This window comes from Protopterus annectens, chromosome 4.part1 (genome assembly GCF_019279795.1).
Source record: "Protopterus annectens isolate FY-2018-M chromosome 4.part1, PAN1.0, whole genome shotgun sequence".
Lineage (NCBI taxonomy): Eukaryota > Metazoa > Chordata > Ceratodontiformes > Protopteridae > Protopterus > Protopterus annectens.
The window spans coordinates 253127526-253199614 of record NC_056734.1 but is presented as its reverse complement, the minus strand read 5'-3'; positions in this window follow the sequence as shown (position 1 = coordinate 253199614).

The window sequence follows — 72089 nt, the reverse complement described above, 5'->3', positions numbered from 1 at the left end:
CAAAGGGTGGGAATATGGCTTTATTTAAACCAGACAGGTGGTAATACTGCCAGAAGCTGTTGTAATTTGATCACTGCAGGAGCTATGTCTGGAGTTGGAGAGGAAACAAGCTTTCAGACAGAGCGCTAGGGCATTTTGGAGTCCAGGGTTATGGCTGGGCTCCTTGTGCAAAACCATGATGACAGACTGCTGCAGGGCCAGTACCAGAGCTCCCAATACAAATCTGAGGCCTGGGACCATCTGGCATGTGACCTCACCAGTGCCACTGGAATCCCCCAAACTAGTGAGTAGGTGCATCATCAATATGGTAACCTAAAGTGGAGAAAGGGGGTGCTCTTGGCCCAATGGATCCAAGATACTCAGGACAGGAATGCCCCAGTAGTTTGTAAGTATTTGACCCATAGCTGTACAAATTTCTAGCATGAGTATGTGATAGGTATGCATAATGGTTGTTTTTCCCCTACAGCTTCAGAGAAAAGAGCTGGCAATATGGAAGCCCATGTGGACAGGCTGGCAAGGCTGTGCCAGGAGTCTGGTGAGTACATCTCTATCTTGCAGTATATAGTGCAATAAATAAGAAGGAATATATTGTTTACTGCCAGTAGGTATAATGTTTTCTGAGTGTGCTGAATAAATACATTTTGTCAGATCAACAATGAAATAAGTGACTAATGCCAGGTGCTGTGTAATACAGATGAAGGTAGCAAACAAGCTGCTATTGATAAAAGGATGCAGTACTGCTGAATATAGACTCTCAACTGTAATAAACTACTGTGTCATGTTACCCAAATAAAGATTATTACCACAAACAGTTGTGTTTAATCTGGTATGTTGTTGAAGAAATAGAATGTGTGCAGGTGCTTCACAACAAATATGGCTACGACAGCATGCATTAACTGAGGTTGGTCTGATAACCAGCTGTTATGCAAAACTGTAGATTATGGAGCTGTAAAACATGATATAAATGAAATATGAAATACGTCCTGCACTAAGATCTGAACCTTGAATAGTAATCTGTAATGCATTATAGTGTGTCCCCCCTACAGCATTCCCTTGTGTTAACCTTTTCATTTTAGATCTATGCAGTCCTGAATGTGGGTATGCTGATGCAGGCAAGTATGAGATTGTAATGGGTAGAGATTGCAAATATATGAAGTCCAAATGTGTACGGGTCAGGTATGCAACCCAAGCACCCTGCTATGGTCTGTACAGATCACACATATTCACATCCACTAGGGGTTAAATGTGTACACCTGCTTTCAAAGTACTAATGCACAGTACACTAACTATCTGTCATGCATGAATCTCAGGCATTCATGTTCAAATTTCACTACAGGCTTCTGTGACACTCCACTTAGATTACAAGGGCAGACTGTGTAACCAAGTGAATATTAGGCACAAATCAGTCAAGCAACAGACAGCAGTTTGCCAGTAGCTCAGTGTGATGAAAAATATGATATGTTGCTCATTTTTGCACACGCAGACCACAGTTGTAATCCAGGGATTTTTACTAAGATGTCTTTATACTTACACTCAAGTAATCCTGAATATTTGTAGAAACAGTCAGGTAGTATTAAGAGATATTTTCTCCACAGGTCTTACAGGTAAAGAAATGTTTGTAGTAGCTGTATAAAGGTTATATTAATAAACTGTGTACAACTGTTTCAGTGTCCAACCCCATGCCTGCAAATGACAGCAGGACAGGTTCATACACCATGCACTCTTCCCGATACATGCCTCTCAAGTGTCACACTGTCACGGCTAGTGATCACTGTTGCCAATAACCTTGGACACAGATATGAATGGTAGCACACTCACACATCAGTGCAGGGTACACCTTGTTAGCCATAGATGCAACTCTGTCATGTATGAGTCCCCTCTAGTCATGTACCTAGAGTTCTCACAGTTTGCCCCATACCATTTCAGGTTGACAGCTTAACAGCTACAGAAGCTGTAGGCCACAGGTAGATGTAAGGCGAGGCAGACTTGTAGAGTATTTAGCAGTACTGTTGTGAAAAATATAAGCATATACAGTTGGTAATGGACTTTTTTCTCTTTCCCACCCCTTATCTGCATCAATAATTATTATTCATATACTACGGGTATGTTGTTCTCAAAACCTAATGTTGGGACTTGTGTTCGATTATTGTTCATGTATTTAATTGGTTGCATATTAAAATACCATGTACAAATACCATTTTTGGTGGCCTGTTTCCATAAATGTAACTGGCATGCTGTTACAATACTGACTGTTATTCCATTTATGCATGTGTTCTGTTTGCTATGCAATTGTTTCACTTATATTGTTCTGGGTTAATTGGAACACCCTTGCACGCTGTTATAACTAATTTTGAAATGTTTTGTTCATGACTAACCAATACATTTTGAAAAACTTCAACACCATAGCATGTTTGGGAAGGCAGATCCCATTGGATCTGCCTGTCACGCCTCATCGGGATGTGGCACCTGGCCCAGCACATCTGGGACACAACCTGGAACTGGTTCTGCTACTGATCCCTGCACCACCCTAGGCTGGAACCATCTCAGGGGATGGGGTCCACCCCCCCCCAGGCGAGGGCATGAAGATGACCCAGTCACCTGAAAACAGTTTTGAGGCATGGTGTGCAAGGTCATCCAGACATACTTGGATGTATGCCTGCACTAGATCGAGGGCAGACTGGCATATCTTGAGGGGTAGCCTCCCCCTATTGTCCAAGCCCCAGCACAACCACCTTTGGGGCCATGATGGGGCTGTGGGGACTGCCCATGGGTGGGGACATCAATCCCACTGTTTCCATCTGGGGCACATGGACTTCCGATTCTCAAAAATCACAAAAGCAACCTCTCCTACGCAACCTACCTCCCCAAATGTACCTACAACTCTTCCCCAACATCCCACTCTCTCCTTAAAAAAAAACAAGGCATCTGTCCAGCAAAAAAATATTTCCCCATACATAGTTCTCCATTTCACCCCCCCCCACGTACAATGACATTAATCAATTTACTCTTGAATTACTCAACAAATGTATGTTGCCCACACCCTTCCCCTGCAGGGTGTGAGGCTCTAAATTCCAAATTACACACATCATTCACAGTTGTTGCTGCAGAAGAAATGGAGAGCTATGATCCTTTCCTACACCCTTCCTGCATATCCCTAGCTGCTTTTCATGATGTTTTACCCCTTGCTTGCCCCCATTTCACAACTTTCCTATCACCTTTTTTTCTTTTCTTTTTTTGAAATTAGCACAGGTTTAAGCAGGAATAAGCAGCGCTAAGCAAAGATAAGCAGGACTAAGCACCTCTTGGCATCACTTAGTATTGTTTGTTTTAACATGCATTTTCTGAAGGATTTAAAATCTGTAACTCAAAGCTCTGTCATTATTTAGCACCATCAGACCTCAGAATACCCTAGTTATTTTCCAGAAATCAACTAATATTCTGAGGAACAGACCAAATATATGAGCACAAAACCTGGACATTCTGTGAAAATAAAGTAAATTTATCAGGCAGTACAGAGATATACCTTTAGGGCGAAAAACATCACTGCCAAATTATGAACATAAAACCATTTGAACTGCAGTTAGGGCAACATACCAGTAGGCCAACTTGACCTCTTGAGTTCAGCAACTTATTTTATGAACAGATCCTGATATCCATAGGTTCATAGATTAGTACTACGCTAACTGCCCTTGCGAGCCATTTTAAGACTAGAAAACTGTCCCTTGTGAGACTCAAACCCTGTACCTTGTATTTGCAAGGAAAACACCTTAACCATTAAGCCACCCTTCCAACTGCAGTCACACACTACTCCAATATATACTGGCCCAAACCACAGTGTACTTGGGCCTCTGATACATAAACAGAACCAGTACACAGACAAATAAATGCTGCAAAGTGTCATGTGACTGCAGATTTCTACAAAATGTCCAGGGTTATGGCTCATATTTATGGCCTGTGCCTCATAACATTTGTGGTATTCTGCTAAATCACTGGAATGACTAGGACTGAAGCCACTAAATAATAATATACATTTAAGTGTCAAGACTTCAAATCCCTCAGAAAATGTATGTCAAAACAAACCCTGTTACTCTAACAATTTTCTATAAGTTTATGACACCAGTATTTAAAATCTCTCCCTATTTTTGCTCCTTTGTCCACACATTTTGTTGTGTTTTGTCCACATTTCCTGTACTAACAGGTTAATAGGTATGCAGACATAGCATACAAAACTGTGGACAAAACACATCAGTCCAAACAGTGGGCAGTATTTCTACCTATCCTGTGTGATGCTGTACCTCCCACACTTCCATAATGTCCTCCTCACAGAGCAGGAAAAGGGCCAAGGCCCACACAAAGGCCTTACTTATAGCACTGTGTTGCCATGCCATTGGCTAATGGAAAGGCAACCATGCTGTTCTGGATGCAATTAGCAAATGAGAGCAACAAGTTGGTGCACAAGCCATCACCTGTTCATGAGCATTGCCTATAAAAGGCAAGCTGCTGCCTATGCTAAACAGGTCTGACACTTTCTTCAGGAAGACAGACTGCGATTTTTCACAGCACCTTTAGTGGATTTATTCTAACAAAGGAATACAGCACTATACCACATATGTCAAACAATTAAGAATGTATTGGAATGCAGATGGGGATGCAGTCAAGAGAAATAGAAATTTAAACAGTAGGTTTCAGCAACACTTTCTGGACTGTCATGTTGCTGCTGTCTGGCATCTACAGCTAACCCTGATGGCTATGTCTGTAGCATACCTCTGAATTGTATAGATTTTTCCAGAATGTCTTGATTTTTGCCTCACAATTTTTGACTGTTTTGCATAAAATTGTGGTTTTCTGGCAAATTAGTGGCAAATCATGAAAGACTGAATTTTGAAAATAATGATAGGCAGTTCAGTGTCAGTCTGCATACTCTTCAGAAAAGTCATGCTAATGCAAAACCTATTATTCTACCAACTTTCTAAGTTTGTAAGAGCAATATTTACAAACTGTCCCTACTTTTGGGCCTTTGTCACACTTTTATTTATGCATAGACGCCGGAAGCTGGGGGGGGGGGGGGGGCAGAGGGTGACAGGGGCACTTAGTAAACTAAAAAGGGTAATTTTTTTTATAATGATTTGCTACCACAACACAGGTTCACTTGGAGGACATTTTAAGCTTAGCCAATTCCCTTTTGATGCTTGAATTAACATTTTCTGATTGGTCTTATCTATCCCCATGGCTGATAATTGTATATTAGCCCTAGTGAGAACAACTGTGATCATACCATAGATAATTTGAGGGGGCCATGTAACGGATGTAGCATTTAGGAACTGCCTCTATCCATTAGTGGCATGAGGGGAAATCCTGGAGTACATTTTCTATTACCCATCCTTAGATCAAAGTTGCATTTGAATATGGATGGATGAGCTTTGCTTTATTTTTATGGATAGTTTGTTCTGGAACAGTGGTAGCCTCTGTGATATATATATCCATCTCTCCACAACATTCAGTTTAGATACCAGGACTGAGTATTTCTGATGCCATTTGACTTGCTGATGTTCAGTAGGTCCATCTATATTATGTTGGAGGATGCTTTGTATGCCAGACATGTCACCTCTAAGCACTCTGTAGGATACTGAGTATAGTAATAAATCTTTGAGGTGGTCCATGCAAGACTTATTGTTTAGGACTTGTATCCTTTTAGTAAGGTATCTCTGAAGGCATTCAAATTGTTGCATGGGGCTGGACAGATACATGCCAAAGTGGGCATTATACAAAATGATTGACATAATCAGAGCTTTGTAAAGGGGGACGACATCATCTCTAGATGTAGTGACAATCGATTTGTTTATAAGCTGTGCAATATAGAAAGGTGTTATGACTCTGGGCACATATTGGTCAAAGGTTATGTCACTATACACACAGTTCCCAAATGCCAAACAATTGGATCAGTTCTCAGGGAGCATTGTCATGATTTTGACAACAGTTATTATTTGGGACAAATCTCCCTGCATGATGGTTAAGTCATATGGTGATTCAATAACTTCTCCTAGCTTGCAGTCATCCCAAATTTAGCTGGCCAAAGCTTTTTGGTATTTCCTTTTACTTTTGAGATGTATATGCCAAACAGAAAAAGTCTCAGCACCGAATCCTGGGGGACTCCATTGGTGACTGGTCTCCTCCCCTGTTTTGATCTCCTGCATCCTGTGAGCCAAGTTGGCAATGCAACTGGTGATGCAAGTGTTTGCTCCTACATTATTCATCTTTTGTACTTCACCTGAGTAGGGGGGGTGTCAAAAGGCTTGGCCAGGTCAATATAATGTGGTGTGAACTGTTTTACCTTCATCCATTGCTTTGATAACAAGAGTAAAGCTTAAAATTTGCCCATGAATTTGAGCTTTTCACACTTTCCTCTGGGCTGTTTTCAAACACATTTTTAGGGCCATGCATACATGTATGCATTTGGGTGGCCACAGTGGTGCAGCGGTTAGCATTGCCACCTCACAGCAAGAGGTTCTCCGGTTCAATTCTCAGTTGGGGTGCCTTCTGTGGGGAGTCTGCATGTCCTACTTCCTGTGGTTGCATGGGTTTTCTCTGAGTGCTCTGGTTTCCTACTAAAGACATGCAGTAGGTGGATTGGACACTCTAAATTGGTGTGAGTGTGTGTGTCTTCTGTGGAAGGTTGGGTGCTGGGCTGGCAACTCAACACTGTAAAACTCCACTGTCAGTCATGAGCTGACAGTTGATCTGCTGTGGCAACCCTAACCTAAAAGAAGATACATGTATTCATTCCTTGATTAGCCTTCCTGATTGTATTAAATTGTATTCCTTGTATAATACAGCACACTTGTTAAACATAAGTTAGAGTGCATTTTAAATATACTGTTTAAACATTTTTCCAGTAGGTAATGAAACAGAAATGCATTAACCAATAATGACAAAACTGCCCTATTCAGAACATTTCCATCATAAAGGTCGACTTCCACACACGACCGCATTTTAAATGTATTGTTTGAACATTTTTTCCAGTAGGCAATGAAGCAAAATGGTAATGACGTAACTGCCATATTCATAACATTTCCATGATAACAGTTTACTTCTACACACAATATATAAATACAGAATCACAGTAGACTGTAAGTCATAGGCATGTTGCACAGCTTCTTGAGCTTATTTTCAATTGGGGGGGTGGGGGCAAAAGCCCAAAAACCAGGGACATTTTAAACATTGCATGTATACTTTTGGAAAATTGCTTGCATAAAACATTGTTACCACCATGCATTTCACTGCCAAGGCTTGAACCCAAAACACTATGCACTACACTCAGAGCAACACACCACTAAACTAAATCAGCAGTTGTTTGAAAGACAGGAAGACAAACTTAAATGCCTATCATATCATTTAGTGAATTCAGTTCTCACTTCTCACCATAGGTCTCAACCTCTTAGCACAAAAATACAGAACAAAGCCAATAATGGGGGAATACAGCCCCAAAATAGGGATACATTTCAAATACTGATTTTATAACCTTAGAAATATAATTTTGGAAAGTTGCTTACATAAAACATTGCTACCACCATGCATTTCCCTGCCAAGTCTTGAACGCAGAACACTGTGCACAGCAGTCAGAGCAACCTACCACTAAACTAAACCAGCAGGTTCTTGAAAGACAGGAAGACAAACTTAAATGGCTATCATATCATTTAGTGAATTCATTTCTCACTTCTCACCATAGCTTTCAACCTCTTAGCACAAAAATACAGAACAAAGCCAATAATAAGGGAATACACATTTCAAATACTGATTTTATAACCTTAGAAAATTGCTAGAATAAAAGGTTTTGTTTTACCACTCCTGCAAACCAGAAAGAACAGAACAAAAATGTGAGGCATTAGTTCACAAGTGATGGTGGCTAGGGACTGTAGGCTCGTTTTATCTGTGCCCAAGGTACAGAGTTTGAGCCTGAGTACCTCTAGCCTCCAGATGTACCCAGCTGGGGGCATTTACACACACTCTCTCTGCAATTAGTGTACTCACTCTGATAGAACTCCATTCTGCAGTAGCAGCTTCTGAATATCCTGCTCGCAAAAGTTGGAAATGTGTGATGTTATTGTGGCAAATGAAACTGCTCACAAAAAAACAGTTGGAAGGTGTGGAAAGGGACAGAGGTGATCTGTAAAAGTAGGGGGGCTCCTCTCCCCCCACACTCTATGGTTCCAGTGCCCATGTATTTATGGCTTTGTCCAGATTTCTTGCTCTAACAGGTTGAGAGGTATGGTCAGCAGTGACATAGATCACAGCTCTGGCCCCCGAGTCACCTCAGCAAGGTCAGCTCACATATGACTACAACTGGATTGTCTGTTGTATAACACTGACTGTGACACTGCCAGCCCAGCTAACTGTGATGTAAATAATCATGTAATTTGTGTATATTTATATAATACATATGCATGTCTTACAAGTGTAAGAGACCTATATATGTTATGTGGATATTAAACAACTGGAACAGAAGTGGGTGGGTTGAACTGCATGTTATGTACTGAGCTCATACCTTACAATTGTCCATAGTTTTGCAGACTAACCATGTTTGCCTTATATTTTTACTCACTCCTACATTTCTGTTTTGTCTAGCAAATCCATGGCAAATGATTAAGGAGAGAAGTCATAAACTGATAGCACACATGTGAATGTCAGATCCTTCAGATAACTCATGCAAATCCAAAACCTAGTATTCTAGTAACTGTCTAAGTGTGTAAGAGCAATATTTATAAAGTGCCACTATGTGTTGGCCTTTGCCCCCCCCCCCCCTCTTTATTGGTGCCTTTGTCCAGATGTTTTGCTGTAACAGATTACTGGTGTAGAGCAGAAATGTATATAAAGTATTACCTGTGCAAATGTATGTATTAATAGTAGAAGCTGAAAGCCTCAAACATACAGACATAAGTTGAAAAATGTCAAGTAACTAAGCTGAACTTGTTTTACGAATGTCTTATCCCAGTTTCAGTGCAGCAAGCAGATATAAATGTCTACAGCTTGAGGTTTTTGTATTGCCTTGAAACATAAATAATTACTAGGTTGAAAATGTATAAGTGCTTAACTATGTTATGACTTCCAGTTCTACACAAACATCAGACAGATATTCTCTTGTGATGCAGAGATGCTAAAATGTGTTAGTTGCTGTTAGCCTGGCAAGTGAAGGCAGGTGACAAACACTGATGCAGTCTGAGCTAAGCCATCATTAATGTTGATTATTTGTTCCAGACCTGTCTCAGAGAAAGACCTTTGCATGTTGTATGTGTCTGTGTATCTGACAACATCCACTCTTATGCCTTTGCCAATATTAAGGAACTAGGGGAAATGTAAAATACTTTTCATATAGATGGGAATATAATATATCTGCCTGACGTCATTGTGGTCTGCATTGCTCTATCAGTCATCTCTGCATTTAATGTTGATTTGAAGCTCTTTATTTAACATTTAATCACATATTTTGTATCTCATTCTATCATTACATTTATTTATTTTTAAGTTACTTTTCTATTGTAGTTTTAAGAGTTCTTGGCTAGGGTCACTTAAAAAAAGGTTACCAAACTTTGCAAACAGTGGATAGCATCAATTAAATAGGGCGGCCACAGTGGTGCAGCGGTTAGCATTGTTGCCTCACAGCAAGAGGTTCTTCAGTTCAATCCTCAGCTGGGGTGCCTTCTGTGCAGAGTCTGCATGTCCTCCCTGTGGTCGCATGGGTTTCCTCCAGGTGCTCCGGTTTCCTCCCAAAGACATGCTGTAGGTGGATTGGACACTCTAAATTGGCACTAGGCATGCATGTGTGCATGTGTGTGCCTTCTGTGGAAGGCTGGGCACTGGGCTGGCAACTCGACACCATAAAACTCCACTGCCAATCATGAACAGACAAATGATCCACTGTGGCGACCCCTAACTGGGAAAAAGCCGGAAAAAGAAGAATAGCATCAGTTAAGTAGTTGGAGGAGCTGAGAGACAGCATTGCTCTTTCAGTTAGAAATATCTGTAGTTAGCTAAAATGTTTGTGTATTCTGCATTACTCTAAGTATCAGCCATCTCAGCATGTAATGTTGATTTGAAGACCTTTATTTAAGGTTCAATCACTTCTATTTTGCATTTTATTCTAGTATTACATTTGTTTTGTTTTATGTTTTTGGTTCTGTTGGAGTTATAAGTGTTTCCCCTCCCATTCGCTCAGTGCTTGTTGTGTCCTTAAATTTGGCGGCTTTTGAGTTGTCTACCCCATCTCATTCTGGACACCCCTCCCAGTCCCATCACATCAGCTTATTCTGCTGAGTAGAGACAGATCATTTGGGAAGGACCCCCACCCCTTGGTTTCCCAAACTTAAATTATTGTGTTACATCACTTTCCACTTAACCTAAATGAAAACTGATTTTACTGTATTTGTGTTTCTTCTTACTTTATTACTTTATATTGCTTTTGCTGCCTGTTCTTGCAAGTAGTCAATTGCACTTATTCTGCTGCATGTATTACTGCTTGTTAGTAGCCTGATTAAAATGTAACTGTTATTCTAAGCCTTTTGGTTTAAGCACTTGGGCTTCAACCAGTTGTTTTACAGTACAATGGTTTGTGGTCTGCAATCTTGTGGCAGAAGAGGTTGGATTTTGCTGTTTGAAGGCTTTTACTGTCTGTTATTCTAAAAGTGTCTTATTTCTGGTTGAAGCACTTGGGCTTCAGGCCAGTTATTTTACTATAATGAGATTTGTAGTCTACACTCTTGTGGGATGAGAGAGTAGATTCTGCCCTTCTGAGCTGGCAATTTCTGGTTAAAGGAATATTGTGCCTGCTTATTTCAACTGTTCCTTAATGAAATTGGTGCACCTTGTTTGCTGTAGCATAGACTACACACAGACCTGCTGAATCTAGCTTTGTTTCTATAGCTGGAGCAGTAATCTAGGCCATCTTTTTTGGAGAGGCTTACCCTGCACCCTGGTGGCAGGAGTGTGCAGTTACAACTTGTCTGATTGAAGACTGCTGGAACAGGGCTCAGTTTTGAACTTTCTTTTTGGTTAATTGGTTAATTTGTTTAAATCAGTTTCCTTTTATTTGCTACTTAGGTTCATAGGTTCATAGGTAGGTACTAGGCTATCGGCCCTAGGGCCCATACAAGCCTAGCCAAAAATTGTACCCTGGCTTTCGCCACCCAAGAAAATTGTTTTCCTGTGCCCCTGTCAAGCAGAGCCACAGAAGTGATCCCCGGGGTGAATTTCCCATTTCCCATCCAATCATCAAGATTTTTCTTGAAGAGTGCTAATGAGGAGCTCTGTTTGACATAGATAGGTAGTCTGTTCCAGAGTGTGGGAAGTCTCTGGGACAGGAATCTATCCCTCCAGCATGTTCTGTTTATTGTGGTGACAAGGTTTAGGTCCCTAGAGCATGTAGCTCAGAGGGATTGGGATTTCTTTAAGTGGAGCATGTCCAATAGCACTGGGTTTGACATAGCTTTGTATGTTAGGCAGAGATCGCCCCTGAGTAGGCGATATGCGATGGAGTAAAGCTGTAGGTTTTGAGACAGTCTGCATAGGGCATCTGTTTGAGGCCAGTAATCCTCTTTGTGAGGTATTTCTGTGGTCTTTCCAGTTGTTGTAGATGTCTTGTGAGGTACATACCAAAAGGGGCGTTGTACTCTATAATGGGTATAATGAGTGATGAGTAGAGGTGAACAATGACCTCTTTTTTTCTGGATGAGAATCCTTTTGTGATGAGATGAGCCACGTAGAAGGATTTCCTGACCACTGTGGCAATGTGATTATCAAAGGAGAGACTACTGTCCACCTGTGTCCCAAGGTCTCTTATCACATTTTTGGCATTAAGTAGACTACCAGCTATGTGGTAGTTCATGGGTACAGAGTTTTTACCAAAGGGGATGACAATACACTTTTTGGCATTGAGCTTCAGGCCATGGCTTTGACACCAGGTATCTGTCTCAGTGAGGCCCTTTTGTAGTTTGTCCACATTGTTAGGAGTCTCGATTATGGCTCCTAGTTTGCAGTCATCTGAAAACTTTGTTAGCCAAAGACCTTCTGTGTTGGCCTGCACTTCAGAGAAGTAGATACCAAACAGGAGAGGACCCAGGACTGAACCCTGTGGTACTCCACTTGTCACTGGTCTGATGTCAGATTTGGAATCCGCTACTTTCACAGTGTGGGTTCTGTTCATGAGCCAGTTGGCAATCTATCTTGTGACATAGGGATTTATACCTAGTTTAGTGAGCTTATCTATAATTCCAGAGTGGGGGATGGTGTCAAAAGCCTTGGTGAGAGCTAGATAAGCTGTGTGAACCATTTTACCCTCATCTATGGCTTTGGTGACTGCTTCAAAGAAGTTAATCAGGTTTAGGAGACATGATCTGCCTTTTACAAATCCAAACTGGGTAGGGTCCAGAGTTTGGAGAGTACCAATGTCTTTGTTTATGAGTTCCACGATGATACGTTCCATGGCCTTGCAGAGCAGGCTCATTAGGCTAATGGGGCAGTAGTTCACGGGGTCCATCGTGGCTCCCCCTTTGTGGATTGGGATAACCATTGTGGTGCGCCGTTCAGTGGGTACAAAGCCTGAGGTGAGGCTATGATTGAACATGGTACTTAGGTAGGGTGCCAGTTCATTCTGTAGTTCGTGTAGAATGCAGCCTGGGATATTGCCAGGTCCCTTGGATGCTGTGTTCTTGGCTTTGGAGACTGTGTTTTTTACCTGTGCAGCCGTGATTATAGGAACTTTGCATTCTTCCGGTATAGAGATGGGCCCTCTAGGGAGTGAGAGGGGGTAAAGTTAGCACTGAACCTATCTGCTAGGATGTTGGCAATATCAGTTGGTTCTGTATATTTAGTGCCATTGTGCTGTAACTCAGAGCAGATCTGAGTGTTCCCATTTAGATTCTTGACATAGCTATAGAATGCTTTGTGGTTGTCTTTAGAGTCAGTGGCAATTTTGATTTCATAACTAGCTTTGGAGGATTTTATGAGGGATCTCAGCTTCTTACTGAGGTTGACCAGGGAATTCCTCCAGTCATGGGATTTTACTCTTTTTTGCAACAGTTTCTTTCTTCTGTTGTAGAGTTTGTTTATGGCAAAGGACCACCAGATTGGCTTCCTTTTTTTGGAGGATAACATCTTGGTTCTATTAGGGATAGCATGATCCATGCGCTCATGTAAGTGCTTATAAAGTGCATTTCTGTAGGATTCAGCAGTCATACCTCTATTGTCCGTCTGCATGGGTGTCATGAAGTTTGCCACTTCTGTCTTAAGAAGTGTGAAGTTGGCTTTGGAGAAGTTTTTTACGATGGTTTCCCTAATTGGGGGTGGGATGTGGATGTCTAGGCTGATTACTGTTATATTTTAATGTGTATCTGTTCTCCTATGTTACATTGACCTACACAGACTTGAAATATTTTTAGTATAGTGTGGGTGCCTGTTTTGTTGTATTGAGATCTGTTTGTGTGATTCCAGTGTTTCCTGCTACACCATCTTGTGTTGGCCAGTGAGTGCCTGCAGTTACAGGGAGTAAGCGAACTGGTTGGAACTTGTCTGGCATAGGGTGTTGAGCCAAGAACTCAGGGACAAGGGTTGGTTAGTTAAATCTAGTGTTTCTATTTTACCTTTGTTTTGTGGTATTTAAAACCAGCATTTGTGTGGGCTTGTGCTTGTTTTTCCATTGTGCACTGCTGCTGTGCTGTATTTACCCTTTGTGAGGTATTTCTGTTGCAATGTTTGTCCCTTACCAGCACTCCTGTGAGAGTGAGGCCCTCACCTGCAGCTACTGCATTGATTTTATCCAGCCATACTCACATTTATGGGCACTCTCCTCAGATAGTACCCGCTCTTCTATCTCTGACCTCTGTTACACAGATAATGATAACCATGGGCTGGCAATCTCCTGTAGTTTTTCTTGCTACTGTGGTTGATATGGGCATCCTGAGACAGTGTAGCAACTACCTTATGTACACAGACAACCCTCTACTACTACCACCTAAGAACATAATATGTGAGAGATGCAATCACATTAAGAACCTGGGCTCCTTGCTGTCTCACTCAAAAGCCAGTACATGAATGGCATACCATGATGCTTTACCAGAGATGGCCTTCAGCTGTCTCCCCTGGGAATTATATATTTGGCAAAGGCTCTTGTCTCCCCCATAGTGCCTTTTTTAGGCAAAGTCATGAGCACAATATTAGCAACATGAAAAGGTCATTTAAACAAAATATAAAGGTCATGCTGCTAAATGCTAGGGGTCTTAGCATGAAACTGCACTCATTGCAAGCATCCCATGCCCTGCAGGATGCGGACATTTGTGCTCTCCCTGAAACCTGGTTCAGAACTGTGGAGAGCACCCAAACCTTACCAGGTTACTCATCCTACCATACTTTTAGACCCCAAATGGAGGGCTACAAAGGCAAAGGAGGTTGAGTTTCAATATTTATCAAATACATATACACCTCCAGCTGGTCAAGTGGTAGTACGCACATAAGACACACCAAGTGCAGTTAACTGTTGGTAAAACACATATTCATATCATAGCTAGCTACAGATGCCCAACCATGATGTAGGACACCCACTCCACCTATCTGGACTTAGATAAATCCATCAAGATTCAACCCTCTACCCTGATCCTGGGTGACTTTAACTACCCAACCATAAAGTACAAGACCTATTCTAGCCCAAACATGAACCCCCAGAGAATCCTCCACTTTGTCAATTTCAATACATTGCATCTGGTGGTTGACACTCCCATGAGAGGTGAAAATATCCTGTACCTGGTCCTAAACAACATGAGTAGCCACTGTAGCACTCCAACAATGTTGTCCTCCTTGGTAAGATTCGACCATAATGCCATCACTTTTGAACTCACCATCTCCCCTGACCCCCCCCCCCCTTGTCAGGGTCAAACAGAAAAACATTTCCAAAGCTGAATACAATTTCCTCAGAGCAGATCTTAGCCGCTTCACAGTAACTGTTCCTGCAGTTGGAACTTGAACTAATGTCCAAGCCTACACCAGCAAAATATATGGGCACCTATATAGCTGTATTGACTCAGCAATACTTGACAGGACCAAATCATCTACCTCAAGGAAGAGTAAACCTGTCTGGTGGACAGCAGCAATAAATGGACAGTATAATAGAAGGAAAGTATTGGTGTCCAGGGCCGAGAAGGAGCAGGTGCCAAGTTGGAAGCAATCACTCCTTTGTTTTAACAAGCATATTTGGTCACTGGCATTATCCTCTAAGGCAAACGTTGAGTCCAAATTGGCCACATCCACCAAGGGCAATCACAAGACCTTCTTCACATATGTCCCCAGTCTCAAAGGCAACACCCAAATCTGCTCTGAACTGGTGGTCAATAAAACCACATACACAAACATCATAGATTTAGCCAACCTGCTGTCAGACAGGTTCAGTGAAACCTTCACCCCCCCCGTCACCCCCATCCATACACTGGGACATTCCCAGCATCTGCCCCACTCTCCTCGCCACCATGGAGCAGGTCCTTAATGCCCTCTCAAAGACAAGCAATAAAGTCTCCATGGGACCTGATAACATCCCTGCCTGTACCCTACATGAACTCAGGCATGAGCTCACAGCTCCATTACACACTCTATTCAACCACAGCCTGAGCACCAGCTTCATCCCAGCTGAATGGAGGACAGCCACTGTCATCTTTCTATGCAAAGGTAGAGTGTCCACTGACCCAGGCAACTATAGGTCCATCTGCTTACCTAGCCTGATCTGCAAGGCCATGGAATTTGTTATCATGGACCTAATAAACAAGGGCATTGGCAACCTCCACACACTTGATCCAACACTGTTTGGTTTTGTCAAAGGGAGAGCAGGCCTGTTAAATTAGACTGAGATCCTCAGAACACTCACCAAAGCCATGGATGAGTGCACAGTGCCTACCTTGACCTAGACAAAGCTTTTGACAATATTCTCCACTTGGCCATAATACATAAACCCACCCAGCTAGGTTTCAGCCCATATGTTACCAGATGGGTAGCCAACTGGATCACTGATAGAACCCACTCAGTCAAAGTAGGGAAAGCCACCTCTAGTAGCAGACCTGTAATGACTGCTGTACCCCAAGGATCAGTCTTGGTACCTCCACTGTTTGGCATATACTTTTCTGATGTGCAAGCCAAAACCAGTGGTCTGTGGCTGGTCAAGTTTGCAGATGACTGCAAGCTGGATGCTGTCTTAAATTCTCCTACTGATGTGAACATTCTCCAAGAGGGTCTTACACAAACTAATGACTGGTGCCAGAAGCATGGCCTCCAACCGAATGCCAAGACATGCATCATCATTCCCTTTGGGGAAAATGTCATCCCCAGTACTTATGACATTGAAAACAATGCAAAAAGCATGCAATCAGTCATGAAGGATTTTGGCACCCAGGTTGATAGCAGCCTGACTTTTGACCACCACATTGCTGCACTTGTAAAGAAGGTTTTCTACATGGCTCACCTCATAAAAAAGGGTATGTCATCCAGGAACGAGGAGATCATAACATCCCTGTACTCCTCCCTTATCAGACCCATTTTGGAGTTCAGTGTCCCCTTAGCATGAATGGAGCATGTTGGTGGGATAGATTTGTATCCCAAAATACTCACCCATCTGTGGAATAGACTTCCTCTCCATGTCAAGCAGAATACCTCTCTAGCCCTCTTTAAGAGGAACCTGGATGACTGGATGGGAAACAGAACATACACTCCTGAGATCCCACCTGTGTCCCTGCTGGACAGGGGAAACAGGTGCTTATGTTGAAAGAATATGGGCAGAATCCCTGGCAAGGCTTATAACAGCCTCCAGGCCAATAGCCTAGTATCATCCAATGAACCTATGAACCTACTACCTTAGATGTTTGCTGTATTTATTTCAGACTGTCCTGCAATGTTGTCTTAACTTATTCCCTGTGAGTCTGAACTCTGTAGTCACTGTATTGATTGTGTATTGTCTTGTTCCTTTTTTAGTTATCATTGAATATAGTTATACCTTGTAAGTGTATCTGGTCTGTATAGAACTAAGTAAGCTCTTAGAGTACTTGCATATGTAATTGGTGACACTGTATAGCCCACTCCAAGGTCACACTTACCATTTGGCTGATAGGCACATCACACAGTAGGATTCATCACCCTTTGGTAAGGTCCTTACAGTAGCTGAAAAACAGCTGAAATGTGGTAGTCAGAACTACCTGTAAGCGTGGCCAAAGGGGCCCTAGCTAGTAAACCTGTGCCAGCTTTTCCCAGGAGTGTGTGTGTGTGTGTGTGTGTGTGTGTGTGTGTGTGTGTGTGTGTGTGTGTGTGTGTGTGTGTGTGTGTGTGTGTGTGTGTGTGTGTGTGTTTTATAAATCTAATCTCAAAGTGTGTGTGTCAGCTACATGGCCAGGGACATGATGCACTGGTTGGACAGAGAGGGTGATGGATGTTCTGGCTTGGCTGCTATGCTGAGATGTTAACTGTACAGCTATGCCAGTGGGAAGTCATACTGGGGATCTGGAGAGACAGGGGTAACCAGCCCTAGACTGACTGTGATCTCTGTGTGCTCTGAAAGGTAATTGTACTTTACTGTGTGTGTACTTGTCATCCTCCCATTGTGTATGTCCCTCACTGGAGGTAGTGGTGAGTATTGAGGCTCCTTGATTAATGGGCCAGTGCAGGGGCATCACACTGACAGTACGCAGTGGTGGCATCAGCAGGCATATCACGTCATGTACCATCTTTGAGCCCCTCTCAGTCTGCCAATGTCATACAGGATTATTTCACAGATTGTCCAGGTCTCCCTGACCATTCCTGACATACTCTGGCTCAGTCAATGTATACTCCACAGTTGTATCTGATTGCCTGACACTTATGGCTAGCATACCTGGTGAGGCCCCTGTAGCAGGACAGGAGGTTATAGATAGTTGTAGTGGGGGATACTGGCTCTAGTTCAGCATCAGTACATACATACTGAGCATCCAATCTAAGGAATGGATACAGTACCAGATATTCATGTACCATCACTGTGCCCCCAGGAGTCTGGCATCTCACAGACACATCCCCCAAACTCTGTGGACAACCATCATGTGTTGTCCAACTTGTGTGCAGAAATACACATTTGTCTGGCAGGTGGGTCTACACTATCAGGCACATGTACACATTCTGCCAATATCTGGATACTGCAGATGTCACTCATCTTTGAGTAGGTCAACCTATACCACATATGCACTAGTCTCTGTTAGTGTGTACCTCAGATGTTCCTGGAATGTCCAGATGCACCTGTAGTACCACTCACCTATTTGGTTGATGTAGGTTGGATGACTTGGCACTGTAATGTTACCCATTGGGTACACCCAGCAGTCGGCAGTGATGTGTGTGGACACATAACAACACAGTCTTTCACAGCAGTCAGGCCATTTCTGATAGTCCTGGTAATATCTCAGGTTACTAGGCTATGGGCCATGAGCAGCTATATGCTTAGGCCACATGTTAGCCCATGTGTATGCATGGCAGCAGCTGATGTCTCCATCCAACAGGGACACTGTGGTATCCCAAGGGTGTATGTGTTGTTAACCATCCATTTGACCAGGTTATGCCTGAAAAAGTTTTTGGTAGCTACCCTGACTGATGTGGACATGGTGCCCATTCCATCTCACTGTGATCATGTGTGACACACATGTGAGCTGCCAACAAGGTCAGTTCAGGTCACTTACCAGGTTGAGGGTGTGTGTGTGTGTGTGTGTGTGTGTGTGTGTGTGTGTGTGTGTGTGTGTGTGTGTGTGTGTGTGCATGTATGTGTGTGTGTGTGTGTGTGCTTGTGTGTTTGTGCATGTGTGTGTGTGTGTGTGTGTGTGTGTGTGTGTGTGTGTGTGTGTGTGTGTGTGTGTGTGTGTGTGTGTGTTTGTATGTGTGTGTTAACAATTTGAAGCATGACCTGTACTTGTGCATACAGCAGTCCCAGCAATGTGCAGACCATGATTGCCTTGCATGCCACATTGAGGTCACTCCTGACGAGTATGTATGACACTGGGTAGAGGGTTGGCCTTATAGCCTATAGGTATATGGTAGATGTTGGATGGCCTGGTATTCCCTGGTAGGGAACCTCTGTGATGTCTCCAGCTGCTGCATGTGCTGTGTGATGTGAATGATGAATGGCAAATTATGCACATTAATGGTCCTCAGTGGGGGAACATGACACATCAGGATAAGGGGGGCAACTCATGCTGTAATTCCAGTATGTTGACAATAATCACACACATACTGTTCTGACAGATGGCAGGGGTATAGTGTGGGTGTTAGTGGTGGTTAGTGCTAGCAAATTTGGATGTGCAGGGTCTGTACACAATGGTGATCTATGTATGTGGCCCTGTGATGTGTTCCCCTGTTCATGTATTTCAGGTGAGATGTATCATAAACGACATCCACCATACATGGAGGCCAAGACTGTGGTGATCATTGATGCCCTCAGACTCCATCACAGAGTACTGTTGGGGAGGAGCTGGCAAAACATGCAGGAATGCAATGCCCTGTGGGCAGAACTGGTAGGGACTGTAAACAACATTGAACACCACAACAGGAGCTATGAACAGGTCTGACACTGTGCTACAGACCTAATACACAATGCACATCAAAGGGCTGCAGCTGTGGCCAGGAACTGTGCTGGCCCAGATGGAGGGCCTCCTATGCAAGCACCACTTTACCGCCACGGAGAAGTTCCTCACCAAACTTGGTGCAGTCACCGCCTCCCAGTAAACCATCACCACATATGTCATGGAAGTGGGTGGCACAGAGTCAACAGCCGAGGAGCATCCAGGTAAGGCCTCAGTGGGTATAACATCAATACTGTAGCATTCATAGTGGCAGCCTTTGCATACCTGGATACATAAGTCAGGTCAGACTGCATTTGTGGGTGGGGTTTTGTAATGCACACAAGTGCACACCTATTTTGAATGTCAGTAATTTGGGCAGTATCACAGCTTGTACTGCACATGTTCATAAATGCACATATTAGCCTGTACAAATACTACATATGTGTGTGCTGACAATACCTCTCCCCCACAACTACATAGGTCCCTCGGTCTGGCTGGGGAACAGCAAGCTGAAGCTGGTGAGTGTAGAACTGACTTGCTGTGGCTCACTAATACCCTAGGCATGTTAAGGGCAACCAGTTTTCCATGCACACAACTGTAACACTTAGCCATATTGCAATATGTGCATGTTCACTTGTGGTGGGGTTAACTGTGGTGCATCACATTGGTCATCACAGGAGCCTATTCTCAGGAGCTGTAACATATTGGCACATATGTTTGTATAGCTGTTGCCACTGTGCTATACAGCGGTGCATTAGTATTGTGTACATGGGTGCACTGTGTGTTAGGTGAAGGTCCATCACATACTACCACTCCTCACATATCTCAGAGGTGTTTAGTAGTAGCAACATTAACTGGACATAGCTGCACTGCATGTTGTTGGGGGCCTGTCCAGACTGTATCAGTTGTGGTCTGATTGTGTGTCATGCATGTCATCATTCAGAAAGTGTGGTCTGTATAATGGCTTTGTGCCACCTCACACGCATGTGTGTGTGTTTCTGCACATGCACGCATTGTGTGTGTGTGTGTGTGTGTGTGTGTGTGTGTGTGTGTGTGTGTGTGTGTGTGTGTGTGTGTGTGTGTGTGTGTGTGTGTGTGTGTGTGGATCAGCAAACATTATAGTGCAGATAGTAATTTACATATGTTTTTTCCCCTCACAGGTGAACATGGGGGTTGGGGTCTCTCCCCCTTTCTTATCGGACTCTGATGATGATAGAGGTCATAGTGAGGCAGATGTGGGGACATTGGGAGCTGAATCTGTGCCATTGGTTGATATCCCACTTTCATGCACAATGTCTCTGCACACGGTCAGTATGCCCACACATACCCAGTCCCCAGCAGCCACAGATAATGGACAGTCAGAGGCTGGTGGCATCAGACAGGCTAGTGTGGTGACTATGGCAACTGTGAGTGTAGACAATAACCATAGCCAGAGAGCTGAAGTCCCACACAGGCAGATTGATAGGGGTGCTTGAAAGAGGACTACTGCTCATCCAGCCCCTGCCAGAGGTGTCAAGCAGATGTCATCCAACTCATGTTATGGTCCATCATGGAGGCACAGGCATATTCTGAATGCTACACCAGACAGATGCCCAGGGCCATGAATGCAACACTTCCTGCCATGTGTGACAACCTCCACAACATTGGTGATGCCATACGTCGTTTTGCTGATGTCATGGATAGACGGTGGGGAGAGACATTGTCAGTGCTCAACCATGCAATGTCTGTGCTTGAGCATGTGGTGGGAGTAGGGTGTCAAACATGTGGATGTAGGTCGGTAACAAGATTAGCTGAGAGCCCACATGGCCATGCACATTCATATTCCCATAGTGGCAGTACCACCAGCACTACCAAAGTGAGGGTGCAATACACACTACAACGTAGCAGGCCATGGGCATGTGGTCCTGACCGGTCCTGTCAGGGATATGGATCCAGCAGACAGCAGTCACCATCAGGGAGTAGTACTGCATCTGGCCTTGTGCCTGGTGATACCAGTGACACTCCTGGTAGAACCAATTTCCATGTTCATGCCCGAAGATGGTAAACTGTACATACTGCCATATATGGTCCACTGCTATCCAACATACCCCAGTGCAGGGCAACCACATGGCTTGACTTTGTGCATACACACACTCACACATTGCTATCACAGGTAGGTCACCATCAGACAGACACAGCTCCTCTCCATGGCCCAGTTGAACATCATCCCTCCAGACACACACACACACACACACACACACACACACACACACACACACACACACACACACACACACACACACACACACACGATGTCAACTGTATGGCCCATCCTAGGCCTCTGGCTACTCTACACTACACCCTGTGCATGTGATGATACCTGTGCCACATCCGTGTTGTCCATACCATCGATGCAGGGACATGCTAATATGGGTCTGATGCACAAGGCGAATATAGTACAATGTAGTAATGTTAGGCTGGGAAGGTGCATTCTGCTGGCAATTGTCATGGATGCACATTTAATTTTATGCACCTTTATGCCATGATGCATTATTGCTGTTAGTACTGCTGACTTACTGTTGTCTCACATACCATATTCTATTTGTGTTCCAGGTGTCTGTGTGTGTACAGCCTGTGGGGCTCCTGAAATTACCGAAGCTGAGTATGGTGGAGTGGAAACACAGTGACCTTTTCATTAGCAAGGTACAGCTGTATATGTACATGCTTACCAATTGTGTATCCGTGCAACATTGTGTGAGGGTCAATTGGGGCAGACAGTGTGACCTTGCATGCATATCCCTTGACACAGCCAGCTAGCCTTCATACAGGTCACCTGGGTGCTGTGTAGGACCACAAGTTCACAGATACAGAGGAGGTTACTAGAGTACTGGCCCTGGGTCCCTCACAAGCCTAGTCAATATTTTATCCCCAACAGAATCACCCATTAGCACCTGTTAACCCTGTCATTGCTGGACACTGGTTGAACCCCAGGGATAGATGCTTTGCTTTCCCATCCTCACAACTTTGATGCAGTTGATGAGGGTATGCATGGTACTGTGTTTGACATGTTTGTGCAGTGTATTTCTGACAAACAGCAGCCTCTGGTAGTCAGACCTGACTCTTCAGCATGTGTGTCTGCTATCTCATATGCGAGTCAGGCCTCTCATGCTGGTAATGCACATGGAGTCATACTCTTGTGAATGGGGTAGCTGTTGAAGGGCTGAGTACAACATTGCCATCTTGGCATGCCACAGACACCTGTGGACAACCTGACCAGTAACCAGTGGGCCAGTACTGATTGCATGCTGTCTGTGTGGAACAGGTGTTGAGGGCCATGGCTGACCTTTGTGGGTGTTAGCATAGCCTTTACATATTCTGCAGATGTCTGCATAGGTAATAAAGCAAGAAAAATATTAACAGCAGAAACACCACAGCTAAAGGTATCAAATTTAATAGAAGATAAGCTCTTTCACATTCTCAAGTGAGCACTTCATCAGATCTAAAATACAATCCAAACAGCAAGTTAAATACAAATGTACAACCAATCACATTACAAATCCAAACTAATAAAACAATATTTCAATTAATAAAACAATTTACATCCCACTAATGCTGATTTTAAAGGGACAGATCCATTCAACCCCGGATATCTGTCTGCTTGCAACTTTAAAATCCACAATAATTCAGCCTGCTCTGTGCGTTTCACAATATCAGTTCTCCTGCTGCTAAAAGAAAATGTATGTTCTTGATGTTGTAAAATATGTTTGGTCAACACATTTTTAATATTGCCTTTTCTAATATCATATAAATGTCTCATAACTCTATCTTTTAGCTTTTTGTTTGTCTTTCCCAAATAAAAAACTTGTGCAGGAATTACAGGTAGCTATATAAATAACATTTTCAGTGCAACAATCATTGTAATTGTGAGGTGTAAATATAAAATTTAATCTAGGATGCTTATAAATATGTTCTTCAGAAATAAACCCACATTTATGACAACCTCGACAAGCATAAATACCAGCCCTTGTGCACAGTGTATTCATCCTTTCTTTATTGTTGTTCATCATCCTACCACAACTGTCTCTTTACATTCAAGGGATTTCTCTAAAAGAAACTGGGAAATTAACACACACAAGATATAGTTTTCTTGTCCACTGTTAAAAACTTTCAATTTCTTTGTATAATATCACAGATAGGACATATGGTATTAGTATATCTCATGCCAAATCTTAATTTACATTCTGTATGTTTATGCCCTACCTGATTGGTAACAGAAAGTTCTTGTGTTAAATAAGGTTTATAGATGTTATTCCTACCATCATAGACTAATTTCCTGTTTACATCTAACATGCTCCTATCATAGCCCCTTTGTGTGACATTTTCAGCCATATCTTCTATGGTGGCTTTGAATCTAGTGTCTGAAGTACACAATCTGGAAGCTCTCATGAACAGTCCTTTTACTATGTTAGCATAAAAATGCATAAGATGCCTACTATCTCTAGTTAGCAAGTTGTTTTTCCAACATTTCTTGCAATAGAGGGAAGTCTCTAAATTACCATTAATATCAACCTCTAAGTGTATATCCAAAAAATCAATTGCTGTGTCTAAGCATGGCATAGTAAAATTTAAAAAAAATCAGTGGTATTGTTTAAATAACCCACAAACAATTCCAGTTCACTTTTTGAGCCTGCCCATAAAATAAATACGTCATCCACAAAACGACAATAGAAAACCAAATACTTATTTTTAAGTAAATGAGAAGAAGACAAAGTTTTTTGTGCTTATGAGTTTACTAAGTTTGCATATGAGCTTGTGCATGGGGTGCCCCTGGCAACCCCCCATTGTTGCCGTTAAATATCTGCATACATAAATACATTATTTTTTAAAACAAGATCAAGCAAAGGACATATAGTATTTATCGTTGTCTTAGTATATTCACTCTTATGTGTTATCACTTCTTATAGCTTCAATGCCAAACTCATTAGGTATCTATGTTAAAAAGACTCTTTATATGTGAAGTTAGTAGTAATAAGCCCACAATGATGCCCTTTTGAATCATAAATTCATATAAATCATTTAAAAACTGTCATGTATCTTTCAAAACTTGAGGAAACAGACAAAATTACTTTCAGCTTCTTCTCTATATAAATAGAGCAAGGTTGTGTCACCTAGCCTTCACCCACAACAATAGGGCATAAGGGTGAGTTGGCAGCATTCTTATGTAATTTTGGTAAACCTTTTATCACCGGAACTACAGGATTCACAATATATAGAGCATCATGCAGGGATTTTTCAAAGGTTCTGTTCATCAATACCTCATACAGTACATCATGTACATATTTAATGATGTCCTGTAACCTCAAAATAGTTATTTTTATATATGTAGTCTCTTCCCCTAACATTGTCAACATCTGTTCGTGATATTCAGTATCATTCATGATTACAATAGAACCCTCCTTATCAGCAGGTATAATAAATATGTCACGATTGTCTGTTAGAGTCAATTAGGCTTACTGTTCTGCCTTACTTAAATTGCAAAAACTTTTTTTATGTGATGAGAAGAGAAAAGAATATATATCATCCTCACAGGCCTTCACAAAAGTATTCACGTGTGGCAGTAGTAGCAGTACAAAAGTACTTGTTGTTTTCAATTCGATATTATCAGTAACATTGCTGTTATCAAACATCAATTTGAGTGCTACATTACGTGCAAAAAGTCTCAAGTCTAACAGGACTTCACTAACTTTTGAGGATGTAGCAGGGATGAAAGATAAACCCCTATTCAGTAACAAATATTCCTCAGAATTCAACACATATCTAGACAAGTTAAAGACCAAGTAATTCATCGCTGTGCCTTCCTCATCCCTTGTGTCTGGTCTGATGAATGCTTCCATTTGTGATGCTCTCTGTTGATGGATCGCGAGCCTTGCCACATTTTTGTCATGGCTGATAGTTTGGAAAAAATCAAGTCAGTAGTCATGGCAACCTTCAGTCTTGCCCCAAACAGTTCATAGTTTTTGGATATGTTTTTATCACGGACATCATCACTGGTGGAAGTTGTGTTGTTATCCTCTAAATGGTTCTTATTTGCAGCATGGGTAATGACAGCATGCAATGATTCTGCATTATAGGAAAGTAAGTTTTCATCAGTTACAACAGACTGTACACTGCTGGAATGTAAATCATTATCCATTCTTACAGGAGGTGTAACTTCCTTATTATTCACAGTCCCTAGTGTTTTATTCAACATTTCATTGTCTGCATGCTCCCTATCCTTGGGCCAGATGAAAATATGCCCCAGAGGAAAATCATTGTAGTCCCGCAATAACTTGCGAGTTTTAATACTCTGCAACTTTAGATCATAAGAGGCTAAGTTGGTAAACATATTGTTAACAGTCCATTTAAAACTATCATTAGTACAGCGTTGTCCTACTCTTGACTAAAGAGCTTGTACCATTTCAAGTAAATGGTCTTCTATCAGTTTAAAATAATCTAGCAAAAGCTGTATGTACTTAAAACTTAATTCTAGATTCAGACACTGCCATCTCTTGAGCAAATCGGGGTGAGATTCACCATGGGTAGGCATACATAAAACCCACTTGCCTCTAGGCATGCCTGTAACTAGAGATAGCATGCATCCTAGGCATATTTGTGCTAACACAGTAAAAGGACAGTTCATGAGAGCTTTAGACACTAGATTCAAGACCTCCATAGTTGAGAGGGTGGCTTAATGGCTAAGGTGTTTGCCTTGCAAATACAAGGTGCAGTGTTTGAGTCTCACAAGGGATAATTGGCCTTGGCTAGCCTTAAAATGGCTCACAAGGGCAGTTAGCTTAGTACTAAACTAAGAAGATATGGCTGAAAATTTCACACAAAGGGGCTATGATAAGAACTTCTTCTTCTTTAGGCTGCTCCCATTAGGAGTCACCACAGCAGGTCATCTGTTTCCATTTCTTCCTGTCCTCTGCATCTTGCTCTCTCACACCAACCACCTGCATGTCCTCTCTCACCACATCCATAAACCTTATCTTAGGCCTTCCTCTTTTCCTGTTACCTCGCAGCTTCATCCTTAGCATCTTTTTCCCAATATACTCTGCATCCCTCCTCAGCACATGTCCAAACCAAAGTAATCTTGCCTCTCTGGCTTTGTCTCCAAACCTTCCATCCTAGGCTGACCCTCTAATAGACTTATTCCTAATCCTGTCCAACCTCGCCACACCCAGTGCAAATCTTAACATCTTCAACTCTGCCACGTCAAGCTCTCACTCCCGCCTTACTGTCAGTGCTACTGTCTCCAACCCGTATAACATAGCTGGTCTCATTACCCTCTTGTAGACCTTCCCTTAAACTCTTACTGGTACTTGTCTGTCACAAATCACTCCTGACACTCTTCTCCACCCACTCAATCCTGCCTGTACTCTCTTCTTCAGCTCTCTTCCACACTCAGCATTACTCTGAACTGTTGATCCCAAGTACTTAAACTCATTCACCTTTGCCACCTCTACTCCCTGCATCCTCACCATTCCTCTGTCCTCCCTCTCATTCACACACATATATTCTGTCTTAGTCCTGCTGACCTTCATTCCTCTTCTCTCTAGAGCATATCTCCACTTCTTCAGGGTCTCCTCCACCTGTTACCTGCTCTCACTACAGATCACAATGTCATCTGCAAACATCATAGTCCACAGAGACTCCTGTCTGATCTCGTCTGTCAACCTGTCCATCACCATTGCAAATAAGAAAGGGCTCAGAGCTGATCCTTGATGTAATCCCACCTCCACCTTAAATGCATCCATCACTCCCACCGCAGAGCTCACCGCTGTCACACTACCCTTGTTCATATCCTGTACCACTCTTACATACTTCTCTGACACTCCCGACTTCCTCATACAATACCACAACTCCTCTCTAGGCACTGTGTCATATGCTTTCTCTAAATCCACAAAGACACAATGCAACTCCTTCTAACCTTCTCTGTACTTGTCCATCAACACTCTCAGAGCAAACATCGCATCTGTAGTGCTCTTTCCTGGCATGAAACCATACCGCTGATTGCTAATCATCACCTCCCTTCTTAACCTAGCTTCCACTATTCTTTCCCATAACTTCATGCTGTGTCTGATCAGTTTAATCCCTCTGTAGTTACTACAGCTCTGCACATCACCCTTATTCTTAAAAATCGGTACCAAAACACTTTTTCTCCATTCCTCAGGCATCCTCTCACTTTCCAAGATTTCATTAAACAATCTAGTTAAAAACTCCACTGCCATTTCACCTAAACACCTCCATACTTCCACAGGTATGTCATCTGGACCAACAGCCTTTCCGTTCTTCATCCTCTTCATAACTATCCTTACTTCCTCCTTGCTAATCCACTGCACTTCATGATTCACTATCCGCACATCATCCAACCTTCTCTCCCTCTCATTCTCTTCATTCATCAACCCTCAAAGTACTCTTTCCATCTGCTCAACACACTCTCCTCACTTGTGAGTATGTTTCCCTCATTATCCTTTATCACCCTTACCTGCTGCACATCTTTACTAGCTCGGTCCCTCTGTCTAGCCAATCGGTACAGGTCCTTTTCTCCCTCCTTAGTGTCCAACCTTTTATACAACTCTTCATACGCCTTATCCTTAGCCTTCGCCACCTCTTTCTTTGCCATGCACCTCATCTCCTTATACTCTTGTCTACTTTCTTCATCTCTTTGACAATCCCACTTCTTCTTCGCCAACCTCTTTCACTGTATACTCTCCTGTACTTCTTCTTTCCACCACCAGCTCTCCTTGTCCTCCTTCCTCTTTCCAGATGTCACACCAAGCACCCTTCTAGCCATCTCTCTTACTAGCTCTGCTGTAGTTACCCAGCTATTTGTTATCTCTTCACTGCCACCCAGTGCTTGTCTTAACCCTTCTCTGAACATCACCTCACAATTACCTTTTTCAATTTCCACCATTTGATCCTTGGTGCTGCCCTCACACTCATCCTCCTCTTCTTGATCACCAATGTCATCCTACAAACCACCATCCTATGCTGCCTAACTACATTTTCCCCTGCCACCACTTTACAGTCTCCAATCTCCTTCAGATTGGCCCTTCTACATAAGATATAATCCACCTGTGTGCATCTTCCTCCACTCTTGTATGTCACCCTATGCTCCTCCCTCTTGTTAAAATACGTACTCATCACAGCCATGTCCATCCTTTTCCCAAAATCCACTGCTATCTGACCTTCTGCATTCCTTTGCTTAACACCATACCTACCCATCACTTCCTCACCCCTCTTTTCCCTTCACCAACATGCCCATTGAAATCTGCTCCAATCACCAGTCTCTCACCCTTAGGTACAGTCATCACCACTTCATCCAACTCACTCCAAAATGTTTCTTTCTCATCCATCGCACACCCAACTTGTGGAGCATATGCACTAACAACATTCATCATTACACCATCAATTTCCAACTTCATAAACATCACTCTATCCGACACTCTTTTCACCTCCAAAACACTCTTAGCATACTGTTCCTGCAGGATAATGCCTAAGCCATTTCTCCTCCCATCCACACCATGATAAAAAAAACTGAAACTGCCTCTGATACACCTAGCCTTGCTCCCCTTCCAACTGGTCTCTTGCACACACAATATAGCAACCATCCTTCGGTACATCATATCAGCTAGCTCCCTCCCTATACCAGTCATACTGCCAACATTCATAGTTCCGACCCTCACTATCACAGTCCTAGCCTTTACCTGCCTTTGGGCATGCCTTCTGCCTCTTCTCCTCCTTCGGCCAACAGTAACCCAATTTCCACCAGCACCCTGTTGGCCAATAGTACTGGTGGCGGTCGTTGTTAACCGGGGCCTCGACCGATCCGATATGAATTTCTGTACAGTTTTCTGCATATATGATTTGGCACAATTTTACGCCGGATGCCCTTCCTGACACAACCCTCCCCATTTACCCTACTAAGAGAAGGAAACCAGTTTGGTGGACCCCTGCCATAAACAGGCTATACAATAGAAGGAAGAAACCAGTTCAGAAAAAAAAGCAAATCCCAAGAAGGAAAGACATCCCTGATCAGTATCAGTAAGAAACTAAGGATCCTCATAAAATCATCCAAGGCTAACTTCGAAAGAAAAATAGCCAAGGATTCATCAGATAACCACAAAGCCTTCTTTAACTATGTTAAAAATCTAAGTGGCAACTTGCAGTTATGCACAGAACTAGTGCAAAATAGCACAAAATATACTGAACATACTGATATTGCCAACATCCTGGCAGATAGATTCAGTGCAAACCTCAACCCCTCTCACCCCCAAAATGGCCCACAACAATACCGGAAAAGTGTAGTGTCTCGGAAATCACAGATGCACAGGTGAAAATCGCCCTTTCAAAAGCCAAAAACACAGCATCAATGGGGCCAGATGGTGTCCCAGGCTGCGTCTTGCATGAACTACAGAGCAAACTAACCCCCACCTAAACACGCTGTTCATCCTCAGCCTCTCCACAGGCTACATGCCCATAGAATGGCGCACAGCAATGGTAATTCCACTCCACAAAGAAGGGGCCACAACTGACCCTGGTAACTATCACCCCATAAGCCTGACTAGCCTGGTCTGCAATGCTATGGAGCGCATCATTATGGAACTCATTAAAAAAGTCATTGGGAACCTCCAAACACTTCAAACACTTGACCCAACCCAGTTCAGCTCTGTTAAGAGTAGATCATGCCTACTAAACCTGGTTAACTTCTTCAAGATAGTCACCAAGGCCATAGACGAGGGAAAGGTTGTTCACACAGCCTACTTTGACCTCGCAAAGGTTTTTGACACCATTCCCCACTCAGGTATTACAGAAAAACTCACCAGCCTGAACATAAACCCCTATGTCATGAGATGGGTTGCCAACTGGCTTACAGACAGAATTCACATGGTAAGAATAGTGGGCTCCAGGTCCGACTCTAAACCAGTCACAAGTGGTGTACCACAAGGCTCGGTCCTGGGACCCTTACTGTTTGGCATATACTTCTCAGAAGTACAGGCAAACACAGGAGGACTATGGCTAACCAAGTTCACCGATGACTGTAAACTGGGAGCCATAATTGACTCTCTGGCTGACACAGACATCTACCAAAAGGGCCTTACTGAGACAGACACCTGGTGTCAAAAGTCATGGCCTCAAGCTAAATGCCAAAATATGCATAGTCATCCTGTTTGGAAAAAACAAAACACCCACAAATTACCACATAGGTGGCAGCCCCCATAAGACAGAAGAGGTAATAAGAGATCTGGGGACCCAGGTAGATAGTAATCACTCCTTTGACAATCATATTGCCAAAGTTGTTAGGAAATCATTCTATGTGGCCCATCAATTAATCAATGGGGTGGCGAAAGCCGACACACTCTGGCTAAGCTTATAAATTTCCTCGGGCAGATAGCCTTGTACCTTCCTATAAACCTATGAACCTATTACTTGCTGACATAAATCCTCAGATCATCACAGTAATTTACCAGAGAAATACAAGATTTATGAGGAACAGACCAAAATTATGAGCCAAAATATAGACATTCTCACCAAATCTGGCCAGTTGAGAGGTGAGGCTACAGCTGATTGGCTCATGAAGCTGTGTAAACAGTCCAGCACCTCAGTGATATACTTGCTGGGGATCTTCTGGTTGTATGGTATCCTTCTTAAGTGAAAAGTCATACCCTGGTGTGGGAACAGAATACATTGTAGTGAGCAGAGATTTTCATAATATGTGTGGTATATTTACCTCTACCGCTGTGATTTCCTGGTATGTCAGTGGCAGAGCAATATAGAGTAATGTGGTCAACCACTGACAGACATTTGTTTATAGGTTCATAGGTTCATATGAGGTTACTAGGTGATTGGCCCTGAAACTCTTATAACCCTAGCAGATGAGAGTGTAGCCCATATTAAGACATGTCAACACCCAGAGCCCCTGTTCAACAGGGACAAAGGTGGAATCACAGGACTGTATTTTCTGTTTCCCATGCAGTTATCCAGGGTGCACTTCAAAAGGGGTATTGAGCTATTCGGCTTGATGTGGACAGGTAGTGTATTTTACAGATGGGGAGTCTATGGGACACATATCTGTCACAACAACAAGTCCTATTGCTATCACAGATAAAGTTGATGCTGCACCTACAGGCTGATCGAGTGGGGCTTGACTTCTAGATGTGCAGCAGTCCCATCAAGGCAGGGTCTGGATTGCTTTGTATGCCAAACAGAGGTCAACTCTGCAGAGTCTGTATGGAACTGAGTAGAGGGACAGTGCTTTTAGCCTATCTTTGTAAGGTAGGTGTTTGATGGCCTGGATTCTCCCAGTGAGGAACCTCTGTGGTCTCTCCATCTGCTGCATGTACTTTGTGAGTTAAATGCTGAAGGGGGCATTGTACAAAATAATTGGCCTTATAAGAGTAGAATACATGGATTTTATGGCCTCTTTGTCCCTGGATGACGTGCTCTCACTTTTGAGTTGGCCCATTAGAAAGCTTTCCATACAACGAAAGCAACATGGTGCTCAGAAATCAGGTTGCTATCAACCTGGTGGCCAAATGCCTCACTAGTGATTGTGTATGTAGGATGTTGTAAATGTGATAATATGTGGGGATGTCCATCTCCCGAAAGGGGATGATGATGCATTTTCTGGCATTCAGCTTGAGGCCATGTTTCTGCCAGCAGTCATTTGTTTTGGTGAGATCCTCTTGGAGGATGTCCACATTTTTTGTTTTGGCCTGCACCTCAGGGAAGTATATCCCATATAACAGAGGCCCCAAGACTGATCCCTGGGGTATGCCGCTCATTACGGGCATACTGCTTGAGTTGGCTACCCTTATTATGATTAGGTGAGTTCTATCAATGAGCCAGTTTGCTACCCATCTGGTAACATATATATTGATGTCTAGTTGACAGAGTTTATCTACTATCGCCAAGTGGGGAATAGTGTGTAAGGCTTTGGACAAGTTAAGGTGGGCGGTGTGCACTGTCTTTCCCTCATCCATGCCTTTGGTGGCTGTCTCAGGAAAGTCGACCAGATTTAACAGACATACCTCCCCTTGACAAAAGCAGACTGTGTGGGGTAGAGTATTTGGTGTTTGCCAAAGTCTCTGTTAATGAGGTCCATGATAATCCATGCCTTGCAGATCAGGCTAGTAAGGCTGATGGGTCTTTAATTTCCTTGATTGGTGAACACTCAATCTTTGTATAAAGGGATAACAGTGGCTGCCCTCCACTCGGCTGGGACAAAGCTGTTACTCAGGCTTTGGTTGACTAGGGTGCCTAATGGTGCTACCATTTCATGCCTGAGTTCATGTAGGATGCAGCCTGGGATGTATTCAGGTCCCATGGAGTCTGTCCTTTTGGCTTTGAGAGGGTAGTGACCCCCTGTTCCCTAGTGATAAGGGTGGGTGGGCAGATACTGGGGATGTCCTGCTTTATTGATGGGGGGACAGAGGGGAGACATTTCTGCTGAATCTGTCAGCCAGGAGATTGACTATATCTACAGCATTTGTGTATGTGGTGTTCTTGACCAACAATTCTGAACAGATCTGGGAGCTTCCTTTGAGACTGCAGACATATGTAAAGAAGATCTTATGATTGAATGTCTTAGATGTGGGCAATTTGGACTCGGAGTTTACTTTAGAGGATTTCACTTGTGCTGTTATTTGTTTGTTCAGGCTAAGGAGAGATTGCTTCCAATTGTGCACCTGCTTCTTCCTGGTCCTGGACAGCAATGTTATCCTTTTGTTTTATAGTTCCTTTATTGCAGATGTTTACAGGCAGGTTTACTCTCCCTTGCAGAGGATGATGTTGTCCTGTCAGGTATTCCTGATTCCATGCATCTATATATATATATATATATATATATATATATATATATATATATATATATATATATATGCTGGTACAGTATTTTGGTGTACATTTGGACATTGGTGCCTGTTCCTCCAGTGGGTAAGGGGGCTGTGCAGCTGTTTATACCATCCCTCAGGTGGGTGTGGTCAGCTTGGGAGACATTTTCATTTTACCATGGCTAGAGGGTGGTCATGGGGGATGGTGAAATTGAACGTGACTGCTTTTTCGTCAGATCTTGCCAGGGAGGATGATACCATAGGGGTGGTGCAGTGGTTAATCATATTGGTTACTGCCAAGTCTGACATATGTATCACATCTTGTGGGGCTATCAAGTAGCTGTTCTAAGGATTTAGCATTGATAAGATGGGGAAATCTCTGTACATTTCTTTTCTGGCATGGTTGTTTTTTTCCAATCTATGGTTGGGTAATTAAAGTCAGCCATAATCAAGGTAAAAGGTTGAATCTTGATAGATTTATAGAAGGCCAAATAGGTGGGTATCCTGAGTCAAATATATTGGCCTGTACCTACCTATCATTTTAAATGGGGGTCTTGTCAATGGTTAACTGCACTTGTGTGTGTCAGACTATTTGACCAGCCTGGAGGTGTTTGTCTGTTTAATATATATTTATACAACACCTCCTTTGGCTTTGCTGTCCACATTTTGCGGTCTGGCTGTGTGATAGGATGACTGACCAGGTAAGGATGGGTTGCTCTCCACAGCTGTGTTTCATGATGGCAATATCGACCTCATAACTTTCCCTAAAACAGCCACTATGGGGGAGGCAAGAGCCATTGCCAGAAGCCTGAAGCCCAACTGAGACAGATGCAGGCCATCTCTAGCAAAGCAGCGTGGTCTGTCGATCATATCTTCTCAGGCTGTCAGGCACTGGATCCCCCAGAAAGTCAGCCACTTGTTAATGTCAATCATTTTCTGTTTGTATTAAGACATCATTCTGGGTGACAATAGAATGCTACTTAAGCCTAGGGACATACCTGCATGGGACACATATTCAGCATGCTCAATCATGTTTGTCTTCCTATAGTCCAGGGAGGTACATCTGAAGTTGTTCACTTCAGCATGAACTGGGACAGACTCATAACAGAACCTGTTGTGGAGAGACTTCAGTGCATGTGTGATATGGTGGATGATGGCACCTGACAAACATGTAACCAGTACTGTCTCCTTATGCAGCCTAGTGAGAGGCACATCAGTGTGTCTCACTTCCATGAGTAATACGTTGGGCTTATGGTTGGGCCTTAGTGGTTGCCTAACAGTGGTGTGTGGACTATGCATGTTATGTGGTGTGGAGGTTTGTGGAGTTCTCGTGTTTTTGGCTCTGAGGTGTCCTATGTTTGGGTTTGTATTTGATGAGGACCTCGACATATGTGTGTGTGTGTTGTCTAGTTGTGGATGATGTTTACTGACTGCATACACTGCAGGGAACTTATATTACTGCACAATTTGTTCTGGTGTTTACAGTCTCCATTTGTCTGGCCAGTGGTTCTCCATCCCCTTATATGTGTCTCTTTGTCCTTCTGTAGTGCAATCACAGGCTTTGTCCACTGTTGCTGCTGTTATGTATTTGCATTTCCGGTGTTAGTGCGGTAGAAGTCATAACATCACACACAGGATTATGGATTTCACACCTCTGAGTGTACCTGTTCATGGGATCATAGGAGATTACTAGGCTAATGGCTCTGGGGCCCTTACAAGCCTAGCCCAGAGTATATCCCCAGAAAAGAAACCACAATAAGCAGCTGTTGGCTCTCTCAGTGAAGGACACAGGTGGCAACCCTGGAACAGATTTTTGGTTGCCCATCTGCTCATGAAGGTTACACTTGAAGTGGGTCAGTGACATACTTTGTTTGATGTGTATGCGGAGTGTATTCCAGAGATGGGTCAGCCTCTGAGAAACAAACCTGTCTCTCCAGGAGGGTTTGTTAATGTCACATATTAGATTTAAGACTTTTGATGGGGTACTACACGAGGAGTTAGATGTATGGATATGGAGCATCTCTACTAGAGCTGGGTCTAAGATTGCCTTGTAGGTGAGACACAGGTCACCTCTGAGCAATCTGTATGATACAGAATAGAGTGATACTGATTTTAGCCTGTCCACATAGGACAGGTGTTGGAGGCCATGTATTACCTTTGTGAGGTATTTCTGTGGCCTTTCCAGTTGGTGCAGGTGTTTGCAGAGGTACGTACCAAAACGTGGGATTGTATTCAATTATTGGCCTAATGAGGGTGGAGTACTGAGAGGTAATAACCTCCCTTTTTCTGAGTGCATTCCCTTTACTTATAAAATGAACCAAGTAAAAGCCTTTTCTGACCACTGCCACTACATGATAGTCAAACATGAGATTGTTGCAAACTTGTGTACCCAGGTCTCTCAGCAGAGGTTGTGTGCTTAGGGGGTTGCAGCTAATGTGGTAATTAGTAGGGGCTGTGTTTTTGATGAATGGTATGCTAATGCATTTTTTTGCATATAACTTAAGGCCATGACTTTGACACCAGTCATTTGCTGCTGTGAGACCCTCTTGAACTATGTTAACATCATTTGGGGAGTCAGTTACATCACCCAAGTTACAGTCATCCACAAACCTGGTCAGCCACAGGCCTTTTGTCTTTTCCAGAACCTCAGAGAAGTAGATATCAAGGAATAGGGGTCTCAAGACAGATCCCTGGGGGACACCACTCGTGACAGGTCTGCTATTGGAGGTGGTGGCACCTATTTTGACCTTGTGGGTTCTATCAGTGAGCCAATTGGGCACCCATATGATGACATAGGGATTTACACCAAGTTCAGTTAGCTTTTCAATGATATCTGAGTGGGGGACTGTATCAAAAGCTTTGTCCAGGTCAAGATAAGCTGTGTGTACTGACTTTCCCTCATCCAGTGCCTTGGTGACCATGTCAAAGAAGTCAAGCAGGTTCAACAGGCAAGATATGCCCTTAATGAATCCAAACTGTAAGGGGTGAAGTGCTTGGAAATTGCCTATGTCCTTGTTTATGATGTGCATAATAATAATAATAATACACTCCATGATCCTTACAGATCAGACTTGTCAAGCAAATGGGGCGATAGTTTCCAGGATCAGTAGTGGCACCACCTTTGTGCAAGGGGATGACAATGGCAGTTCTCCACTCTGCTAGAATGAGGCATGTACTTCGGCTATGGTTGAGTAGGGTGCTCAATGGTGAGGCTATTTCTTGCTGAAGATGTTGCAGAATACAGCCTGGGATACTATTAGGTCCCATGGCAGCTGTGTTGTTTGGCTTTGATAGGGACTTTAACATTTGATCTATGGAGATGTGAGGTGCATGGCAAGTTTTGGGGATGTGGAATGTGCCTTTGGGTGGGGACAGGTGGGTGATGTTTGTGCTGAACCTGTCTGCTAGCAGGTTTGCTAAGTCGACAGGATCAGTGTAAGTGGCACCGTTAAGAAGTCATTCAGAACAAACCTGGTATTAGCCATGGAGGTTTCTGACGTAACTGTAAAAGGGTTTGTGGTTAGCCTTTGTTTCAGGGGCTAGTTTCGATTCATAATTGACTTTGGAGTACTTTACTAGTGATCTACTTTGCTTGTTAAGGCTAAGGAGGGAGTTTTTCCAATTAGGAATTTGTGCCTTTTTACCCTTGGACAACAGTTGCTTCTTTTTATTGCAAAGCCTGTTGACAGAGCATGTCCACCACATCAGTTTGTGTTTCCTTGAGAAGCAGGTTTTAGTTCTGTTGGGTATGGCTGAGTCCATGCAGTTGTACAGGTACTTGTATAATGCACTGGCATACTGTTCAGCATATTTGTCTACATCCTCTGAAGGGGGAGGTGATGTGTAGCTACTGATTTGTAGTCAGTCTATGAGATGTAGAAGTCAGAAGAACAGAACCTGTTTAGCAGGTTGTCCATCATTGCACCCCTACATCTGCTGTGGTCCCCAGACTGTTTGTGATGCAATGTTATTATAAGGTTACATGTGAGCCATAGCTATCAATTCATCACAGACTGACATCTGGACAGGCCCATATATAAAAGTTAGACACAGGCCTGCACACGGGGACAGGGTGTTAATATTGCTCTGCCAAACTTAGACAGTTTGGAGAATGGTTTGGAATTAGCTTGCTTTTTCTTATGGGTGTGATGTCTTCTTCTCCACTGTCTGCCATTGATGTTTTCACATCAACCTTTATTGTTTTGCAAGTAGTTTTGCAGGCAAATGAAATGTTATGACAAACAGAACAGATATACGAGGCATACTTGTGGTGCTTCTGTGACACCCCTTCATTCCAGAGGTATGGCTGGTGCCCAGTGACTTGTTGTCAGTACTGACACAGTAAGGAGGCAGCTATTTATAATCTGGCAGTACACTGACTTTCAAACACCAGTTGTCCTACTCGGCAAAGTGTAGGTTACTCCAAGCTGTGTACTGTCCAGATATGTGGCCCTCTGTCCCTGAATTGTCCAGCTTTCCTGCAGTAATGGATATTGACTTCTGGACAGAGTGTACTACTCCTACTGTAGATGTAGCTGACATGCGACATAGTTTACATGGACAGTCTTGAGACATGGACCCTGTTAACCACAGTACTGTACTTAGACCACTAAGCCACAACAGCCAACAGTAAGTGCTGCCTACTTCCAGACAGTATCAATCATGCATATACATAGCTCATTGACCTTTGCATATTGTGGACATGCTACAAGTTAGCAAGTTGATTGGGAAAGCCCTGGGAATGAGCACTCTGCTGCTATTACCCTACTAACATAAATGTTCCTGCATTTCTGTGGGAAGATGGGTGTGTTGGGGGAAGGGTATACCTTTCAACTGTACAGATTTCCATAGACTGTCCAGATGTTTGCTTTACATTTTGGTTCCATTTAGCATAGTATTGTGCTTGTCTTGAAGAATACTGGCATATCACTAGAGACCAAAGGTTAGACAGTTATGACAAACATTTGAGTTTCAGACTTCTTACCCTTTGGAGACTTAAGGCAACTGCAAGACCTGCTGTGATATCACTGTGTAAGTTTGTAAGTGGACTGTTTCATCATTGTCCTTATTTGTGGGCCTTTGCCACACATTTCTTTCTGGCTTTGTACAGATGACTTGCTGGCAGAGGCTGAGAGGTATGCATGGGACTCTAACATTGACATCCATGCATGTAACCTATGACCCCACAGTTTGTTAGTCTTCCATGTATACTGCAGTGGGTTTTGTCACCTAGGGGACTAGTGCATATTCTGGGGAAGCCATTATTTGCAGACATTTCCTGTTGTCGTACATAGCTGTCAGTTGTCTGCTGCTATCCCAGTAGCCCACCCCATTCCCTTGCATACATGCAGTGATACCATAGATATGCTACCACAATGTAATACACCATTAAGTTGTTGTTAAGAAGAGTGACTTACATTGTGCCTGTGGCAGTTGTGAGGACAGTGCATGAGGGTTGACTCTCCCGCAGTACACAGCCTATACATGGTAAGGTACAGGTAGTGTGATGTGTGTGCATCCTTTTTACTGTGTGTGCAAGTCCGAGAGAGGTGTCAATCCCTGGGCCCCTAGCATTTCAGTGTATGTCCTATGCACTGCCTCTTTGTGAAGGCTAGGGTGTACTGGGCACACCTACGTCTGCCTACAGGAAGAGGCTCAGGGGTTCCTCATCTGAGTCCCCCTGTGCCTGTGGGGACCTTGGCAATTGTGGAGTGCTTAGTGTTCCTTCCTTGTGATGTTCCTGCTGCAGTTGTTTACACAAGATCATATTGTGCAGCATTGCAGATACTATGAACATGTGTGCACATGTGGCTGGAGAGTACTGCAGGGCTCCACCAGATATGTCAAGGCAGCGGAACCATGACTTGAACAGCCCAAACACACACTCTATGATGTTTCTAGTTTGTGTGTATGTGTGTGCCTCATTATGGCATTCTTCAATGTGTGTGTGTGCATTTCTGATGGGTGTTATCATCCACTGTTCCAGTGCATAGCCAGAATCTGCCAATAGATGGCCATACAGGATGTCCTCCCTTGTAAATGCCTGGTACAGCTGTGAGGCATGCCAGATGTGGGAGTCATGATAACTGCCAGGGCTGCTAGCACACAAATTGATGATAATGCCCTGGGCATTGCCCATGACCTGTCAGTTGATGGAGTGATAGCCCTTGTGGTTGATGTAGACTCTCTTCACTGGGTGGTGCTTTGATGTGGATATGGGTGCAGTCTGTGGCACCCAGTACCTCTGCATAATTTACTACATAGTGGAAGAGATGCATATTGCTGGTTCTCTTCTCAGGGGTGCTGAGAAAATAAATGTGCTCATTGGCATGTCTTAGCATGACATCCAGGACCTAGTGGAGTACCCTTAATGCGGATGACTGTGAGACCCCCCCCCATGATGTCCCGAGTAGGTCTTTGGAAAGTACCTGTAGCTAGTATTCTTAAGGCTTCCCATACCTTTGTTTCCACTGGGATGGGTTCCCCTCTGTTGGCTCTGGGTCTGAGATGAGGGCAGCAGAGCTCAGTGAATTGCTGAAGTATGTCTCTGTCCACCCTGTAGCACTCTACTATCTCCAGCTCATGTAGCCCCTGAAAGATTACCCTGGATCTTCTTCTGCTCCTTAGTCTGACCCAGTTGTCAGCATCATCTTCATCACCACCATCAGTCTGTAGCATGTAGAGATGTATCAAAGCAGCAACAGCCCCTATCATTTTGTCAGTTAAAATTCCCAAGTGTTTACTCAAATGGTGCTGAGTATGTGGGAAAATCAGATTGAAGGGTGTTTGCATACTTTATACTGGTGTGCTACAGATGCTGCCTGTGCAATTGGCTGACAGCTACATTATTGAGGGGTTTGAATGGGCCAGCAGAGGCCTTATTACTCATTTAAGATTGATTTCCTTTTGCCTGTTATTTCCTTTTATTTTATTTTGTTCCCATTTCCTCCAGTTTTAAGTCCCATGGCACCACACAAACTGTTGCAGCTAGTGTAAATATTGCTGAGTAGAAAGGACCCTTCCCTGGACACAAACATGCTCAGCATTTCTGAAACCAGTTAAGCATAGCTAAGCAGACTCAGACACACACCTTTGCTTAGCTGTAATTTAGCTGAGCACAAACAGAAGCTGCGGGGCTCCAATGTACTTAGACCAAGCATGACACACACTCTTTTCACGTCAGCTGCTTCTTCTGCCTACATCACCACATTATAGCCCCTACACAGTTAGGTACCTGTGGACACAGTGTCCCATTTTGCTATTCAATAAACTTAGCTCATTTACATATACCTACCTGCTTATACTCCAGTTACACCACTACACCAGCGCCTATGTCCTTAGCAACCACTGTTACCTGCCATTGTTATGAGTCTGCATGCTGGCCAATATAATGTAAAAAATAAGTTTACCATTCAGAACGATTTTTCCTATTTTTATTTTATTTTTTGCAGGATCACATGTTTGAACACCACTGCACTTTGCTTAAACAACCCATATCTGCCAAAAAAAAATAACTTTTGACTTTCCCCATTTCGAAACATTAGGCATGCCTAATGTACATAATACATACTTTAGTTGTAGATGTCACGGCCACGTTTTTATTTTTGCAGTCCGGTATGGTTAGTAACTGCATACATTTCTGCTGGAGGCATGGCTCCTACACTGATACCTGTTTGCTTGCTGGATCACACATTCACTTCATTTGCATGATTTTCTCCAGCAAATGAGGTGATTTGCATTATGCCATTGCCTCCATGCTGGAATAGTGCTGGGAGGCTTGTGCACACTCCCAGTCTTGTTTCCTGGATTGCACAGCCTCCAAACTCCATGTTCGAGCCATGCCACTATGCTTACGCAGAGATTGGATCTGTGTAAGCTTTATTGAATTACCCCCATAGTCTTTGCAATACCTAGTAGTATAATATTGTCTAATGTCTTCCTGTCCAATTGTGGTAATTTAATGTGCTGTTAATATTTTAATTATTACTGTATGTGCATAAGTCTTACTGTCATTGAAGCTATATGTTCATTGTTATGTCTTGCATTGGGACCAAAGAAATGTAATTTCATTCAGCTTGTACTGCTGTGTATATCTGATTGACAATAAAGTTTACTTTGACTTTGACTAAATATGTCAATTACAAAGTAAGACAGGCAGAACCTCATATGAAAGCTCCTAGTTGCAAAAAACAAATTATATTGACTATAAGAATGCAGTTACTGAGCTATAACAAATTATATTGACTATAAGAATGTAGTTACTGAGCTATTCCAAGTTGTTTACAAAGTATTACAGGACAACAGAATTTATATGTACTGTGTTTATTATGACTTATAAAATCCAGTTTAGGACCTAGAATCTCATGAACACAATAAATACGCATTTGTTCTGAATAGTATGCCATTTACATTTAATTAGTAATAATATGGCTCCAGAGATATGAGCAATTATTTGAAATGTGAGGACATAACTTGATTTTGTCAAAAAGCTCAGAATGCAAACATTGTAATTTAGAGTACAGATCTCCAGAGCTCCATTGGAGTAAATGAGTTAAAAGCACTGATGATTGTGTTTGAAACCAGGTATTGAAGGAGACTAGAAGTTTGAATATTTGTAACATCTGTCAACATGTGTATATGATGGAGCATTTGTGCACTACCTGCAATCAACTATTATTCAGTATCATAGATATCATAACATTAGAAAACAAGATACAATAACTGTTCTTTTATAACCTCTGTGCAGTATTTGGTACAATAAATCACTGTTTTCTAATAAATACATTATAGATGCTTAATTTCTTAGATGGAATAATTAACTACATAGGTCAGTCTGTATGTATGTATGTAAGTAGCTATATATGATATAAAGATACAACTACTAATATCACAAAGTAAAGTCATGGAGTTCCACAAGGTTCAGTATTAAGTTTTTATTTATTCTGTTGATATCTTCTGGATTTTGTGATATCATGTAACATATTTTACTGTTTTATGCGAATGAGTCCAAACTAGGTAGATATATAACAAATTAAGAGCACTGTAAAAACTTTACTGACGTCTAGATTTCTTGATTTTTATGGTCAAAGATAGCCCAATGACAAGAAATACAATTATTAATTCAGAAAAATAACATAAACATATGCAATTTGGGAATGTGAACATAAGCCATAGGTACATATTTTAAAACACTGAAATTATTGCTGCCATGACCTTTAAACATTTGGGCATGTTGTTGGATAACAACATTAATTTTAAGAAATATATATTTGTTAAGATGCTTTTCAAAAGTAGTCATAGGGAGGTAATGAAAACTTTATTTCTTTAATATAACCAGCATTAGGGTTTGACCATAAGGCATTATGCCATTACCGTAAAGATTTGCAACAAACGATTGAGGGAAAGCAAAGTAAATAAAAAAAAAAATCAATTAATGTATGCTCAAAACCTTCATATAAAGATAGATTTAATGAATCAAATATTTTCTTCATTAGGCTATAACCAAAGAAGAGCACACCCTTATTCAGGTCTTTAAAGAAATCAGTAAGCCTTACTATTGGGACTGTGGTAGCATATATAAAAGCCAGGAATATTCAATAGCAGTCTGCTTAGAATATTTTAGACTAGTAGAACTATCCCATCATTCTCTGAATGTGTGGTAAAATCTTGAACATAATATAATAGCCTGTAAATAGCTAGATTCCTATAAAGTTATTCTGGATAGGTATGCTGGTACTGAATGTTGTGGGTATTAGTCAACAATTATGGGCTGTGGCCTACACTTGTATGTCTTGCTTTACCGTATTTTAAAGTTACATTATTATTAAGTAATTTGTTATGAAATGTCCACTAATCAAGTGGGATGTGATAGATTTAAATCAAAGACTGTCACAACATTTGTTCATTTGTTCCTTCACTCCTTGATTACCATCTTAGCCCTCATCAGGGTGAGAGAGAAACCAGAGCCTTTCAAAATACTCAGTGTGTGCAAAGTAGGGACTTACCATGGATAGAATGCTACTTTGTCACAAGACACACACACACACACACACACACACATACACTACAAATATATGTGGGCAGTTCTGAGGATCACCAATTCACTTACAGCATGTGTATGTAATGTGACAAAAAAGTATTCAGTAGGAATCCACATGAACATAGACATGACATGTAGAGTCTGCACAGAAAGCATTCCAGCAAAGAATTGAACTAGAGACCAAGCATTGCAAAGTGGCAGATGCAACCACTATGATATTGTGCTTTCTGTTTTTCTAAGAAAAGGCCACCACTGGAGGTAAGTTATTGTTTGTGAGACATCAGGGAGAAGGGCAATCGCAATCAGTCTGTTGTTTTCATACTCTAACATATTCAGCTTGTTCAAGGCAAATACATTTAGGCAATGCTGCTGCCAACTTATCATAAGGGTTGTAGTCAAATCGTCATTGTCATCTCTTTTATATAACAGAGACATTCTGATATGACAATTTTTGTAAAAAAAAACTACATCTGTCAAAGTGATTATGTGTAATGAATCAAAGTGCATAAAATATTGGATTATGGGTTGAGGTGCCCACATAAATTATTAGCTAACAAACTGTAATTATTTTGCTAAATATATTATATGAAGTTTAATGCAGCAATTAAAGGCCTGCTTCTGATTCTAATCTTGCTATATAAAACATGATAGGGCTGTATCTCCAGAGACAGTTTTTGAATACCGAAGACTGAATACATCACTTTAAGTAGTTCGTCTGTTCAAAGATGTAATAATTCTTATGTCTCATTTCCAGTACACCTAAGTTTGTTTATATTAAAGGTAGGAACTGCAAAAAAGGAGTAAACCCAATACAAAGCACTGTAACCAAACAACTGAATACATCACTTTAAAAAGTTTGTCTGTTCAAAGATGTAATAATTCTTATGTCTCATTTCCAGTACACCTAAGTTTGTTTATATTAAAGGTAGGAACCGCAAAAAAGGAGTAAACCCAATACAAAGCACTGTAACCAAACAACGGACTATAGAAGGAATTCCAAACGGTCATAATTATAAAGACAGTTTGATTTTGAATAAAAGTTGTCTTTAATAATATATTAACGCAGAAAACTCATATGTAAAAAAACTGCGTTTTCGTCCGATAACATCAGACTCCATCAGATACAATGTACATGTCATCATCCAATTTATATACACTTCAATCAAAAAGCCTTCCTATTATTCAATAAGGCAATTAGCTACAAATTAATGAATTTCAGAAGATTAAAATGTTAAAAAATCATTAAAATTCCTATTAAGATACATGAAGTAAGAAATCTATAGCATTATGCATGAATTTATAAAAAGAAAATACATCAATACACATAAATGAATGTATATTAATTGTATATAATGATGGATGAAATATTTTTTAGAATTTTGCTGATCTGAGTTTTAAAAGGGGTATAAGGGAAATGCTGTCATTTAAACCTGGAGGTCTGTTGGCTTCCAAGAAGATTTGCCAAGCCTCTCTATAAGCTAACGTAGATTCCCAGGGCCCCCCCCCCCGGTATCTTTGGGTACTGTCTCAATGACAAAAAAACAAAAACTGGCCTTGCAACATGTCAAAGAATGTCTGTATAAGGCATTATGGTTATTTTTGTTGCTAATGTTGTTGGTATGTTCATATATCCTTCGCTTAAGTTGCCTTTCAGGCTTTTCCTGCATAGAAACTGTCACATCCTTTGCAACAAACCAAACATATCAGCCCAGAACTATTACAATTAGAATACCCTTTGGAATATATAATTTTATTCCTTGAAGTAATGTTAACCTGCTCTTCTTGCATAATATAAAGACACTGATTGCAGGCACCACACTTATAGGTGCCCTTTCTCTTGTTGGAGAAAACATTCCTGAAGATTGTTTGTTCCAACAAGTTTTTAAGATGTTTTCCTTTTCTAAATATTACCTTCATTTGTTTGTTTTTTTTAAGTTGGGCAGGTCTGTAAATTCAGTGAATTTTTTATATTCATTCTCCACAATATTCTTAATTATGTATGCACTACCACTAAAATTAGTTGTAAATACTCTATTGTATCCCAAGGTGTTACTAATCAAATGACCATTTTGGTTCTTGAACTCAGATCCCAAACCTAAAATGGGTTTGTAAACATCCTTCCTACCATTGGTGACCTCAGTATATATGTTAGATATCAGGTCAATGGGATATCCATGCTCTAAAAACATACTTTTTAGGGTAGTGCATTCATTGTCATAGTCCATATCCAATGATGTCATATGGCTAGCTCTGTCATACTGGCCTTTTACAATTCTCTTCTTTTGAAAAAGGGGGTGTGCACTTGAAAAGTGAATATATTTGTTAGAAAAAGTACTTTTCCTATGTATAGCAGACTTGAATCCTTGTTCCAATTTACTTAATGAAACATCCAAATAGTTTACATTGTCATGAGAGATATGATATATGAATCTACGAAAATGTGTAGTAGTATTGAGATACTGAATAAATCCCTCGAAAAGTTCTACACCTTCCACCCAAAAAATGCAGGTGTCATCCAAAAATCTGGTACACATACTCCAGCACTGATTGTATTTGCTTCCTTGTATGTATTTCTTTTCCCAAACTGATAGGACTATATCTGCTAGAATTGGGGCACAACAGGCCCCCATAGCTATTCCAGTTTCCTGTTTATAAAAATCACCCTCGAAGTACATAAAATTATTCTTGAGAACTATTTCAGCCAGTTCCAAGCATAAAAAAATCTCAATTTCAGTAGTGTCTGGATTAGATCTCATAGCCTCTTCTGACCACATGAGACCAATGTCATGTGGAATCACTGAGAAAAGGTTTATAACATCAACAGTAACAAACACCAAATAAGGAAAATAAAGCTCCTGTGTTATGTTACTCAAAAACTCCCAAGAGTTTATATTAAAGACTACATGCAGAAGAAATTCATTGCATTATACTTGCATTTTCTTGGTATGAAATTATAACTAACAAAACTAAGTAAATAATTTATTTAGTAAAAACTTTTTATCAAATTATCCGTATGCAATTACTATATACCCTTTCAGTTGTCTATCACTGTATATATAGGTTCATAGGTTCATAGGTAGGTACTAGGCTATCCGCCCAAGGGCCTATGTAAGCCTAAGCCAACAAGGTTCCCTGGCTTACGCCACCCAAGAAAGTTATTTTCCTGTGCCACTGTTGAGCAGAGACACAGAAATGCATTCAGTAAATATTGTGTGTGTCTCTGAATCTCTGCAGTAGTTGTTAGACTGCTGTGAAATTCCTTTGTTAAGTGTGAATTAGCTTGGGGGTTTCTGCTAGCATTAAAATCTGTGTTGGTTACATTTCTAGTAATCATTTTTAATTGAGTTCCTGGCTACTGAGACTTGCCTGCATACATCAACTGGACATAAGCTGATTTAAGTATATTTTCTGCACTTATTTAAGATTTGAGTGAGTAAAATTGTGTGTCTTGCATTCAGTAAATATTGTTTTTGTCTCTGAATCTCTGCAGTAGTTGTTAGACTGCTGTGAAATTCCTTTGTTAAGTGTTAAATAGCATGGGAGTTTCAGCTAGCATTAAAATCTGTGTTGGTTACATTTCTAGTAATCATTTTAAATCAAGTTGCTGGCTACTGGGACTTGTCTGCATACATCAACTGGACATAAGCTGATTTAAGTATATTTTCTGCACTTATTTAAGATTTGAGTGAGTAAATATTGTGTGTCTTGCATTCAGTAAATATAGTGTGTTTCTCTGAATCTCTGCAGTAGTTGTTAGACTGCTGTGAAATTCCTTTGTTAAGTGTTAAATAGCTTGAGGGTTTCTGCTAGCATTAAAATATGTGTTGGTTACATTTCTAGTAATCATTTTAAATCGAGTTGCTGGCTAATGAGACTTCTCTGCATACATCAACTGGACATAAGCTGATTTAAGTATATTTTCTGCACTTATTTAAGATTTGAGTGAGTAAATATTGTGTGTCTTGCATTCAGTAAATATTGTGTGTGTCTTTGAATCTCTGCAGTAGTTGTTAGACTGCTGTGAAATTCCTTTGTTAAGTGTTAATTAGCTTGGGGGTTTCTGCTAGCATTAAAATCTGTGTTGCTTACATTTCTAGTAATCATTTTAAATCGAGTTGCTGGCTACTGAGACTTCTCTGCATACATCAACTGGACATAAGCTGATTTAAGTATATTTTCTGCACTTATTTAAGATTTGAGTGGGTAAATATTGTGTGTCTTGCATTCAGTAAATATTGTGTGTGTCTCTGAATCTCTGCAGTAGTTGTTAGACTGCTGTGAAATTCCTTTGTTAAGTATTAAATAGCTTGGGGGTTTCTGCTAGCATTAAAATCTGTGTTGGTTACATTTCTAGTAATCATTTTAAATCGAGTTGCTGGCTACTGAGACTTCTCTGCATACATCAACTGGACATAAGCTGATTTAAGTATATTTTCTGCACTTATTTAAGATTTGAGTGAGTAAATATTGTGTGTCTTGCATTCAGTAAATATAGTGTGTTTCTCTGAATCTCTGCAGTAGTTGTTAGACTGCTGTGAAATTCCTTTGTTAAGTGTTAAATAGCTTGAGGGTTTCTGCTAGCATTAAAATATGTGTTGGTTACATTTCTAGTAATCATTTTAAATCGAGTTGCTGGCTAATGAGACTTCTCTGCATACATCAACTGGACATAAGCTGATTTAAGTATATTTTCTGCACTTATTTAAGATTTGAGTGAGTAAATATTGTGTGTCTTGCATTCAGTAAATATTGTGTGTGTCTTTGAATCTCTGCAGTAGTTGTTAGACTGCTGTGAAATTCCTTTGTTAAGTGTTAATTAGCTTGGGGGTTTCTGCTAGCATTAAAATCTGTGTTGCTTACATTTCTAGTAATCATTTTAAATCGAGTTGCTGGCTACTGAGACTTGTCTGCATACATCAACTGGACATAAGCTGATTTAAGTATATTTTCTGCACTTATTTAAGATTTGAGTGGGTAAATATTGTGTGTCTTGCATTCAGTAAATATTGTGTGTGTCTCTGAATCTCTGCAGTAGTTGTTAGACTGCTGTGAAATTCCTTTGTTAAGTATGAAATAGCTTGGGGGTTTCTGCTAGCATTAAAATCTGTGTTGGTTACATTTCAAGTAATCATTTTAAATCGAGTTGCTGGCTAATGAGACTTCTCTGCATACATCAATTGCACATAAGCTGATTTAAGTATATTTTCTGAACTTATTTAAGATTTGAGTGAGTAAATATTGTGTGTCTTGCATTCAGTAAATATTGCGTGCATCTCTGAATCTCTGCAGTAGTTCCCCACCCCCCTCCCTGTTTCTTGTTGTGGTGTTAATCTTGGGTGGCTTTGGAATTGCCCGCCCCTGCTGTAAATCTCTTTTTGCACACTCCTCCTGGACCCATCTCATTCGCTCACTCAACTGAGTAAAGTGAGATCATATTTTGATTTTGGATACTCTTACCAGTCCCATCTCCTCTGCAGTGTACAGAGAGAGCACTTGAGAAGGGCATTCCCCTATAGTATCTTAATCTGCTCTGTTTCCTCCATCTCAAAAAAAAAAAAAAAAAATGTGCACTTCATCTGCCTTACTGTATTTGTGTTTCTTCCTACTTTATTACCTTATTTTGCTTTTGCCTCTTTTAACATTTTAAAGTGGAACCTGTGTGTTGAGAGACAGCCTTACAAGACTATCTGAAAATATATAGAGCTGTGTATATTTTTCTGTATTATTCTGTATTATAGAGCTAAATTGTTGCTTAGATATCTGTTGTCTTACTGTTCTGCAAATATACAGAGATCAGTATATATATTTTTTTGGTTTTATAATTTGCACTGTGATTCCTCACATCTCTGTTGAAACTGGTTTCCGCACCCCCCCCCACTCCCTGTTCTTGGTTGTAGTTTAAATTTGGTGGCTTTTGCAGTGCCCGCCCCACTGTAGATTTGATCTAGGACACTCCCCCAGTCCCATCTCTTTACCGCATTCTACCTAATAAACCCTTTCTGCACTTGCTTTTAGTCCTTTTTAATTTAATTACATTTTTTCAAACTGTGTGTGGACTAATATTGCTACATATTCAAGTGTGCCAGCTTACACTGCATGTGAATTGTTTTTACTACTGTTTTTGCTACTTTTCTAAAAAAAAAAAAAAAAAATGTATCTGCTTTTACTGTATTTGTGTTTCTTCCTACTTTATTTTGCTTTTGCGTCATCTTAAAAGTACTCAATTGTATTTATTACTCCTTGGTGTATCTCATTTAAGCCTTTTAGTTTAAGCACTTGGGTTTCAGACCAATTGTTTTACATTAAGAATGTTTGTGGTCTGCACTGTGGTGGCAGAACAGGTAGCTTACATCCTTCTAAGTTGGGAACTGCTGATTGAGGGCTCAGTGTCTGTTATTCTAAAAGTGTATTAATTCTGGTTTAAGCACTTGGGCTTCAGGCCAGTTATTTTACATTAGAAGGGTTCGTGGTCTGCACTATTGTGGGAGGAGAGGCTGGACTCTGCCCTTCTGAGCTGGGAATTTCTGGTTAAAGGCTTATAGTGCCTGCGTATTTGAACTGCTTCTTACTGAAATTGGTACACCTTGCTTGCTGTAGCATAGTCTAGATCCAGGCCTGCTGAATCTAGTTTTGTTTGTATAACTTGAGCACTAATCCAGGCATTCTTTAAAGTATTCAGTTGTATTTATTACTGCTTGGTAGTAACTTGATTAAAGTGTAGCTATCATTCTAAGTCTTTTGGATTAAGCACTTGGGCTTCAGACCAATTGTTTTACATTAGGAAGGTGTGTGGCCTGCACTGTGGTGGCAGGACAGGTAGCTTACATCCTTCTAAGTTGGGAACTGCTGATTGAGGACTCAGTGTCTGTTATTCTAAAAGTATATTAGTTCTGGTTTAAGCACTTGGGCTTCAGGCCAGTTATTTTACATTAAGAAGGTTTGTGGTCTGCACTCTTGTGGGAGGCGAGGCTGGACTCTACCATTCTGAGCTGAAAATGTCTGGTTAAAGGCTTATAGTGCCTGCATATTTGAACTGTTTCTTACTGAAATTGGTACACCTTGTTTGCTGTAGAATAGACTAGATCCAGGCCTGCTGAATCTAGCTTTGTTTGTATGCTTGTTGTTTGTTTGCTTGCTATATCCCTGAAATGCTAATTCCACCTAAAACGTGGCTTTTCAGCGCTTCTGTGGATCCCTAGTGATATCTGCATTGCTTACTGTACATATTTCGTTGTTTCACTTGAAAGAAAGTTACTGTTTGTTGTTTTTGCATTTAAGTTACCTGTAACACATTGCATTTAAGTTATCTGGCACTTGCCCACTAAAGCAATTATATAAGTCAGCACTAAAAAATTAAAAGCATTACACCCTCACAAACTCCCCTTGAGTACCTTTTTCCCCATTAGCCCTTTTTTTTTCCAATTATAAAGGAATTCCCAATACTATTCTAGCATGTCCAAAGGTCAGTTGTCAATCTCCTCTCCGGTCCAGCTGGTGAATCTGGGAATCTTGAGGCAATGTTACAATTGCCTCATGTACACAGACAACCCTCTCCTCCTCCCAACAAATTCCAACACATGTGAGAGATGCAACCATATAGCCATACTGGAGGCTAAGCTCTCTCAACTCAGTACTGGCGTAACCAGTCAGGAGGAGAAGGAAACCACACTCACTACAATTCCAGTCTCACATAGACCTACCATGACAGCAAACCAAACACATAAACACACAAAAACATACTCGGAGGCTCTAAATAAAAATCTGCCTAAGCAGCAGAGACCTCCAAAGCAGACACCCAAGCAACCGCTATCCCAAAACAAAACACGTACAACACATAGCTCACAAAGCCAGTGTGCCGAACAGTCACAGCCCTTAAGGCTAAACAACACACCTGATACACTTGTAATAGGTGACTCTATCGTCAGGCACACTGACGTCCCGCTCACCAGGCTGAACAAGGAGAAGGTCACAGTGAGCTGCCTGTTGGGCGCTAGGATCTGCCACATAACACAAGCACTCATGTCACTCCAAGGCAAGTACAAATATGACTCAGTCATTGTCCATGCTGGTGTGAATGACCTGAGACGTACCTCCCTGGACTCTCTGAGCATGTAGCCCAGGCCGGTATGACCCTGACCTTGAGTAACATCTTACCCTCACCAAGAATGATGCCACAATATGAAGACAAGATGATCAATTTCAACAATTGGCTTAAGTATTGGTGTCATTCAAAGGGGATCCAATGCCTGTCAGCCTGGGATGACATGCTCGACAAGCCACGATGCTTCACTAGGGACGGCTTGCACCTGTCACCCCTGGGCTTTTGGATATTGGCAAAGGTTCTTGCTACCCCCATAGTGCCTTTTTTAGGCAAGGCTCAAAAGACAAACCCACCTCCATAGGTATCACAAGGGATAAGAAACTAAGAGTAATGCTACTCAACGCCAGTAGTCTAAACCTCAAGATGCACGCACTCGAAACTCTCCTTAGCATGGAGAACATCGATATCTGTGCAGTAACAGAAAACTAGTTCAATGCTCCTGAGAGCACCCCAGCACTACCAGGTTATACCTCATACCATGCTTTTCGGCCTCAAAACTTGGACCAAACCACAAAAGGAGGAGGGGTATCAATATTCGTCAAAGATACCCACACCTCCAGGTTGGTGGCAAAGCACGAAGCATCAGAGACAATCCATGTGCAACTAACAGTGGGTAAAACTGCCTTCCAGTTTATAGCCTGCTACAGACCACCCTCCCAAACCCAGGAACCCCACTCAGCCTTCCTGATAACACTGGAAAATATGAAGGTCTCTCCAAACACCATTATATTGGGTGACTTCAACTACCCTAACATAGACTGGGAGCATTACTCTAGCTCCAACACCCTAGCCCAAAGGTTCCTAGAATTTATAAACTCAAATGCTATGGAACAACTTGTTACCACTCCCACAAGAGGGGAAAACATACTGGACCTGATCATCACCAACATGGGGACTCTATGCTCCAGACCAGAAGTGTATCCCTCATTGGTAAGATCAGACCATAAACTAATCACACTGGATATTCACATCCCGACTCCACTCCCTGCCCTGAAAACCACAGTGAAAAACTTCTCTAATGCAAATTTCACACTCCTCAAAACTGAGGTGGAATCCTTCAAAGCCCCCGGGCCTGTGGAAAATACGGCCCAGACCGCAGAATCCTTTATATACGCATTCTATGAACACCTTCATGAATGCATGGATCATGCAATCCCAAATGAAACCAAGTCCCAATCCTCCAAAGGCAGACGTCCTGTCTGGTGGACCCCAGCCATAAACAAACTATACAATAGAAGGAGGAAGCTACTACATGATAGAGCAAAATCCCAAAAAGGGAAGGCATCTCTGATCAGTATTAGCAAAAAACTACGGGCACTCATAAAATCGTCTAAGGCCAGCTTTGCGAGAAAAATTGCACAGGACACTAAGGATAATCACAAGGCTTTCTTTAGTTATGTTAGGAACCTGGGTGGGAATTCCCAGATATGCTCAGAATTAGTCCAAAATGACAAAAAATACACCGAACCCACAGATATTGCCAACATCCTAGCTGACAGGTTCAACGCAAACTTCTCCCCCCCTCCCCACCAAAAGGGCAAATATCTATCCCAGCAGAGTGCTGCCCCCCTGACATCTCAGATGCTCAGGTAAGAGCTGCCCTCTCCAAAGCAAAAAACACAGCATCAATGGGACCATACGGTGTCCCGGGCTGCATCCTACATGAACTCCAAGAAGACTTAAATCCAAACATAAAACTACTGTTCATTCTCAGCCTTACTACAGGATATGTACCCAAAGAGTGGCATACAGCAACAGTGGTCCCTTTCCACAAAGGTGGTGCCTCAACGGATCCTGGAAACTATTGCCCCATAAGCCTGACTAGCTTGGTCTGCAAAGCTATGTAAAGGATCATCATGGACCTTATAAATAAAGATATTGGGGACCTACAGACACTGGATCCTACCCAGTTTGGCTTTGTTAAGGGCAGATCCTGCCTCTTAAACCTGGCTGATTTCTTTGAAACAGTCACTAAGGCCATTGACGTGGGGAAGGTGGTCCACACAGCCTACCTGGACCTTGCAAAAGCCTTCGATACAATACTCCACTCGGGCATTATAGATAAGCTCACCAGCTTAAATATAAACCCCTATGTCACTAGATGGGTTGCAAACTGGCTCAAGGACAGAACCCACATGGTTAGAATTGCTAGAGCCATGTCAGACTCCAAACCAGTTACAAGTGGCATCCCACAAGGCTCAGTCCTGGGACCTCTCTTGTTCGGTATATATTTCTCGGAGGTACAGGCCAACATGGAAGGACTGTGGCTGACCAAGTTTGCAGATGACTGCAAACTGGGTGCCATAATCGACACTCCAGCCGACACAGGCATCCTCCAAAAGGGCCTCATAGAAACAGACAACTGGTGCCAGAGCCATGGCCTCAAGCTAAATGCCAAAAAGTGTATAGTCATCCCCTTTGGCAAAAACAAAGTGCCCACAAATTACCACATAGGTGGTAATCCATTAAGTACAGAAGATGTAATTAGGGACCTGGGGACCCAAGTTGATAGCAATCTCTCATTTGACAACCACGTGGCCAAAGTGGTTAGAAAAACATTTTATATAGCCCACCTAATCATGAAAGGATTCACATCTAGATCAGGGGAGGTCATCGTGCCTCTTTACTCATTGCTCATCAGGCCCATAATTGAGTACAATGCCCCTTTTGGGATGTACCTTACCAGACACCTGCAGCAACTGGAAAGACTCCAAAAGTACCTCACCAAGAGGATCAAAGGGCTCAAACAGATGCCATATGCAGCCCGGTTAAAGAAACTCCAGCTCTACTCAGTGACATACCACCTGCTCAGAGGCGATCTGTGCCTGCCGTATAAAGCCATGTCCAACCCGGAATTAATGGACATGCTGCACCTCAGAAAATCCAAATCCCATCGAGCTATGCGCTTGAGAGACTTGAACCTCAGCACTGAAATAAATAGGACATGCTGGAGGGACAGATTCATAACCCAGAGGCTCCCTTCACTCTGGAATAAAATCCCAGTCCAGGTTAGGCAGAGTCCCTCATTGACTCTCTTCAAGATGAATCTTGATGAGTGGATGGGAGATCGTAGGTTTACCCCAGGTATCACTTCTGTGTCACTGTTAGACAGAGGCACAGTATATTAACCTCGAAAAAGGGCATAGCAAAATTATTTTAAAATGGGTGGCGAAAGCCAAACACACTCTGGCTAGGCTTATAAATGCCCTAGGGCAGATAGCCTAGTATGAACCTATGAACCTATGAACCTAAGTGTTCCCCGGGGTGTATTTCCTATTTCCCATCCACTCATCAAAATTTTTCTTGAAAAGTGCTAATGAAGAACTTTGCTTGACATAGATGGCTAGCCTGTTCCAGAGTATGGGAAGTCTCTGGGACAGGAATCTATCCCTCCAGCATGTCCTTTTTATTGTGGTGACAAGGTTTAGGTCCCTAGAGCGTGTAGCTCGGAGGGACTGGGTTTTCTTTAGGTGTAGCATGTCCAACAGCTCTGGGTTTGACATAGCTTTATATGTTAGGCAGAGACCACTTCAGAGTAGGTGATATGCTATGGAGTAAAGCTGGAGTTTTTTTGAGGCAGTCAGTGCAGGGAATTTGTTTGAGGCCAGTAATCCTCTTTGTGAGGTACTTCTGTGGCCTTTCCAGCTGCTGCAGATGTCTTGTGAGGTACATTCCAAAAGAGGCGTTGTACTCTATAATGGGTCTAATGAGTGTCGAGTAGAGGGGAACAATGACCTCTTTTTTCCTGGATGAGAACCCTTTTATGATGAGGTCTGCAACCTAGAAGGACTTCCCGACTACTGTGGCGATGTGACTATCAAAGGAGAGACTACTGTCCACCTGAGTCCCAAGGTCTCTTATCTCACATTCGGTGTTAAGTAGATTGCTGCCTATGTTGTAGTTCATGGGTGCAGAGTTTTTACCAAAGGGGATGACACTGCACTTTTTGGCATTGAGCTTGAGGCCATGGCTTTAACACCAGGCATCTGTCTCAGCGAGGCCCTTCTGTAGGATGTCCGCATCTTTTGGGGACTTGACTATGGCTCCTAGTTTGCAGTCATCTGCGAACTTCATTAGTCAGAGGCCTTCTGTGTTAGCCTGTACTTCAGAGAAGTAGATAACAAACAAGAGAGGTCCCAGGACGGAACCCTGTGGTACTCCACTTGTCACTGCTTTGAGGTCAGATTTGGAGTCTGAAACTTTTACAGTGTGGGTTCTGTCAGTGAGCCAGTTGGCAACCCATCTTATGATGTAGAGATTTATACCTAGTTTAGTGAGTTTAGCTATAATTCCAGAAAGGGGGATGGTGTTGAAAACCTTGGCGAGGTCAAGATAGGCTGTTTGAACCACCTTACCCTCATCTACGGCTTTGGTGACTGCCTCAAAGAAGTTGATCAGGTTCAGGAGGCATGATCTGCCTTTCACAAACCTGAACTGGGTGGGATCCAGAGTTTGGAGGTTACCAATATCTTTGTTTATGAGTTCCATGATGATACGTTCCATGGCCTTGCAGACCAGGCTTGTCAGGCTAATAGGTTAATAGTTCCCCAGATCAGTGGTGGCTCCCCCTTTGTGGAGTGGGATAACTGTTGCTGTGTTCCATTCACTGGACACAAAGCCTGATGTGAGGCTATTATTGAACATGGTGCTTAAGTGGGGAGCCAGTTCGTTCTGAAGTTCATGTAAAACGCAGCCTGGGATGTTGTCCGGTCCCATGGATGCTGTGTTTTTGGCTTTAAAGAGTGCCGCTTTTACCTGCATAGTTGTGATTACAGGGACTCTGCATTCTTTCTGTATAGATATGGGACCTTTAGGGGGTAAGGGTGGTAAAGTTAGCACTGAACATATCTTCAGATATGTTTTTTATTATCAAAAGATATGTTTTAGTTTTATTTTAGGCCTGTGTTGCATCCGAAAAGGATCTTAAGACTAGCCCTCTTAACCGATAAGAAGAAAGAATATAAAGAAAGAATAACTCACACAGTAATATGTTTTGAAGAACAAAAAAAAAAGAAAAATGCTGCGCTGGTCTACTAAGTGAGGTTTGGTAACAAACCAATTTATCCCGGGACATCTTCAGAGTGGGGTTTAAAGGATTAAGGGATTTAGGCAAGTGAATCTGGGTAAGGAATCACATTTCAGTGTGAACTTGCTACAGTGCAGGTTATGTCAATGATGACCGGTTGGTAATAAGGGATCAGGTAGGTCTTGGATTAATAATGCGGGCAGGGTGGACAGTGGGTAGACTTCATTTATTCCTTCTGCTTTCCTAGATGGGTTGTATTAAAGCATTTGGGTTGAGTAATTTGGGTAGTGGAGTGGGTGCCTTGGTAGTGGTACTCTGGAAGGGAGCTTGGTGGCAGAACTATATAGTAATGATATACCAGAAAATATATAGACGTGCTTAAGAAGAGGGTAAGTCAGCTGAAGGATAGAGGCTTGGTAGGGCTTTATTGAGGGGAGGGTTAATGCTCTCGGTATACAGCGGTTGCGGGTGCCGGTGATTCTGGTTTTCTCGTTGGTGGTGTTAGTGTTCCGTAGTATTTGTAGCCATGGGTGGTGATAGTGTTCCATAGCATTCCCTGTGTTGTGGACTTTATTGTAGTCATTGCTGGTGATAGGGTTCTGTAGCTTTCCCTGTATTGTGGGTTTTATTCTCCCAGTATACAAAATGAGTCTGTGTTGTGATAGGAATCCGTAGCATTCCCTGGGTTGTTTGACTACATCTGAGTTGCAAGTAGTTTTGCGGGCTGTGAGATGTTGTGTTCCTACAGGCTCAATGCATGCGGGGTATTTTCACAGGCTTTGTGCTATCCTTGTAAGCAGTAAATTGTGGGGACCATGGATTCTTTATTTGCCCTGTCTCGCATTTAGGTGTTGAAGGAGCTGTTCGTGGACTTAGACTTAGCTGCTCGTGGTTTGCATTTATGCGCAGGTAACTATCCAGGCCGTGAACTTTTCTGGTGGTCAGGGGGGTTAATGACTGAGTCTTTTCTTGGTTGCCGTTTGGCCGCTCTTTAGGCCAAGGAGTCTAGTTTTCCAGGACTGTGGGTGCCATGATTTGGGAAAAAGGCCATAATTTGTGGGGCTAGTGTTGCTGTTTCATTTTGATCTGCCCCACATGGCAGAGGTCATGGGGTCTAGGCAGTAGAGTGGGTGGTTTGTTTTCTGAGTGGTCCCAATCTGGGACCATGTTTTTTTTTTTTTTTTTTTTTTTGTTGTCTTTTGCAGATGGCAGTTGCCCATTGGTGATGGTATGATACTTGTGTGATTGGTTCAAGATGCAGGGTACAGAGTTGGTCCTTGCCTCTGTTCATTAGAAGTGCTGGAAGGAGAGAAAAAAAAAAAAGAAAAGGGGTTTGAGGTTTGGCATGCTTTCTTCAGATGTTCAAAGTTCGGACTTCATACTCTGCAGGAAGTTCAGGTTAAAGCCAGCCTCTTATGCTAGCAACTTCTAAGGTATAATATTGTCCCTGTTTTGGGTTTTCTTCAGATTTTGGAGCCTTTGGCAGGTCCTGTGTTGTGGTCACCTAATGGGCTGTTTCTGGTGGAGTGACTGTGTCTGGGGCAGGCTGCGTACAACTCTTTGTTGGGTCAGTTGGAGTAGTGTGTTTCGTCCTTGGCAGTTAATATCAAGAAAGCGGGTTTGTTAGTGGAGTTTTCATGGAGGTTGTTCTGGCGTGGTGGAGGTGTGCTTGTTTAGTGATCACAGTAAGTTGAAGTTTCCAAGGAGTGAATGGGGGGGGGGGGGCTGCAAAGGTAATAAAGAATGTGGTTCAAGTTGTAGTCCTGATGTTTCTTTTGGCCAGCAATACTGAAAGAAGCTCTTGCTGTCAGGTGATACTCCTAACTGCTGCATCAGTTTAATAGCTTGGCAGTGTTACCCAAGGGTATTTAGATGGTTAGATGTTGTTTTCCTGTAAATATTCAGTGTGTACAATTATTTATGTGGTATTTGTTTAAATACATTTATTTTTGCATAATTAACCTAAACCTGCACTAACCTCTTTATTTTCAGAGTAAAGTTTTTGTTCACTCTTCACATGCCTTGGACACGTGCAGCTTGTCAAAGAACTGTTTGGATTTGCAGTATGTCCAGATTGTCGATGCAGTACTGGTTACCTTGAATTGCTAGTCGGTATTACCTGCCCATACAAATGTTTTTAATGTTAAGAGTTTTAGGCAAAGAACAACATAATGATGTCCTTTTGATACAGTCATTTACTTTCTGAAATGTAGCTAAATGTGCAAGAAATTCCAAATAAATAAATAAAAAAGGCCTGACTACAGCGCTATTTCTGTTTCTTGAATGCAAGTGTGACTAACAGCCAAGGGAAGGGACCCCATACCTTTCAACTGTACAGATTTTTGCAGAATGTCCAGAGTTGCTTTAGATGTTTGGTTTATTCCTCATAAAGTCTGCGTTTTTATGGCAGTCATGAAGGGCTGAAGGCATTGAATATGATGAAATAATGACATTTATTTGAGTTTCAGAATTCATGTCCTTCACAAAATACATGCTAACACAAATCCTGTTATTCTAGCAGTGTTCTAAGTTTATAGCAGTAAAATTTAAAACTTGTCCATATTTTGGGCCTTTCTCTCAGCATTAACCTAGGCCTTGCCCAGAACGTCTTGTATTAAGAGGTTGAGAGGTATGTTGGAGATGATTAACAGAGCAACTTTGAAAATATTTGGAACTTCATTCAGGGAAGAGTTGGGTAATGCTGGGATGTGTAGTTGGCTGCTTTGATCATTTAGCCCCCTGTGTGAGTACGGCACTTTGAAGATTTCTGACACTACCTTAAAAGAATAAGGATGCGGTGATTCAGTGCGCTGCTCATGTGCTCAGGTACTGGTCAGTTATCAGGTTTTAGTGCTATTGCCAGAACGGCTGGGGGGGTGACATCTGCGATATTTAAATCATACCTCATGTAGGCGCACAGTGTCCAGACTTTTGCTTCATATCTGGGGCCGCTTTCATAGTGGCATTTTGTTGACAATTAGGGGTTAATAATTGTGTTTGCAGTTAAAGAAAAATGGCATGCATTCGGGATTCAGTCTGGAGAGCAGGGCACAAAGCAAGGTAAGAGCCTTCTTGTGTTTTATGTTTCTTCATGGTAGAGATGACAGGAGTTTGTAGCAGCTATAGCAGAGATTTATGTCAACAGGAGGTGAGTGGTCTTTCGGTTTGCTAAGTTTATAAGGATTGATAGGTTAGGCTTTGCCCCTATGTGTGGTTATTGATCTGATCTTATTTATAGTCTTGGTCAGTCATTTTCCTTGGTGAAATAGAAAAGGATGATTGGCTCATATTTTACTGCTATCTGCATTAAGTGGACAATGCAACCTGAGGTGACAGAAGAGACAGATTTCTAGTTATAGGGTTTGGGGAATTGTTTTGTTTCAGTTTTTGTATGGTAAAAGCCATAGGTTCATAGGTTCATAGGTAGGTACTAGGCTATTGGCCCTAGGGCCTATATCAGCCTAGCCAAAAAGGTACCCTGGCTTTCACCAACCAAGAAAATGATTTTCCTGTGCCCCTGTTGAGCAGAGCCACAGAAGTGATCCCCGGGGTGAATTTCCTATTTCCCATCCAATCATCAAGATTTTTCTTGAAGAGTGCTAATAAGGAGCTCTGTTTGACATAGATAGGTAGTCTGTTCCAGAATATGGGAAGTCTCTGGGACAGGAATCTATCCCTACAGCATGTTCTGTTTATTGTGGTGACAAGGTTTAGGTCCCTACAGCATGTAGCTTGGAGGGATTGGGATTTCTTTAAGTGGAGCATGTCCAACAGCTTTGGGTTTGACATAGCTTTGTATGTTAGGCAGAGATTGACTCTGAATAGGTGATATGTGACAGAGTAAAGCTGGAGTTTTTTGAAACAGTCTGCGTAGGGCATCTGTTTGAGACCAGTAATCCTCTTTGTGAGGTATTTCTGTGGCCTTTCCAGTTGTTGTAGATGTCTTGCGAGGTACATACCAAAAGGGGCATTGTACTTTATAATGGGTCTAATGAGTGATGAGTAGAGGGGAAAAATGACCTCTTTTTTTTTTTGGATGAAAACCTTTTGTGATGAGGTGTGCCATGTAGAAGGATTTCCTGACCACTGTGGCGAAGTGATTATCAAAGGAGAGACTACTGTTCACCTGTGTCCCAAGGTCTCCTATCACACTTTTGGTGTTAAGTAGACTACGGCCTATGTGGTACTTCATGGGTACAGGGTTTTACCAAAGGGGATGACAATGCACTTTTTAGTATTGAGCTTCAGGCCATGGCTTTGACACCAGGCATCTGTCTCGGTGAGGCCCTTTTGTAGTATGTCCACATCGTTAGGAGTTTTCATTATGGCTCCTAGTTTGCAGTCATCTGCAAACTTCATTAGCCAAAGACCTTCTGTGTTAGCCTGTATGTCAGAGAAGTAGATACCAAACAGGAGAGGACCCAGGACTGAACCCTGTGGTACTCCATTTGTCACTGTTCTGAAGTTGGATTTGGAGTCTGCTACTTTCACAGTGTGGGTTCTGTCAGTGAGCCAGTTGGCAACCCATCTTATGACATAGGGATTTATACCTAGTTTAGTGAGTTTATCTATAATTCCAGAGTGGGGGATGGTGTCCAAAGCCTTGGCGAGATCTAGATAGGCTGTGTGAACCACCTTACCCTGATCTATGGCTTTGGTGACTGATTCAAAGAAGTCTATCAGATTTAGGAGACATGATCTGCCTTTTATAAACCTGAACTGGGTGTGGTCCAGAGTTTGGAGATTACCAATGTCTTTGTTTATGAGTTACATGATGATACGCTCTATGGCCTTGCAGAGCAGGCTCATCAGGCTAATGGGGCGGTAGTTCCCAGGGTCCATGGTGGCTTCCCCTTTGTGGAGTGGGATAACTGTCGCTGTGCACCATTCAGTGTGCACAAAGCCTGAGGTGAGGCTATGATTGAACATGGTACTTAGGTGAAGTGCCAGTTCATTCTGTAGTTCATGTAGAACACAGCCTGGGATATTGTCAGGTCCCAAGGATGCTGTGTTCTTGGCTTTGGAGAGTGTGTTTTTTACCTGTAAAGCTGTGATTACAGGAACTTTGCATTGTTCCGGTATAGAGATGGGCCCTATAGGGGGTGGGGGGGGGCTAAAGTTAGCACTGAACCTATCTGCCAGGATATTGGCAATATCATTTGGTCCTGTATATTTAGTGCCATTGTGTTATAACTCAGAGCAGATCTGAGTGCTGCCATTGAGATTCTTGACATAGCTATAATATGCTTTGTGGTTGTCTTTAGAATCAGTGGCGATTTTGTTTTTGTAACTAGCTTTGGAGGATTTTATGACGGATCTCAGCTTCTTACTGAGGCTGACCAGGGAGTTCCTCCAGTCATGGGATTTTAATCTTTTTTTGCAAAGGTTTCTTTCTTCTGTTGTAGAGTTTGTTTATGGCAGAGGATCACCAGATTAGCTTCCTTTTTTTTTGGAGGATAGCATCTTGCTTCTGTTAGGGATAGCACAAGCCCTCCACTCGTGTAAGTGCTTATAAAGTGCATTTGTGTAGGATTCAGCAGTCGTACCTCTATTGTCTATCTGCATGGGTGTCATGAAGTTTGCCACTTCTGTCTTAAGAAGTGTGAAGTTGGCTTTGGAGAAGTTTTTTTACAGTGATTTCCCTAATGGGGGGTGGGGGCGGGATGTGGATGTCTAGGGTGATTAGCTTGTGGTCGGATCTGACCAACAAGGACTTGACCTCTGGTGTAGAACACTGGTCGCCCATTTTGGCAATGACCAGGTCTAGGATATTGCTGCCCCTGGTGGGGGTGTGAATAATTTGATCCAAGGCATTGGAATTTATGAATTCCAGACAACGTTGAGCAAAAGAGTTGGTACATGAGTAGTTTTCCCAGATAATGGTGTGGTAGTTGAAATCACCCATTATTAGGGTGTTGGGTTTTACCCTAATATTTTCCAGTGTATCAAGAAATGAAGAGTGGGAATCCTGGGGCATGGTGGGGGGTCTGTAGCAAGCTAAAATTTGGATTGCGGTCTTGCCCAGAGTTAGTTGCAGTTGGATAATCTCAGATGCATTATGGTGTGCAACTAGCCTGGAGGTGTGGATATCCTTAATGAATACGGGCACGCCTCTGGCTTTAGTGCTTCATTCCGGGTTAGGTGGCTGAAAGGTTTGGTATAAATTATAGTCTGGTAATGCAGGGGTGCTCTCTGGAGCTTTGAACCAGATCTCTGTCACTGCACAGATGTCGATGATCTCCATTTTAAGGAGTGGCTCAAGTGAGTGCATTTTGAGGTTTAGACTTCTAGCATTGAGTAGCATTACCCTCAAATTTTGCTTGCTTGTACCTGTTACAGTGGTAAATTTGTCATATGAACCTTGCCTAAAAAAGGCACTATAGTGTTGGCAAGAGCCTTAGCCAGTATCCAGAATCCCAAGGGTGATGGGTGCAGGCTATCTCTGGCAAAGCATCATGGTCTGTCGATCATGTCATCCCAGCAGACATATACTGAATCCTCTTAGAATGACACCAGAAACTTAGCCAATTGCTGAAGTCAATCATTTTGTCCTTGTACTGTGGTATCATTCTGGATGATGGCAGGATGCTACTCAGGGCTAGGGTCATATCTGCCTGGGCAACAAGATCAGAGAGCTCCTCCATATCTCTTTTCATGTAGTCCAGGGAGGTACGTCTCAGGTCATTCACACTAACATGGACAATGACAGAGTCATATTTGTACTTGTTGTGGAGTGACCTGAGTATGTGCGTTATGTGGCGGATCCTGGCACCCGACAGGCAGCTGACAGTAACTTTCTCCTTGTTTAGCCTGGTGAGTGGAACATCAGTGTGCCTGACTATAGAGTCACCTATGACTATAGTGTTGGGTACGTTGTTATGCCTTATGGGCTGTAGTTGAGTGGCACACTGAGTTTGTGGGCTATGTGTCATTTGGGTTGTGTTGGGGGGTGGAGTTTGCTTGCGTTTCTGCTTTGCAGGTCCCTGTTGCATGGGCAGGTTTTTATTGAGAGCCTCCGTGAATGTAGGTATGTGTTTTGTGTTTCTATGTGTGTGTTTTGGTGATGTAGGTTTTGAGGGACTATTTGATGAGTGTGGTGTGGTGCAAGTGTTTACCTTCTCCTCTTGACTGTCTAGTCCAGTCTTGGGTGAAGAGAGCTTTGCTTCCAGTTTGGCTATATAAGTGCATCTCTCACAGGTTGTAGTGTTGGGTTGTAGGAGGAGAGGGTTGTCTGTGTACATGAGGCAGTTGCTGCATTGCCCCAAGTTGTCCATATTCAATAGGTAGGTAGGAGAAAACATTGGGAGCTGATCCTTAGACATGCCTGGATAGGTACTTATTTATTAAGTACTAAAAACTGCTTTCCTCTAGACAAGTGAGGAAAGTTGAGTGCTGTAGTCATTTGTAGCTTATTTAGTGCTTACAATGAGTTCTGAACAAGTGCTGAGCTCAAAGAAACAGATTTGAGTGCTGAAGCTAGAAAACTGGCTAGTTCTAAGAAACAAAATTAAGCTAGAAGGCGTCCTTCCAACACAGAAAGGCTTGGGGGCTCAGAAGCTTACAATTAGTCCTGGATACAGCAAATCTGTATGTCGACTAGACTACTTACAGGAAAGGCAAGAAACAAGCTTAGGCAATTTTTTTTCCTTCACAAATGCTCTCTTTGTACACAGTAGGAGTGCCTGAAATCAGAATATGATCTCACTGCACTCAGTTGCGTGAGCAAATGAGATGGGCCCAGAAGGCTTATCCAAATAGATTACAAGAGGGGTGTGCAATTTCAAAGCCACCAATATTAACACTAAAACAAGAACAGGGAAGGGGGTTGGGAACTAACTCTAGAGACACAGAGACCAAGATACTTATTCTGCTTTGTTTAGTTGCAGACTGCAGAGAAATGGAATCTGAGTTGATGCTGGTGACTGGAAGTGAGGGAGCTTGAAAACTTATGGAAGCTGTTCCAATGGAGGACTCAGTTTTGGGAATGGTGCACAATGAGATCACAGACAGGGGAGTGCATGGCGAGCAGTGGTCCATGCCTTGTCAGAAATGGTTTTGGAAGGTAATGGATTCTGCTTATGGGGATGTTTGATTGCGAGAGTGGTGCACAGTGGGTTAGCAGGTAATCCTAAGTCTGTGCTATTGATGCCACAGCAAGGTTGGAGTTTATTGAGGTAGTGTAGGGGCAAGTTGAAGGAGAGGCATGTTGGGAAATGGTAATCCTGGGAAGGGGATTATTTAAGGGGAGATTTGGGTTTTCATGGCTGAGGTGGAGTCCAATCATTATAGGATCATGGATACTTGGAGGTCACTGATGTAGGCCTATGGTAAGCAATTTACATTTTAATTCTGATATCTATAATGGAATGGGTGCCAGATTTAGAGGGAACTTTGAGGAACATGACCTTTTATGACTTGGGTGAGGGACATTCCTCAAGGGGAGGTATACTTGAGAGGTATAGGCAGGGAGGTAAGTTAAAGTTTCAGCATCTTAGGTTTCTTTGCAGTTTAATGTCGTGGTTACAGCCATTTGCAGATCAAAGTAGCAAATTAGAGGGGTTGTCAAGCCTGCATTTTAGACGAATATGACTTTATGTTTAAACTGTTATTTGGGTTAGAGTGATTGCATGGGGATTTTATTGTAATGCTGGTTTATGAAAATGTTCTTAGGATCGTTGGAATAAGAGTTAACTGGGCCCATACAGTGTTTACAGGTTGTATAGAAATCACTACTTGACTCCCGTAAATCTTGGTATTGAAGTTATCCTTCTTATGCAGTGTCTACAGTTAATATGGTAAGTACGCAGTTAGGCATGTTAAATTTGGGGAGTTTTTCATGTTCATTTACAGTTATCTATTCAAGTTACTGTGTTGGTAGAGGGACCATGATATGGTGATAGGAAGCTGATATGGTTCATAGGGCTTGGTAGGTGCTGATAAGGTTTTATACTAGGTAAGGTTTAGATGGGAGTACTACAAGAATCATTTCAATTATGCTTGAAGGAATTTTGTAGAGACAGTTTTGAAAACATTGTAGATAAGAGGGTTGTTGGTAGCAGGGTTTTTTGATTAAGGCAGTGACAGAAGATTGAGCAAGGCATGGTGTGGGAGTTTTTGGAAGTTGGAGTGTTCTACTTTGTGTTGCAGCTAGAGTTTTTAGCAAGGAGGAATCTTAGGAGGTACTGTCAGCAAAGGTGAGGATGTCTTTAGGTGCTGTACTATATTGGATAGTTTGAGGGATAGCTGGATGGCTCTTGCACGATTATATATGGCTGCTGTTGTGGGTTAGTTGCTTAATGCCATGATGGCCACTTAAAGCATCTTGTGTTCATAATGGGCAGTTGGTGATGTTAGGATTGTTACTGGGCTGACTAAAGGGATTTCATTTGGTTATTACATTAATTTGGGTGGTAAATGGGGATGTAAGGAGCATGAAGGTAAGCAGTTGCATCTCTGTAGTTTTATTGGCCGTGGGTCTTAAGGTTTGGTTGCACAGTTGGCTGGCAATGGTTGTTAATCCTTGAGGCTTCCATTGTCTGAGATAGGGATTATTTAGTTCATGTGTAGGGGTTATACTGGGTTATGAATTTACGGTTTATTACACTGGCATTTGGAAAGGGATCAGTGGTTTTTCATTTGGGTAAATGGCTATTTTTGTTATGTGATGGGGCTTTAGGAGGTGATATGGATCCATTTTAGTTAGTGAGGATAGGGTACACCGGATGATGTTGGTCTAATGAATTAATGGTAGTTAAGTTGCTGAAAGTTTATTGGAGAGAGGGGGAATAGCCTTGTTAGGCTGGTGAGTGGAGAAGAGGGACATGTTTGCCCTCTTCTGTTCCCCCTCTGGTTTTGGATGGTCATTCTAATGAATTGGTAAAGGAAGTCAGTATTGAAGGTGGCTAGATAAATAAGCAATTGGGGGTAAGGACACTGCTTATTTGGTTGGATGTTAGTTCAATAAGTGATAAAGGAAGTGAGTAATGGGATGCTGCTTCATAAGTAAAATAATTGAGATGTATAATTCAATAAATGGTAAATGAAGTGAGTAGTGGACACTGCTTCATAAGTAAGTGAGTTGGAGGTATGGATGCTGCTTACTGGGTCAGGATGAGCAAGGTACTGCTGTCCTGGTTAATATTACATGGATGTAGATGCTGGAATTCAATCAGCTATATTGTGTTGCCAATTTTAATTAATAAATATTGGATAACAAGTTATGTTTATGAAAGTTTAATAAAGGTTGTCAAATGTCATTTGGTGTGATGTGTTTATTGAAGGGGACCAGGACAAAAGAAAATACAAAGACGCTAGAACACGTCTGTGTTTCAGTGTGTTTGTGTTTACAATAGTATGTTTTTAACTTAAATGATTCTGACAAGATTGTACATCATTTCATTTATTTTATTAGCACAATGGCTGTGGATACAGCTTTTGCCTCATAGTTACAGAGACTGCAGAAAATATACATATTTTGACTGAGTCTGCATAAGTTTGATTTAAGTGGATGTGTGGGTTTGGTTTCATCATGTAAAGGTATGCAGGATGGGCTGATTGTATATGCTAGCAACTCTATTATCTATATCTGTATCCATATATATATCTATATTTATATCTATACATGTTCTGCTACTTTTGTCAAACAGTGCTTTAGTTGACAACTGTTTAGTTGAAACAATTTGGTCAACTACACAGATGGTCAGCATCTGTTGAAAAAAGTAGCAAATCAGATGGTTTTCAGACTTGGTGAATTTGCCCTTTCCCATATATATATATATATATATATATATATATATATATATATATATATATATATAATTAGCAAACTGAGTGGAATTGCCATCTGCAAAAAATAATATTTTCCTTTGCGTTTTGTTTTATAGTTTTCTCATGTACCAAGAATGATGCTCAGTACATGTGTAGTAGGTTTACTATTAGATTTTTGAAGCAAACTCCATCGAGTGTACTGTTGTCGAACACGGAAGTTCAAAAATAGTAATATCAAACACCAAATGCCAACCTAGGAACAGGTTTTAACATGGGTCAAGATAGGGGAGAGGTTTGTAGTTCAGCAATAACACTGAACACCTATCTCAAACCATGTTAAAACCATTCCTAGGCTGGCTTTTGGTGTTCGATATTACCATTTTCGAACTTCCGTGTTAGACAACAGTTCAGTCGACGGAGTTCGCTTTGAAAATCTAATAGTAAACCATGTAGTAGCATGTTGACAAGCATAATTTGGATCATTTGGTGTTGACATTATACATATTGATATTAACATCATTATACAACCTAAATTAATTCATTTATATATTATATTATATTATATTATATTATATTATATTATATTATATTATATTATATTATACTATATTATATTATATTATGTTATGTTATTTATTTTTGTTTATTTATTTATTTATTTGTAGTTTGCTAGTCAGGAAAGTCTACTGGACCATTCAGAGCCTGTTTTCAGTGGAGGCCAAGGGAGAAAAACTCCTCACTCTATGAATGAAAGTAGAATTTTATACATTGGTAATATAGAACTAACAAACAATTATTACATTCACTCTAGCCATTGTTGTGTATATTGCAGCAGAAAAGGATTTACTTAACTTACCTGGTTAACAAGTGCATAAAAGTTAAATAAAATAAATCAAGTAAATGTATATATTTAGAAGTCTATTGTTATGGTTTCATTCACAGACATTACCAATGATGATCAAACAGTTCAAATGAAAATTTAACAATAGTTTCACTGAAAGTTGGGAATCATGAAAGTTAGTATATGCTCTGATCAGATGCAATGCATTACTTGAAATATTCCTGCAATGTTGTTAACTAGTTAGAAGTATTTAAAGTATGAGAGTGTGCATTTACACTTTAGTTTGTTATAGGGGTGCTTCTAAGAGGTACTGCAAAGCTGTTATACATTTTAGATAATACTAAAACAATTTTATTTAATATTCTTTGTTAACAGGTTATTTCTACTAGGCTAGGATCTTTTTTTCAGGGTTGACCCAAGGTGATATTATACTTCTGGGGCAAATCTGGCCACAGCAACTGAGAACGCCCTACTCTGTGGGAATAAAACCACTGCTTCCTGTACCAAACGTGAGTATACTCAGGCACAATAATGTTTGCATTTCCTTAACATGCAAATAACTAAATGTATCTATCCTGATTGCAATCTTTACTAATAAACAAGTGATTGATTACGTGTATGACAGTTTGCTGTGGCATATATCATTGAAAATATTATTTGATATCTTCTTGTCCTCCCTCCTTTTGCTTGTGACTTAAATTCTTGTTATAGAAATTGAGTTGCATCCAAAGTATTTCATAAATTCCAAATATTGTGGGAATAAACCGATATCCAAAACTCTCTTAAATTCTAAGATTTGTAAGTTTATATGTTCCTTATACACCTACATAACAGGGCAAAGGCTTGGATTCTGAAAGAATTTGCAATTACAAAAAAAAACTGTGATTCATAGACAAATTAGTTGTAATGAGCAAAGACCTCACTATTGGCTGATTTGCATGTCTGTGAATGGCTCAGTATTACATAAGTGTTCATTAGTACTGTGCTATGGTAAGCACTACTAGTGGCCCATGCATTTGCACAGGCACCCCTCTCATTTATTCTCTGACTATCGTTGGAACTGTCAGGGTATCCTTCTTCCATATTGCCCTTGTTTCTGCCTGCAAATCCTGGTAGTTTATGACTTTGTGTTTCTTTGTATGTAAGACATTATAGTCCATGGGTGCAGCAATTTCAAAGATCAGTGCTACTTTTGTGTTCTTTCCATGGACTACTATATCTGCTTTTCTTGCATCTATTTGTTTGAAATGTTGGTAATGGGTGATCCCATGTGATATAAGCTTCATCGTTTTTTATAATGCTTTGTGTCTCATGTTTCCAATGCTTCTCAGCTACTTCAGTATGATAATGTTTGCACAATCCCCAGTGCAACAGTCTTGTCACATTATTATGCCTTTCAGTATACAGTCCTTCTACCATTAGCGTATCACACCCAGCAACAAGATGTGACTGTTTCCAATTCTGTTTTACAAAACCTGCATTTGTCTGTTTCTCCCACATGTTCAATGGACTTTGCAAACCAACATGTATGTAGTTTACTATCAAGGTCGCCAATATTAACCTTTTGCCTTTTGGTTTAAATTCACCTCTCCTTAACCATTCCTATTTTGCTCCGATCGATATGAGGTTGTTCCAAGAGTTTTTCTGTACTTGCAAATATATTTATACATTTTCCACATTTCTTGCCTTCTCATCTTATTTTCTTTCTTTTGTGTTTTTTGGCACATTTGGTTGCTGCCTGACTTTTATCTTGTACTGGTTTGATTTCCATTCCCACTTGACACGAATATGCTTCTGCTAAACAATTATGGGGGTCACCTTAGACGTATTCTATTCATGTTTTAAAACTTTTGATATGTTGGAATCTTTTGAGATCAGTAGATATGTATCCAGCCCTATGACTGCAGATCTGTACATGTAATCAAGTTCGAGGAGGCCCATGCCTGCTTCAGAACAGGGATTATATAATCTTAATATACACTGATATTTTTTATAAATCATTTGATAAAAGTGAGGTATTTTTTCTTGTTTTCCTGTCCAACTGATCCAATACCTTATGGGGCCATCCAATCACTCCAAAACTGTAAGTTAGGACAGGAAGAGCAGATTGGTTTATAGGTTGGACTTTGCTCCAATATGTCGGAGATATTGTCCGTATTAATCTTAGTTTTCTAAAATATTCCTTACTAAGTTTTATTCATATCTGTTCATGTTTTATTATTAATCCTTCATCAGTTTCCAAATATTTATAAATTCCATCTTGCTCAAGTTCTTTATATCACATTCCTATCCCAGGCTGATGTTTTCTTGGTGCTACAGCTTTCCTATTTAAAGGTTTCTTTTGCACATTTATCAAGACCAAATGCCATTTTTATATCATCTGAAAAAGTTTTGACCACTTGCAATTGTGCATTCAGTTCCTCATCTGATGAACTATATAGTTTTAAATCATCCACAAAAATGCAGTCATGGCCTAATCTATTAAGCAGACAGCTTAATGCATTAAGGGCAAGACAAAACAGCAATCATGATAAAGATTAACCCTGGAATACCCTCCTTTGGATTTTTATCCCTGGAAAATTTGACCTTTATCATGGCTTAGCTACAAAGTGGTCTGCCAGTGTTTCATGGCTTCTGTAATGTAATCTTCCAGTGTAGAGAGTATCTTACACATTTTAAGCCCTCTTTTATACACAAATGTGGGATACTGTCAAATGCTTTTTTGTAGTCTATCCATGCCATACTTAGATTCTTCCCCTTTTTTACAATTCTCCATTATGACTTTATGTAGCAATAAATGTTCATTTGTTCCATATGACTTTCTTTTGTTACCCATTAGTTCTATTGCCATGATTGAGTTTTCTTCTAAATGACTATATACTCTGTTGGCAGCAATTAACCAGGCTGGTGTCTTTTCGAGGTGCATATATAAATAGCTGCTATTGATAGCTAAATCTTGATGTAAAGATGTTAATACCTTTAGCCAGAAGTTGGGTACTGTATCTGAGCCTGGGTTTTTCCATTTAGGAACTTTTCTTAATTCTGTTTCAGTTTCTCTAGCCATCACTTCATATCCTGTACATTTGAACTTCTTGTTCTTTCTTTTACTTCTATCCATTCAGCATATTTGTTATATTCCACACAACCATCATAGATATTTCTCTAAAATGTGCCTATTTCTTCTTTTTTTTTGGGCAGTGTTTCTATTCCTTTTGACTTGTTTCCCAATTCTCTATAAAACTTTTTTCTGGGGTCATCAGGAAATTACTTACTTTGTACTTTTCTTTTATACTTATCTCAATACCTTCTACGTTTTTTCTGCCTGTGCTGATATCTTCAGTTTATTTGCAGTAGTTTACTATACATACTGATCTATTATAACAGTAATCATTGCTTTTATCGCGCCTGTCTTTCTGGATATTTTTCTTAGTTTGTTCCCTCTTCTCTTCTATATGCTTCTAAGAGTGACACTTCATCTTAATTACTTTATAGTTTACTCCATTTTATACTTCCATGATGGCATTTGATTTCTCCCTTTTTTTACCCTTTCTAACCTGTGTTTTTGTGGTAAGACTATCTGTTATTAATTTAGTTGCACAGTATTATATCCTATTTACTTCTGTTATAGCACATGATTTTCTATGAACAGTTCTGATTACTGTGTTCATTTGTTTTATCAAACTTCTAGCATTTTGGGTCTTATTGACTTTCTATAGTCTATTTATTTCATTGATCTTAATATGTCTATCCATCTCTATTAAATCAAGCAACTCCTCCCTTAGATTATTTTCTTCTAAACTAATGGCACATTCTTTGTTCTCCATTTACTGTGGGCATTCTACAAAAAGTTCCAAAGCATCTTCCTGTGCCATA